This window comes from Diceros bicornis, chromosome 16 (genome assembly GCF_020826845.1).
Source record: "Diceros bicornis minor isolate mBicDic1 chromosome 16, mDicBic1.mat.cur, whole genome shotgun sequence".
Lineage (NCBI taxonomy): Eukaryota > Metazoa > Chordata > Mammalia > Perissodactyla > Rhinocerotidae > Diceros > Diceros bicornis.
This window is the reverse complement of record NC_080755.1, coordinates 57,517,512-57,589,600: the sequence shown is the minus strand read 5'-3', so window position 1 is coordinate 57,589,600 and position 72,089 is coordinate 57,517,512. Positions and strand designations below refer to the sequence as shown.

The 72,089-nt window shown below is 38.1% G+C and overlaps 1 protein-coding gene across 5 annotated transcripts; it reads left to right on the top strand.

The window, feature by feature from the left end:
• The first annotated feature begins 25,262 nt into the window (after positions 1–25,262).
• DSEL (dermatan sulfate epimerase like) lies at positions 25,263–48,501 on the top strand. Of its 5 annotated transcripts, XR_009222468.1 has the most exons (5): positions 25,263–25,580; positions 26,397–30,930; positions 39,104–39,229; positions 45,952–46,100; positions 48,359–48,501. XR_009222468.1 is itself a non-coding variant. In XM_058557280.1 (3 exons), the coding sequence occupies exon 2, from the start codon at positions 27,283–27,285 to the stop codon at positions 30,919–30,921; it is 3,639 nt and encodes a 1,212-aa protein (XP_058413263.1). In that variant the 5' UTR covers positions 25,263–25,580; positions 26,397–27,282; the 3' UTR covers positions 30,922–30,930; positions 39,104–39,917. The 5 variants fall into 5 exon arrangements, 3 of the variants coding, with proteins under 3 accessions (XP_058413263.1, XP_058413264.1, XP_058413262.1); XR_009222467.1 differs by lacking the exon at positions 48,359–48,501 and having other exon boundaries at positions 45,952–46,294; XM_058557280.1 differs by lacking the exons at positions 45,952–46,100; positions 48,359–48,501 and having other exon boundaries at positions 39,104–39,917.
• Positions 48,502–72,089: the final 23,588 nt, after the last annotated feature.

The window sequence follows — 72,089 nt, the reverse complement described above, 5'->3', positions numbered from 1 at the left end:
AACATTTGGCTATATTTTTATGGGTATAAAAAGTAAATATCTTAGGAAAGTGTTGTAAAACTTTTAAACAGATATAAGACCGATTCCTCAGAAAAATATATGCTTCTCTAATATATGCCTTATCATTTATTCTTAGACATCATTAATGACAATGAATCTCAAAGGTCTATGTGCAAGCAAAAACAACTGACTTATTTTAAAGATATAAATTAAGTACTAATTTTTTTATATTTCCTTTCTAGTTTAAATTCTGTGGAAACTACATGTAGAAAAACACTCTGCCGGGAACACTGAAATTGTAAACTGTAACACAGTTTAACATAGTTAAATAGAGACAAAGTAGAAATTTTCTTTAGGGAGAGCAGCTGGCTGCACTGTGTTCTCAGCTTTGCAGCTCCAGGGAACCAATGCACCAGAAGACAGAATTCAGGAAAAGTGAATCATACTCTTTTAGGAATCTTTTTGGTAAGACATACACGCACACACACACAGACACACACATTTGGAATGTACTCCACTACGTGTACTCCACGTATTCAGCAATAGGTATGCAAATTTAATTTTAAAAGGCTAGATATTTAAGGTTTTAAAAAAAGACTAATTTCTTAGCATTTTGATAATCAATAACTTTAAGTATATATTTTTAAATGCTTCAGAATCTATAACTTCTTATCTTTCTTTAGCACAATATAGGGGAGAGGGAGGAGGAGAGGAGCAAGGAGGAGGGCTGGGGATGTAGAAAGAGAGAGAGAGACAGAGATTCAAGAACAGAATCTTTCTGCAGTGTCAACAGGGGACTGATGCTCTTTATGGTTCCACAGCTCCATGCATTTTGTAGGCAACAAATAACAGAGTGTCTGCCCAACAACTGAGTAAACAAAAGGGCTAATGCAGATTTTGGCAATACCTTCTCCCTGCTTTACTGAACCCCTGAGAATCTGCCAGGAAGTCACCACGTCTGTACACAAAATCACACACCAATGGTACTAAATCTGCCCCTTTTACCATACTGTGCAGCTTTCGTCTCCCAGACTTCCACATTAAGGTTCCACAAAGTTCCATAAAATACTTTTTCCCCAGGAATGCATTTTATCTGATTTAATTATCTTACAGGCAAACACACCCAAAATGCTAACTGATTTTTTTCAAAGGAAAAAAAAAAACAGACATAAAGAGTACGGATGATTTCTTTCCCATAAATATAGACATCAAAATCTAGATATCTCATACATTTTTTGAAATTACAAAAATATTTTGAATGAACATGCTATTTTCATAGACATATTAATCTTTCCATATATATCACCAAACTGAACTTCTATTTTTTTCCCAGAAACCAACTCTTTCTTTAAAATTATTTCCTTCTCTTAGTATGCATGACATTTTGCCTTCATATCTTCGTCAGAATCCTAGGATTTTGACTTTCATCATCTCTCTCCCTGAAGAAGAATCCCACATCTTAATTTTTTGTTGAATATATGCTGTCCCCTTCACCACTAATGACAGGACGCTAGCTCTCCATGTGTCTTGGGCCTCCTAAAATTCTCTATCCAGTACGTTCTTTTTCTGGACAACACAGATCTCCACCCTGAAACCAGACAGAAATATCTAAAACATGAATAGGGTTAAAATCATTCAAAGTCTTGCATCCTGTCTAGCTATAGTTCTCAAAGTGTGCTTCTGAGATTAGCAATATCAGTATCACCTGGGAACCCGTTAGAAATGCAAATTATCGGCCCCTGCGAGGCTGACCTGAAGCAGAAACCTTGGGAGTAGGCCCAGCAATATGTGTTTTAAGAAGCCCGCAGGCCATTCTGATGCATGCCAAGTTTGAGAACCACTGAGCTGTGGGACAAAGTCTCTATTTCTTAGCATGCTGTAAAGTTGCATCGTCCATGGAAAGGCAGTGTCTGAGTCAACAGAGAGATTGTTAGTGATGGGGTTCAGGGCAGGCTGCCCCAAGATGTGCCACTCTGGTATGCAGATGATTTCAAGCTGAAGACAATAAAGGCTCAGACGACTCAGAAAGAAACTTTGACCTCCCCTCACTAGCTGCCTAAAAAAATTTAAGATAGAAGGCCTGTCCCCAGCACAGGCCATCACCATAGATAACTCTAGGTATGGATAGACTGGCGGGCGGGGCGGGGGGGTCCTTGCTAAACCCATTCTTATCAAAGCTCTGAAAACCATGTAAAAGTAGAAGTTATCCTTCGTAAGAGACATTTACATTTATAAAGGAAATCTCCATTTGTAAAATTATCTCCCTCTCTGTACCAGGAAGAAGGGGCAATGACCTTATCTCTAGAAACTCTTATCAGTGCAGAAAGTGAGGCCTTAAGTCTGCATGTTACCCCTACTCGTGTTTACCACGCTTTTCTGGTAATCTCCCATTGCTGACACCCCCCACCCCTAACATCCTCCTTTGTCTTTAGCTGAAGATAGTATTTAAGATGAGAACCTCTGCCATTTTTGTCAAGTTACCCAGTTTTTCCAGGTCTCTCCCATGTACACATGTTGTAAAGCTTTGTTTGATTTTCTCTTGCTATTCCGTCTCAAGTCAATTTAATTTGTAGCCCAGCCAGAAAGGACTCAGAGTGGGTAGAGGATAGTCTTCCTCCCCTACATTAGAAACATCAATTCTTGCTCCACCCTGGACCAACTCGGAAACAACTAATATAATATGCTATCATGGAATTACCTGTGATCTTGGGAAGTTGGGCTTGTGTTTTAGCAAGCTTGGTGCATCCTTAAGTTTGAGAAGCACTGGTGATAAGGTTCTCCATGGCTTGGTTTATTTCTAGCTTTTCGGCCTCCTAACTTGCTCTTCTCACTGTTGGAAATCCAGCCTCAGCAAACGACCTGTGTCTCCTCAAAACTACAAGTGACTTCATGGCTCAGTCATATCTCACACACTATCTGTATTGCCCTCACCAGTGTTTCACACGGCTGATTGCCATACATTCTTCCAGGCTCAGCATTCATCTCACCTCCTCCAGGAAGCCATCTCTGACTTCCCCACACTACTGTTTCTTATCTCTTGGGGTTCCAACTGCAATTGCTAAGTTAAATGCATGTCTCCTCAACAAAATCTAAGCATGAAGAGCAAATTTGAAAAATTTCTGGAAAAATAGCATACTTTTTGTAGGTGGAGAGAAAAGACAACATTCAATGTTTAAGAGAATGATATGTCCCTTAGTAGAAAGGAAGTACCAAGCAGTGTGAAGTTACTGAACTAGTCTCAAGACCCAGGACCTGTTCATGCTATTATGCACCACCGGTGTGACTGTGGGCAGTCACTCAGTTCCCAAGTCTCAACCTTCTCATCTGTGAAATGGGAGAAAAAGTCCTGTTCTTTTTACCTTAGGGTATTGCTGTGTCATTCAAATGAGATGCTTGATGTGAAAGTACTTAATAGATCCTAAATTTTACACAAATATGCAGAAGACATTTCTGCATAATACTTTAAACAAAAATAGCCTTTTTCTTCATCTTGAAATATCAGATTTCAGGTGAACCATACAACTAATTGATATTAGAAAAATAAAGTAACAGAATCTTAGCATCTTTATTGCTAAAATTAAGACATAGTATCACGAGCACACAGGTGTCATATGCAAACATAGAATGCCTACTGAATACTAAAGTGACATTTAACATACTCCTAAATTGCATGTTTTGTCATAAAGTATTTGCCTAGATATCTCTTCTATAAATTGCACATATGGAATATACAAACACATTCTTCAGCTTTGTTTGGGCTCCTGATTATCTGCAGAATATAAATCATTGATCTGGGATCCAAAGGCCTTCCCAATCTTATGCCAATCCACTTTTGCAGAGCATTTCCATCCACACCTACCCCAAACTCATGCTTCTAAAGATCCCTGTGATTTACCTGAATATTTACCTTGTTCTTCCTCTTCCTATGCTTGGACTGTGCCTTTCACTTCCTTCTCCATGGAATAGAACATGTTATTCTGCTATTGGACATAAGCTCACAGAATACCAACCTTAGACAAGGTTACTCAGAGAGCATGATAAAAATGAGTCGATAAAAGTCCATTTCATAACCTTATCTAAGCACAAACAACAACAAGATTCCTGATGCCCACAAAATACCAAACATCCCCTCTCTTGGCCAAAATGAGTGACTATTACTTCTTTACCAAATGAAGCTTTGGCCTCGCTCTAGTCTCTCCTCCATACAGTAGGACTTATTGAGATAGAATTGCCCCATTTCCTGACAGCATCCAATCTAGATCCAAACCTGGCTTCCTTTGACCTTCCTCCAAAGCACTCAATCAAAGCTCAAATCCTAATACAGGTTCTTTCTCACACCCTCGAAATGACATGCCCTGTGTTTCCTCATAGTGTGGATTCTCCCTCACGGCGAGCCGTTAAGAAACGTAACTTGTTCCACAACAGTTGTGTCTTTGGGTTTGTTTATTTTTCTTTTTCAGGACATATTTAATCTGAGCTTTGAAAGAGGACAGGGACATCCTCCGATGAAGAACTCAGTGAAAGGCACATTCTAGACATAGCAACAGGATGAATAAAGACAAACGATGGGGTCAATCACTGGCTTCGTTAGAAACGTGGGTCTGTGGGCAGATGTGGATGGAGACTGGAGGGCATGGAAAGCCCACTCTTGTGAATTCTTTCCCAAGCAGAATTAATTATCTTTCCTCAGTGTTCCCAAAGTACACATACTCATCCAAAATAGATCTTTCTGTATTTTATAGTAGTTGTTGGGGGTTTGCCTTCCTGGTTAGGCTGAGAACAACGGAAACCTGGCCCATGTTTTACATATCTTGATATCTCCCAAAATTACCCAGCTGCTAGTGTGTTGTGCAGTAAAAATTTATTGAATAGAGGTGTGAATAAGTGTGCTTTCAAAGTTCAATAGGAAAAAAGAGTCATTATTATCTATTTCTACCATTGTGAATACCTGCAAAGGAAATTCATCCATCATCCAATTATTAATATATGTAAAATTGTTGAAACTTTAACAAATTTTAACACAGATAAAAGTAACATAATGATTTTAGGAAAGTGTCTTACGGGGACATATTAAAATCAAAATATTTTTGTTTAAATTTCATTACCTGTTTTATCTTCATTGGAGCCAAGAAGAAGTATGACTCCCTGCAGAACTGAATGAACTGGTTTTTGCTCTATTCTATGGAAGTCTCTTGTTCAAAATGCCAATTTCTCATTGGCTAAGGAAATTTGCTGAACACAAGTTTCAACTAACCTTTCTTTCTTTCTGTTTTTTTTCTTTTGGTGGGGAAGATTAGCCCTGAGCTAACATCTATTGCCAATCCTCCTCTTTTTGCTGAGGAAGATTGGCCTTGGCTTAACATCCATACCCATCTTCCTCTACTTTATATGTGGGATGCCTGCCACAGCATGGCTTGATAGGTGGTACATAGATCTGCGCCAGGGATCGGGACCTGTGAACCCCGGGCCGCGGAAGCAGAGCACATGAACTTAACCACTACACCACCAGGCTGGCCTCTCAACTAACCCTTTCTTAAACAGGCAATCGACATCTTAAAAACCAATCCTCGTCATGTTGAAACCCTTGCTCCCACTCCCTCAGGGACCTGGTGTCTCAGATTCTTCAGGACTCGGCCAAGTAAACACTGTCTGTGCTCAGCTCTTCATTGCCAGTTAAGTGACAGCTCCCTCAGGTCTGGTAAATCATCACTCTATTTTCCAGATTCCAAAATTATGTTTTTCTTATCTTTTCTTTAGTTCCCCTGATCTTGTGTTTTAAAAAAAATTCTATTTCTATACTTAATAAAGTATCTACAAGGAGCAAATTAAACATTTGTATTTAATCTCATACCCTTATCTGCTATTCCCATGATATTTTTCAACACACAGTCTGACATCATTGTAAACATGAATATGGGCACCTTAGATTACAACTTTTTCTAAAAATCCTTACACTAACGAACATCAGTGCCTTCTCTTTCATTATTGTCATTTATAAAACTAAGTAGAATCTTTGAATATGGCCTTTTGTCAGATTTCCTTTTTTATAATACTTATATTATTTAACTTTCTAGATTTTCTACCAGAGGATAAAAATTGCCAGCCCACTGGTCAAATACTGCCTGTTTAGTTTGGCCAGCAGAGTATTTGAAAAATAATATAATTTTATGGAGTATGGGCTCTTATCACTTAGAAAATTTAATTATTTGTCTGACTCCTAAAAGTATATGCGGTCTCTAAATTGCTTTATCTACAGTAAATAAATGAAAAATGAGTGAGTAAATGAGTGAACAAGTCATGTGTATTCACTTCTTTCTGCCCCAAAATAATATGTATTTATCTTTTTTTCCCTTTATCTATACATTTCTTTGTCTGATCCATATTCTAGCCTTAAGAATGATTTTCAGTTTGGGGCTGCATTTTCTAAATTTCTCTGGCAGCAATTATAGATTTTCTTCATGAATTTATTATTTGGTAGACTATATTACTGTGCTTATAAATGCTGAAAAACTACTACTAATTTTGGTGTTTGTGCTTACCATCTTTGCCTCCTTCTTCCTCATGTACAATATCTATATTCAATCCCCAAACACAATGATCAGCTCAGCACTTTGGGTCCAGCTTGGTAACATAACACTATTACCACATACTGTAATTGTTTGTTTATATTTCTCTTTCTTGAATAACTCGTCTCTTTTTCAAGACAGTAACCATGCTTACTCATTTGGGGAATCTCTACTCTAATTCTATTGATAACAAAGTTACTACGTTGTTTGGAACATCTTAGCCATGCAATAAATATTTGCTAAATTAACTCAGTCATGTGCCTTTTTGCCACCACAGCAGACATCTTCTTGGACTATAGTTTTGTTTGAACTGATCTGACTAGAACATATATTGTCATATAGACAGTTTCTCCAGAATACAAAAACTTTCGGTCAATTTGGTGGGGAAAAAAAACAACACAAGTTGACATTGTTGATGCAAAATTGCCAATGTGTTCCTCACTTTTTTTCTCCTTTCAAATGGATGTTCTGCCATTATATAAAAAAAAAGAAAGAAATACTGCTATGTAAATCAGATGGTAATTAATCTTTTTCCCATTCCTTCTTTAACCTCACTCAGCAAATTGATTTGCCTTGCTCAGAAACGGATCTGCTATAAAAAATATTACCAACTTCACAATGATTCTAGAATCTCATAAATTGTAATAATTAGCATGATCTCCGTTTATATTTCAATTAGCTCCAAAGGAACAATTTCCTAGAATAGATTCACTTCTATTATCCCTAATAGCATTAACCAGGTGAGGCCATTCATGGCATTAGGAGAGAGTCCAGTGCTGTGGCCAGAAGCACATTTGCCTTGAGCTGAACCCAAGGGTCTCTGGGGGTCTGAGCCCTTTCTTCCTTTGCTGCTTCTCTCGCCCCAATGTCTAATGTGGTGTTTACATCATATATGCACTGCTCCTCCTTAATCTCTAACAATTGCTTACTTAAAAGCCTACTGCTGGCTGCTATTATTCTTGAACTTCTCTATTTTTCATAATCTCTTTTTGATTCTTTACATTGCAAGTGTAGCCTTTGGAATAATAACAGTTTGGAATTTTTGAAGTCTGCAAAGATGGTAGAATCTGCAAGTGGAACGGTGATCATTTCCCCAGTACAAAATAAGGGGTTAGTTTATATTATCACTAAGGTTCTTTCCTGTTCTAAAATTTTAGGATCAAAAATCAGCAAAAGTTCTAGGGCTACTGTATGATACAAGTCATGCAAGAAGTTTGCTTACCCAGGTCCTTTCCAAGGGGGCCCTCAAACAAGTCATCATGATTTTGATCATAGAACCCGGCCCATTTGGTCACAGCTGACTGGCCAGCATAGTTAGAATAGGAATTTCATGAGAACACAAGCTACAGGGGTTCCCATATGGAATGACTCAGTGAAATACAGTGGTTGGGGAGTTTATTTAGTATGAACAAATAAAGAAGGACTGAATTAGTTGCTAGTGCCAAGAGCCACAGAAGCAGATTCATAGAATAATAATGGCAGACCAGCGAATGGATATCGGAACTGTCAATATATCTAAGTTCCAGATCTTCATGGTATCTTGAACAAAATTTCAGTTTCCAATGGGGCTCATAAAATATTTTCTGTACTTCTATATTTTTACATATACCCTAAAACTAAGGTCTTAGCATTTGAGGTAACATGAATATGTCTACTTTTTTGAATAGCAAAAGATTCTAAATAATAGTGATATAAAACTATTTATTTAAAAATATCCTTATATTATTTAACAATAGATAGAATATAAAATATTTATAGGAGTTTAATTTTATTTTGATTAAGTAAAATATAACATTTGCATGATTCATATTTTATAAATTTAATTTTAGACCATTTTCCTTTTAAGTTCATTATCTTTGCAAAGTTTGAAAGCGATAGTCATACAATACCAGCCATACAGTAGAATTATACAGAAGCACTTTTTAAAAATTAAATCTATTTAAACAAAGATCTTTATCCTTTAGCTTCCAAATAATCTATATGGTTGCAGAATAAGCTGATAGTCTTAAAATAAAGAGTTTTGTTTAATTTGAAAAAGAAAATATGTATGGGTATAGTTTTCTTCAAGAGCTGCTGAAGAATTATTTGATTTGTTTCTAACTCACTTGACTTTTTTCAACCTATTTAATTCCACTAATATCCAAAACTCTTAGATCCTGATAAGGGCTAATGATGTAATTAAGTCAACAATACAAAGGTCATGTGATTCAGTTATATTACAGATTAAAAGTCTTTTATATAAAAAAAGAATATATGTGTAGAAAATGAGGAAATTAGTTTTTTACCTTTGTTGCAGTCTTTTGATTATATAATACAAAAGCTCTTAAAATTTGAAACAGTAATTTAAAAAACTGGAATGAAATATTTAAAGCTATTGAATTATACTGGGTTTCATGCTTTAAAAGATAATACATACTTAAGAAGTGAAAATGAGTCCAAATTAAATGCACATTGAATAATACTATTCATAGCACAAGTATGAAATGCAAAGATAATGGCATCTGGAAAGAATAATAGAAATTAAGTTAACCAAATGAATGGGAAAAAAGTGACCATTTGGATCCATTTTTAAATCCTCTAAGACTCTCTTTTTAAATTATATATTTAAGAAATTTTTAATTCCTGATGTTAAATTACTTTATAACACAGAAAATTAGTTCGAAGGCAGAAGGATAAGAATATATCTTCAGTTCAAAAAGTGTACTGCGGGGCCAGCCCTGGTGGCCTAGTCGTTAAGATTGGTGCACTCTGCTTCAGTGGCCCAGGTTTGGTTCCCAGGCATGGACCTACACCATTTGTCAGTGGCCATGCCGTGGCGGCAGCTCACACACAAAAAAAAGGAAGATTGGCAATAGATGTTAGCTCAGGGCGAACCTTCCTAAGCAAAAAAAAAAAAAAGAAAAAAGAAGAAGAAGAAGAAGCGCACTGCTTTTCATGAGGCATAGGAACCTTGTAACTAATAGTATAGTTCAAAAAAAAATGGTCGCCTGTTAGTGTAAAGTTCTTGCCATGGTAACCGTTCTTTACTCTTCCACAAAAAGTAAGAGAAGTTTTATAAGTTGCTCAAAGGAGAATATAAACAAGAAATGTGTGAAAAACAATTTCAAAATTTAGGATTCACACATGAACTTTTCTTCTGTCCTGTCGACCTTACCATGGAGAGACTCTCATTAGGCTGAACTCTAAGTCAGGATCCAGACTGTCTCTCGTAACACGGGGTACTGGGTTCTGGCAACGGCTTTATTGATAATTTACTGCAGAACAAGGGAACTTTCTTTCCACAAAGTTAAGAAAACTTTGGTGGTCTTCATATCTTTCTGTTATATTGGTATTCCTGCCCCATTAGATGGTATACAAATTAATGACAGGAGAGCAATATTAAATCTATGTACAAATAGTATAAATGCTGACTTTAAATGACATTAAGGATAGTGTTAAAACAGATTTTAAGCGAAACAATAAAAGCTAATCTACGTGAGGTTAAACTTTATGGTTTAAAAGTAGCGTTAATTACAGAACAAAAGCAGTTATTAAACCTGAATGTTTATCTCTTCTTTAGAGAAAACAAAGTTAATTATTTGATGTTCTGAGTCTAATATTTTTCTAATATTCACAACATCTTCTATCAAGATTCTTTTACATAAAGATTCTTTTTCCCTTTTTAAAGGAAAAAAAATCCCTAATATTTAATTTAATTTAAATGTACTGTTTCATGTAAAAATTTAGTAAATGTACTTGATAAAATAGTTACATAAATGGTATTATTTTTAACCAGTGCTCAGCATTTAGCATCTAAATGGTCCCAACTCTCTTCCTCTTTCTAGCAGGGAGATGTGTGTTCTAAAGAGACAGATTTCATCATGTTTCAACATTATTCATCATTTAATTGTCTCCTCTTTTTTGTTTAGTTCTGAAATACTGTTACTGAATATGCACCTGATCTCTTTAATTTTATTTATTTATTTATTTTTTCCCCCAAAGCCCCAGTAGATAGTTGTATGTCATAGCTGCACATCCTTCTAGTTGCTGTATGTGGGATGCGGCCTCAGCATGGCCAGAGAAGCAGTGCGTCGGTGTGCGCCTGGGATCCGAACCCGGGCAGCCAGCAGCGGAGCACGCGCACTTAACAGCTAAGCCACGGGGCCGGCCCTGCACCTGATCTCTTGATACAACTTCCTGTAAGATCTATAATTGGCTCTAGGATTATATCTTCTGTTCTTGAAAAACTCTTTCCCTGTGAAATCATGCTATTCAACTCATCAGATTCTGCCCTTCCTCATTGTCATCAAGGAACTAACTGTGATTCCTCCTCATCTGTGGAATATTCTATCCCAATTCCTGAAAACACTCATATGGACGAAACTTCCATGGCCTCTCAGCTACTGAGCACCACATTCCAATGAACTCATCCTGTGATTTCCACCTGTGGTCACGTTTGGGACCTTTTCATCATACAAAATTATTAATTTCTACACCCTCCCTGATTTTCCTGATATCACTCTCATTTCACCAAGCCTATTCTCCAAGTGGTTGTCAGAGAAATTCTTTTGAAACATAGTTCAGAACTTTCCAGTCCCCTGCTCAAAATATTCTCATAGTTTCCCATCACAGCAAGAATACAATCCTGTATCCTTACCAAGGGCGACGGTCCATGCACTGTCTGGTGCTTGGTTACTTCAAATCTCCATGCCCCACATCCCTCAAATGAACTCCAGCTGCACTGGCTTCCATGCTATTCCTCACTCTCACTCAGCACTCCCCAACTCCAGGCCTGTGCACTAGCTGATCCAATGGCCTGAAGTTCTCTTGCCTTGTTCTGCACTTTTTTTTGGTCTCTGCTCAAATATCACCCACCCCTCAGAGAGGTCACTAAATTAGCATTCCAATGTTTCTGTTGCTTCTTAATCTGCTTTATTTTCTTCTTAGCATTTAGTACTACATAACATTATATGTTTATTTGTATATATGTTTATTGTGCCACTTGATGGTACAATAAGCCTCCATGGTTGTTTGGTTCACTGGTCTACCTCTAGCACCAAATCTAGCTAGAATGAATAAAAATGTGAATGAAAAAAAAGAAAAAAGGAAAGAAAAGAATATTGCTTCCTGAAAACACCTCCTCTTCTTCCTGCTCACTTGTACAGCCATTTTTCTAAGGCCATTTGTCAGCCACATCAGAACTTCAATATGTAAGTTTGCCACATTCATAGTTCAATCTGTAGGCAGCTAGATTAGTGGTACATCACTTCAGTAACACTGCTGTAAACACCACAGTCTCCTTGTACTGTGTACAAGGCAAAATCTAATGTTGAATTGACTTTATAATCTGCTTGCTCCATGATTGTACCCAAACAACTCATTGCTAAGAATATAGAGCAAATATCATTAGTTTAAATACTATTCAGAGAATAGGATTGACAGAACTTGGTGAAAGATAAACTACAAGAGATGGAAGCATAAAAATGACAGGCATTCTGACATATGTGACTAGGCGTATGTGACATTTCCTAAAATACAAGTGATGGAAGATGATCAGGTTTAGGGTAGGAGGAGATCACAAATTTGAGCTTGGCTATGTGAATTTTTGGTTTGCTTTGGAGACATTCAATTGGTACTATTAAGAAGGCATTTGATTTACCTTGACCTGGATATATAAATGTGGGAAATTAACAATCTATGGACGGCTATTACAGATATAGACAGGTATAAGACTGTTGGAGAAGTTTATACATGTTCTTGGGTGGGGAAGACAGAATAAGAAGAGAAGATGGTCCAGGAGCTTTGAGGACCTCAACATGTCATGGCTGCTAAAGAGGTAAAGGGGAAAATGAGGAAAGTTGCCAGAGGAAGTGATGTTTCAAGAAGAGGAAGTGAACAACTACATCATATGCCGCTGAGAGGTCAAGTAAGATAAGACCTGGAAAAGATTTATTACATTTAGTGACATAGGAGTCATTAGTGTTTTCAGAGAGAACTCTTTCGGGAAATGTTAAGGGAGAAAAACAGAATGGACTGGGTTAAAAAGTGAGCGAGAGGTGAGAAAATTGAGACATTAAGTGCTGGGCAGAGAAGAGAATTTTGGGATCCAAATTAGAAGTGGATTTATTGGCTTTTGGTAAAAGGAGTGATACATCTCATGTTGTAATCTGAGAAGAAGAGAGGTTTTGTGTAGCTACAGATATATTTGCAGATCTTATAGCTGGACAGTGAGGGAGTTCCTGTGTACTGGTTTTAGTTTTCAAGGAAAAGAGAACAATTTCTTCTGCTGAGAGTATGGATAAAGATGTCTGAAAGTAGGAGCAGAGTCCTAGTTTAGAAGAGAATGAAAAAGGCTTGTATTAGTCATGGAAAGAGAAAACATCAGTTGACCAGAGGCACATGGAAAGCTTACAATGCAGAGTCGACAGACATTTATTGAATCAGGCCACTCTGTCCATTTCACTGCCACCCATCTAGTCCAAGCTGCCATATCTTGCAGAACTATAGCAACAGACCATCTCTCTGTACACTCTATGGCCCCTTGCTAATTTGTTCTACTTAGTATAGCAAGAGCGATATCTGTCAAACACATATCACATTCATGTTATTCTATGTTCAAAATCCTTAATGGCTTCCTATTGTTATTAAGATAAAGACTAAAATCTTTAACACAGATAGTGTGATCATAAAATGTATCATCTAACCCAGGAGCCTTTCAAGATTGTTAGGGTATACTATTAATAACCATGTTGAGAAAGCTAATGTAAACCAGGACTGCCCTGGGCAACATGGGATTGAGTATTACCCTATGTACTAGATCTTACTTGGTTTAGCTGCTTCATACATCTCCAGTCTTCTTTCACATCACGTTATCCTAAGCTTGCTCCTGTAAACAATTCTTTTTTGTTTTTTTCTTATACGCCCATCTCACTCCCACTACAGGCATTTTCACTTGCTACTCCATCCACAAGAAACCTGGCCCCCTCCCCAGTCATTGCTGTAGAAACACACCGCAGAGGTTCAGTGTTTAAAAAGACGTTACCACGTACAATAGTCGCATTGCAGAGAAGGTACAGGCAAATGTTCACCAGCCAGAGACTGGACCACCACATCTAAGCACCCCAACCCATAAAAATGACAGGTTTTCATGAATATGTAAGTATAACCAAGATTTCCCATATTTTTCTTGCCGCTAGCAGTGACAGACACACCCCACAATGCTCAAGAAGCAAAAGTGAGAAATTCTGATAACATATATTGAAAGAGGCCATGGTATTTGTCTGGTAATATCTTTAGATTTATAAAAATATTAAAAATGGGACAAGGAATTAAAATATTGAAGATCTTTAAAAAAGAAATATCATTTGTCTGAGGTCGTAAATCATTGAGGACCTCTTTGTTAGTTGAGACTATTTAACTTTTGGAATATAGGATGTAAAGTTCAATTGATTATGGATGGTCTGATTTCCTCATCCCTTTCACAGCTCATTGTTCAGATTCCAGCTCAAGGATTAATTGTCACTTTTCCAGGGAACCTTCCCTAACTATTGTTCTATATTCTTTGTCCACTTTTATGGTACCATGCAAATTTTTCATTGTAATTCAGTTTTTAATTATATACGCATTAGTTTGAATATTTCAGTGGAACTTTTTCTCCTGTACTGGAACATAACCACAATAAGAACTGGGACCATGTATCTCTTTCTACTATTGTATAGTCAACCCTTACCACAGAGCTTGGCACATAATAGAAGCTCTATTAATAATTTTTGAGTAAGTGAATGAATAAACATGAAAATGTTCTTGAGCAAATAATTTTACATATTGTTTTTTTAAGTGGCTATTTTTATATAATGACAATCCATGGTGTTACTCTAGAGTTTTCTTTATGATCACACATGAAAATTATGAAAAGAAATGACCTTTGTTTTCTGCAACCATGAATTTTATACCAAAAAATAATGAAATCATAATACTGACCGAAATACATACAAAATAAATGGAACACTTATTGTTCCCTCAAGTCGGCACTGCCTTAACAGGAATCTAAGAGGAAAATATTCTTGTCACTTCCTTTGCAAAAGAATTTTGCCAATCAAGCTGGTGGTTTAAAATGTGTGTATTGGACTAAATGTCTTGCTTCTAACAATAGAGTAAGGGGGAGTCAATGGGATGTGACTTCTTAGTCTAGGTCATAAAAGGAATGTATCTCCCTCCTTGCTCTTCTCATTCTTGAACAGCTAATTCTGGGAGGTCAGCTGCCATGTTGTGATGACAATCAAGCACCTTGTGGAGAGTTTCATGCAATGAAGAACTGAGAACTCCCTGCCAACAGCCCTCAGCAGACTGCAGCCATGGCCAACTATAACAGTTTTTTAAAATGCTGTCTTGATTCAGTTTCAGGTCCTACTAGAGGCCAGTCAGTCCCCTTGTTGAGTAGCCACTTAAGTCCACATCCCAACCACCTCTCTTATCAAGTTCTCATACTCCAGGCCACTATACATCCACCTTAATCACCTCAGGGACAGGTACCAGACAACCAGGGACAACCCCTATGCCCAGAACCCACTGAAATTATTTAAACTGGCCAAACGTAAACCTGCTAACGCTTTCCTTCCCTCAGAAATCACAATAAAGGTGACGCCCACACTTCTTTCTCCTTCTGCTCTGTGACCCACCCTGGTACTACCCCTGAATGGCCTTGTGTGAAGTGCTGTGTTCTCCCCAGGGAGCTGGGAGTACAGAAATGTAAGACTCTTGTCAGTTTCTCTCTTTTGATCTGCACCTGGCCTCACCAAACCTCACCCAAAGTAGTGTGGTTAATACGCAGACTTCTTGATGACAGCCTCCTGAGAGACCCTGGCCAGAATCACCCTGTTAATCTTCCCCCTGCTGTTAATCCTCAGACACAGTGTGAGAAAATAAACGTCTGTTTGTTTTCAGTTGCCAAGTTTAGGGATAATTTGTTATGCAGCAATAGATAACTAATATCCAAGCTAACATTCTTCAAAATTGGCATGATATTTGGGCTTTCTTCCTCTCTCGTAAAAGAAGATTCCATTTGTCTGGAGGCTAATTTTCTTCTCTCCTTCTCTCTCTCTCTCTCTTTATATATATATATATATTTTTTTTTTCCAGACAGATAAATATATCTGGCAAGAGAATTATGCTTCTAATTCAGATCAAATGTTATAAATGATATCTTTGGAAATGATTCATCCATACATGTGCTTCACAGATTTTTATATAATCGAAACATTTTACCATAATTTGATTCCACCACAGTTCAATTCAGTAAGAGTTAACTGAGTGAAAAGCATTTGCCTAAAATTCTGGCTGGAACTGATGGGAATACAAAGAAGGAAAATATACAATTTCTCGTCTCAAGGACATAATAGTTTCATTAGCTAGTTCTCAAACGTTAATTGATAGACTTGATAAAAATGAAAATTCTCACGCCCCATGAAAATTCTGATTAAAAAGGATCTCTGGTGGACATAGAGATCTATGTTTTTAATAGATTTCTTAAAGAATTTTGGTACAAATGAACACCAAATAATTCCTTGAAAAACTGCTCTAAGAAGCACATAGAATAGTTACTTAGGAGGTTTTTTTAAATATCAGAAGATGCAAATCTAAAATATGTATCATTAGATTTGCCTAAAGATAAATCACCTCATTAACAATTCAGTGGCAAGGCTGCAGATCTGCATTAAAAAAACCTGGGTTCTGGTCCCAGTTGTTGGTCTCTCCTTCTCTCTCTCTCTCTCTCATTGAACAAATTAGTTTACTTCACTGGGACTCAGATTCTTCACCACTGAAATGAAGGAAATGGATTAGATGCTTCCTTAAAATATTCTCAGCCTTTAAAATTAGACAAATTCAAAGCAAGTTGCTAGACACCAGTGTACTATTTTTGTCACAGTCTCCTAAGATATGATATTTTCTATCCTGAATTTCTCTCCTTCAGTATACAAAATTGAGTTAATCATATATCATTCACATGGTTGTTAAAAGGATTAAATGAGACAAAGTATATAAAATTAACTGTCAAGAGCACTCACTGAGCAATGCTCAGAGCTCTGTCCTAAGGAACTTACCTGCCTCTTCTCACTTAAACTTCCCTACTGCCCTATGCAGTTAGTAACATTGCAACCCCAATTTTCCAGATGAGGACAACTGAATTCAGAAAAGTTATGTAACTGGTCCAATGTCTCATAGCCACTTAAAATGCCTCAGAGCTTGGATTCAAACTCAGGACCATCTCACTCCAAAGTCTAGGCCTATAAGCATAAGCCTATAAAAGCTGACACATGACAGGTGACTGGGAGTAAAACATTACAGAATACAGATAAAGCACACTTTATCCCTCTCCTCTAGTATTTCTCAAACTTCTCTGGTCTAACGAACACTTGACACGCCTGATAAGAACACCAAATTCTTGATTCTATCCTAGCCCCTGACTCTGCATTTCCAGCACGGAATTATTAAGTGCCTTCAGTGGTTCTTATCATCAAGGACTTTTGGAAAATATGGTTCTATCCATCTCTTGTCTATTTATTATGTTTAAAATTATTACCAATGAGAGACATGATTTCATCCTGCTTTTTGGGTTTGACTGAATCCTATGATACAAAGCTCTGGCCCATGACAAGGCATATACCAACAGCACAGCCCTGTTTTTTCATACTGAGCCTTCTCAATGGCCTGCTTTGCTGCCAGCTGTGGGGAAACTGGCTCCGTCTCATCCCCAATGGTCCCTAGATAAATAGCTGAACTACCACATTTGTTGTTTTTGAATTCCCTCATTCTCTATAGGAAGTCTCTGGCTAGCCGTGCTGGAAAGTCTGGAAACAGGTCAGCAAGAGAAGTTCCAGGATTCCTTTCTACAGTAGTCAGCCAGCTTGCTCTATGCCTGGCTGGACTCCAGGTATTCTAACAGAAGGGGAGCAGCTCTGACAAAATGCAAACATCCTTGAGATTTCTTACAACATTTAGGTCTTTATCCATTTCCTAGTTCCTGAGTCATTACTCATCTCCTATCCTCATCAATTTAAATGTGCTTTTGAAAATAATGGACAGCAAGATGTAGAGGATCCTCCAAAGACATTTAAATCTCGTGAAGGAATGATTAAAATACAGACAACAATTGAAGTAATAAGTCATCCCTATTACGCCTTTTCTGCCCACAACATTATAAGCTTCATTCGGCTAGGAAGTTTTTTTTTCCCCTAGAGATTTCCCAAACAGTGTCTGGCATAGCGCTGAGTGAATATTTATTGAATAAATGAAGGAAAAAGCGTTTAATACACTTCTGTAGATATAAATACGATTATTTGAATACATCATCAGTCTTTGTTCCAGACTAGGAAGGGCTGTAGTAGTAGATCACCTAAGAAAAAGAATGGTTCCTTTCTCCCCGGCATTAAAATGGGAAGTTGAATTCCTGGGGCAGAATTAGGCTAAGATAAAGAAAATCAGGAAATTAATTTTCAGTGTATCAAGCTTACAAATTGAAAGAAAACATCTTGCAGTTTATGATCCAAATTCATCTCAAAGACATAGTTTATGTGGCATTCACTGTGTTTTTCAAAAAAAAAAATTACGCTATTTAAAAAAACCAGGTAATTTCACCCCGACGTCCAGATTTCTGGCTTACCTTGCAGAAGCACACCTCTCTGGCTAAATGGAGCCCTAAATTCCATATGATGACAATCAACTGGCTAACTTCACCCACATGCGTTATTTACCGTGACTTTTGACCATGGTTAGTGGTTAGGTTGTTTGGAGGATTACAACAGAAAGTCTTCTGCACGCCACACACGCTCAGCAACTGTCATTATTCTCATTAGCATTAGTCCATCAACATCAACATCAACATTATGATAACTACCTACCAATTCTGCATAGGCCTGTGGCTGGGGTCCCCGAAACAAATGTTATAACATCTTTATCCCTCCTTAGCTCCTTCCTCTATAATGTTATCCAACAGAACTTTCTGCAACAAAGAAAGTGCTCTACATCTGTGTTATTCAATACGATAGCTACCAGTCACAAGAGGCTATCGGACATTGGAAATGTGGATAGTGCAATTAAGGAACTGAATTTTTAATTTTATTGACTTTTCATTAATTTTAATTTAACTAGCCGCATGGCTGGCACTTCGGACAGCACAGCTCCACAGCTTCACTTGAGCACACCTTTTCTCCTCCCCTCTCTCCCCACCAAACTCTGCTCTCTGGATCTGAAACTAATGTATCTTCTATTTTAAGTAGTTGGCAACGTTTTAAAAGGTTATTTCCCTAAGGGTAATTTGCCAATTTTGCATGATCAAAATAACATGTAAAAATATGAATTCCTTGGATCCCCTTCCCCACCCTACCCCCTTAATTCTAGGGTAGAGCCTCAGATCTCATATTGTGTATTTTTTAATGAGTACTTCTAGGTGATTCTTATGATCAAGTAAATTTAATAAATTCTACCAAAGGAACAATTTTCAAAGAGGGCTAAGAAAGAGGAATCAGTGTGCATTGTACAATTTGTGGGCATTTTTGAACAACATATGCCAACCTCCCACCCTATCTTCCACTATCGCAGCCCCACCTCAACCTCTGCCACCTCACCTACCCAAATCAAATCCACTGCTTCCTATGTACCTCTCAGGGGGAACCTGGCTCTCTGTTTGTGTCATTTTTTTGTCTTACTTTTTAGGTATGAGCCACCTCTGTTCCCTTATGATGAGTAATACTCTAAAGCCACACATGTCAGCCCCTGTAGCAATGTTTGAACCACTTGACCCTGAACTGCTTTCCATCACTGTGTGAGTCACGATGGATCCCTGACGGTGACGCACAATCATCTTTTCTCTCCTGAGACTTTGAATTTGGAGTTCAAAAGGATAATTTATTTCTGCCTGAAGGTAGTCTCAGGTGATATAAACTTGTGCTGAGGGGCAGTCATGTTTAGTCATATCACCATGAAGCATCTGGTAAACCTGATCTTCAGAAAAAGGGAAGAATGAAGCGAATGCTCAGAAGCAGAGAGAGAAGTCTCCTTGCCCAGATGGATGGAGAGAGGAACCTAACTTCCTAGTGGCTTTCCAGTGAGGATGTTTCCTGAGGAATATGATGCAGGTTGGATCTTACCAAGCGGACGGCACTGAGGGAGGGCTACTGGCTGACATTATACAAGACAGCCTCTCACGTCTGCTTCTCTGCTAAATTCTTACTGTTCTGGGGAATCCACAGTTGCAAGTTGACTCCTCAAGGACCCAGGACAAACTTCTCTGCTACCTTCCACTTAATCAATTTGCCCAACAAATATGCAATACAAGTTCCACTGTCCCCAGATTATTTTAATTTTCCTCTCCTCTTTGTGTTATTTTTCTCTCGCTCTCTCATGTGTGAACAAACAATTAGCGTGTAAAATAATTAAACTAGCTGCAAAATAGCTACCTGCATGCCTCTGGGTTATTCTGCAACACCATCTCCTCTCCTTGCTTTGTCCCTGTGCTCGTGCCAGTCTGAGGATGATGTTGTCACACAGCCAAACGAACCCTCGGAGACATACCCACAGGTGTATGGGGAACAAAAGAATGAGAATCCTTGTCTTAGAACAGTGACTTTCGAAATTTGGTAGGCACCTCAGCAGCATTTTACAGATACGGATGACTAGGTTGCACACCCAGAGAGTCTTAGTCCCTAGGGCTGGGATAGATTTGAGAAACTGGCATTTTTAATAAAACTCTGGTCTTTCTGACACTGATGGTCCAAGGATTTTAATTTGAAAAACACTGTCCTAGACAAAAAAATTCAGATAATAATAAAGGTGTGTATGTGTGTGTGTGTGTGTGTGCCTATGTGTGGGTGAAGGGGTATGATTTTTTAACTTCAGATGGGCATTTCTGATAACCCTAAAGTCACATCTTTCCCTTACTGTTTTGTAGTAATTGATTTACTGCTAGTTGTGCCCCAACGCCTGGCCCAGGCCCTTATGTGAGGTGAGATAGCTGGGTTTAGGAGTGTCTTTGGTCAAGCGAAGAGAAATGGACCCAGTACCCGGTAAACAACAGAAAGCCATGCGGGAAGAAATTAGGTAAGAGCTGGCTCTGAAACCAACTGAAGAAGTGGATTGAAAGCCCAGGGGATAATCCAGGACTTGATTTGAACAACTACCAACAATTTGCACATAATCAATTTTTAGAGTCACGGGCTAGGGCAGGGTTTCTCAAACTCAGCAGTATTGACATTCTGGGCTGGATAATTCTTTGTTTGGGGTTAGGTGCGGGGCTGTCCTGGGCATTATAGGATGTTTAGTAGCATCCCTGGCCTCTACCCACTACACCCCAGCAGTCCTCCATCCCCCAGTTGTGACTATCAAAAATTTTCTCCAGATACTGCCAAATGTCCCCTGAGAGGCAAAATTGCCCCGGGTTGAGAACCACTGGTGTAAGACAGGAAGAAGGGAGGGAGGAAGACCCCGACTTATGCTCCCCTTGTAAGTGTCACTTTGTCTAAAATTCTTTTTCATAGTAAAAGCAAATCTCTATGTAGGGAGACGTGGTAGCAATAAAGCTCCCATTTATGAATACAAGGTTTTAGTGGACTTATGGGGAAACTTCTTTCCTCAGAATTTGGCTTTGGTATTTTCAAATTTTTATAAATTCAGTTACTCTCATACAGACTCTTGTACAGCTGGATAAACAAAATCAAGGAAACTCTCAGCCACATCTTCATTAGCAACTCTGCAGGCAAAATCCCTGTCATTTTGAGATGTTTTGTATTCAAAGCAATTGCAGAAAGAGTATTTCCAGATTCTACTGCCTGCTTTAAATCTGTGGTTTTGCCTTTATTATTGGTGTGGCCTATTACTGCTGGCCAAGTGTACAATAAAATTTGCAGCTTAAGTTTGGTGTCTCTTCTGTACAATCACAGCTGCTCTATCCCCTAACTCTGGGGCAAATACTAGTTCTAACAGTGCTCGTGGATCAATATAATATACATCTGGTCTCAGTAAGTGGGTCGAGAAATCTGCATCTAAGCTCCCACAGCAAAAACCATATCAAGGAAGGGCTATGCTGAAATAAGAAAGCCCCCACCCCCCGCCCCCCGATTCAAACACCTGCATTCTGTGCAAACCCAAGATCTGAGCCTGGTCAGTTGCTGCTTGCACAGCAATTAGTTCTTGGATACTTTTGCCCCAATTATTAAGAGTCCACTAGAATAACAGATTATGGAAAAATGAGATTTCCGTAGAGGGACCTTATGTGGTGTCTTGGCTTGTTTTATTGCTGGCACTTTATCTTTCTGTAAGGCAATGTAGTATTTACCTTATGTTCTATGGCTCAAAACTTGAATTTACCTATCTTAAGACATAAAATTCTTGCAGAAATCCTCCTTAAATGTTGGCTGACTTCCCAGTCTTAGGTGTCACTTTAGTTAAGTCACCCTAGACATAGCCCCAACTACCAATTGTGCAATAACAAACTTCTCAGCATGGCTGGGAGAAAATGAGCTTCTGATTCTGCTCAGAATTCTGCCACTCACTTTAGATGTTTATGACTTTTTCTCTTCTGCTATAAAATGAGGGTGATAATTCATGTTCAATATTCAACACACTCAGCACAATGTGCCAGGCTCTGGGCTAATTGTTGAAGAATTTATAATAAAAGAAAGAAAGAGAGAGGGAGAAAGGGAGAAAGAAAGAAGGAAACAAGGAAGGAAGGGAAGGGAAGGGAAAGGAAGGGAAGGGGAGGGGAGGGGAGGGGAGGGAGGAAAGAAAGAAAGAAGGGAGGGAGGGAGGGAGGAAGGAGGGCAGGTTCCTGCCTTGGGAGATCTAGTCTAGAAAGCATTATCTCTGTTGTAAGTAGGGTGGCTGAGGGTAGGGCTGAAAGATATTCAAATAAGGAAAACAGATTTTCATAAGTGCTTTGAAATCACGAGTAAAATCTCATGTAGATTTAAGATCTTTTTATATAGCGAGAAACCCCTAGAGTGATAGACTGTGCTGTTCTTCACTTATATTAAAATAAGATATTGCTCCAGAATTCTGCATTTAGCAGCTGCTGGTATATGTGTCTCTTGCCACACTCATAAAGGTTTTTATTGTACAATAATGTGACATATAGCTCATCCCTTCTATGGGTCGATGCATTATTTATAATTAACCAACTTTGCACCATCTTCATGTGTGGAAGGAGCGGTAATTGGAGCTATCCATTTTCAGTTCACAGGAAACAAGACACTCTTCGTTTTTCATGGTGTCATTTACTTACCGCTCTTTCTGCCACAGGTTTGAATTGTTCAGCTGTAGCTCCTGTGTTATTTCAACGCACTCACAACTGTGAGGAGATGCCTGTTCAAAGTGAACAAACCTGAAAGCTCATGTGAAAAGGCTGAGAGGTTACCTTCATCGCACCGCATCAGCGCAGATGCGTGGGGCAAAAGTGAAAAGCACACTGTCTGTACCCAAATCTGTTCGTCTGTAAAGTGAAACTAATCACGTTGATGTTAACGAATCTGAAAAAAAAAATGATTCAATGGAAGTTAAAATATTCGCCTGGCAGATGTTAGTGCTCGTAATAATTTTCCAGGGTTCACCTTGCACTAGGGTCATGAGGCACTTTGGATCCACAGAATGAAAGAACCCCATCCACCGTTTTGTTCTGAGAAATGGTCTGTATACTTACTCACTGTGCTTACTAACACTAATTCCTAGGCAGTTTCCCAAGCCCCTCTTGGCAGAAGATCATAGGAATCTCTGTAGTTGGCTTCCTCTTTCCTCCAGCTCTACTTTCTCCCATCAACGAGGCTGCAAGTTTGGGTCATCTTCTTCCATGGTGGGCCACAGAGGGGGACAATCCAGACATTGGACAATCCAGAAGTTCTGTCTCTGGAGCTCAGAGGAGGACCCTTGTTTCAGAATGAACTTCAGTGAAGGAGACAATGCTTTATGGGAGCCCAACGGTTAAAGAATCAACTCATTTCAGACACAGATACAGCACTAACCAAGGGGACTGCACAACTGTTCATGACTTGAAGGAGCTTTGAATAGAGCACAGGAGTCAGCCAGGTGAAATATTAAGCACAAAATAAACAATCTAAGGGCTGGATATAGGTACAAATCAGAGAGTGCTGCAGTCATTCATTCTGGCTAGGGAAACCCAGGAGGTATTTACAGAGGAATTTAAGCATCTGAGCTGAGAGGAGGATGATAAGAGAACTCCAACAGTGAGAAAAATTTCAACTAGTAAGTGGGGGCGGTTGGGCAGAGGACATTGCGTGGGAAGGAATAGGATAAGCATAGTTACGGAAGTGCCACAGCAAAAGCAAGTTGGCCATTTGGACTAGGGTAGGGCTCCCAAGGGGACACAATGCAAGAGTGATGAGGAGGTGGAGGCCACATTTCACCTCCAAGGTAAATTGTTTGTCATTTTTTTTCTGCTAGCAATGGCCTACTGTTTGGTTTTACAGGGAAGTGATCTAAGCAAGACAGCCATTTTTTAACGGATACATCCGTCCATTTTACCAAAATGGGATGGAGTAGGAGGAAACTGAAGGCCTCACCAATCCCCAACTGGGGATGACTTGCTCATTCGTCACACATAATATTTCACTGTATTCTTATTATTACTAAGCTATCTGTAATAGTGGAGGTCAGACCTCAGGTTAGCTCATGCCAAAGTGTAATCTCAGATATCTGTGAGAAGTTCACTATGTCGAGTACAACAGGATTCACAGCTGCTCCGAGATTTCCAAACCCTGGAACTGCTCACACGTGTCAGAGTAACCGAGCACACTGTCTTCTGTCTGCGGGTCTTTACTTAATTCCAGTTTCCATTTCTTTTACTAAGAAAGAGGTTCCTTCCACCTGTTTGTCCCATACCTTCCCATATTTATACTACCGGGGAAACTGTTTCAATCGATAAAGCTTATCTGTCATTTTTGTTTTCCCCTGATCTTTAGCATCTGTGGTCCTGAAGTCATTCTACATTAATCTGGTATATTGATTTTGCTTTTCTAAACGACAGCAACCTCGGCCAGGCTGCCTCTCACTCCTTGCCTCCTCAGCCCTTGCTCTTTCTAAAGGGTGATTCCTGACACCCCACAGCGTCATCTCGCCCGCCCCCGCTTCTCCCATCATTTGTAACCATGTCCGGAATCTCCTCTGTCTGCCTCCCACCACTGGCCCTGTTACAGCAGTGCTCTCGCCATAACCACAGGGTGACTATCAGCAGGACTCCGCCAGCCGGGCTAGGACCTCAGGCATTCGCACTTCCAATTTCCCCCTCCTCCGGCTCTACTGGTCCGGGAGCGCGCGGCCGCCGCTGCAGCCGGGAACACGCGCGGGGCCACTCGCGTAGGATCCAGGGGCGCCCGGCCCCGCCCCCGACCCAGCAGCTCAGGTTGCGGTCTCCCCCTCTCTCTCTGTCTCCCCTCCCGGCCCTAGACTTGCGGCCCCGCCCCAGCCCCGCCCCCTGGTTCCCGCCCCCGCCCGCCACCCGCGTCGCCGTCCCCCTCCCTCCCCGAGGCCCCGCCCAGGCCCCGCCCCCGCCGCGTTCTCGCCCCGCCCCCGGCCCGCGTCGGGGTCCCTCTCCCTCGCCGAGGCCCCGCCCAGGCCCCGCCCCCTCGCTCCCGCCCCGCCCCCAGCCCGCGTCGCCGTCTCTCGCCCTCTCGGGCCGCGCGGCCGGAGCTGGCACGGAGGAGCGGCGGCGGCGGCGGCGGCATCGCGGCCTGGGGACGCGGGCGGTCCACTAGACGCGGCGCCCCGAGAGCGCCCGCCGCGCGCGGACCTGCCTCCTGCGGTCCCGGGCTGCCGGGGAGCGTCCGGCGTTCCCCGAGGGCGGGCGTGTCCGCGCGGCGCGGGGCGGGGGCCGCAGCCTGTTGGAGCGCGCGGGGCGCCGGGCTGGGGGCGCGGGGAGCCCTGCGGGGGACCGCGCGGGCCCCGCTTCCTCTGCGGAGCAGTTTTCTCGAACTCTCCATCCCCGCCTCATTGGGGCCCATCGCTGCGGGGAGATCCCCTCCGGGTCTGCCGAAGGTAAGCGGACTTGGCCATTTAGGGGTCTCTTGTCCCCAAACCACAGCCAGAGGTCGGGGGTGGGGAGCGGAGGTTGGGGACCGCATGTTCGTAGGAAACGAATAGAAAAATGCAACAGGCGGGGCGGATCAGGAAACTCCTAGCGTTAATGTTTCCTGCAGAGAGGAGACTTGTCCAAGACTGAAACTTGGTTAGGTTCTTCAGAACCGAAGACGGGCAAAGGCGAGGCTGCTCCTTAAGTCTGGGTCTGAGCTCCCTCTGGTGGCTTCTTGTAAGGATGGAAAAGGAGGCTACAGGTGAGAGATTGGAGCGGGAACTGCTCTTCCTTGCTCCCACACGTTGTCATGATTTCTCCTTTGAGAGAAACGCCTCAGCAGTTCCCGTTACAAAGACACCTTCTGATCCCATGAAAGCTAAACCTTCAACCGGCATCAAAAAAGGTCCTTTCAACTTTTGTTTTTCGTCCCGGCGTACTTTGACGGAAACAAGAATGATTGCAGGGCTCATCTTTGTGTTAACTGCATTTGAATCAAACATTTTTAAGTGACTAAAGCAAGCCACAGTTAAAATATAAATACTGACGGGGACGTTATATCTTGTAGCTGCTTGGCATCTGCCAAGATTCATGGTTATCCTATTCTGTGCATTTAAAAGTATAACAAAAAAAGAATCACTTGCGCTGAGATTGTACTTAGATTTTATTGTGATTCTAAAATTTCTATCAAGCGATTGTAGAACATTGAAATCATCAGTTTATGTCCACTCTCAGCATACCTGTGGCCTCAGAGAATTTCTTTGTTTTGTTTTCCCCCCCAGAAAGGAATGTCATGAAAAAGGAACAGAGAAGAGAAGACTCTGTTGGTGAAAGGGGAGTTTTCTTACCCAGTCGGAGGTTACTTCATGATTGGAGAAGTACCTAGGCTGCTGAAGAGATTAGATTTTGATAGTTGGAGAGATGGAGCTGATGAAAAAAGACACGGAAATGCTTCCTCTGGGTCCTAACAGGCTGATGAGTAAGCAAGCCTGAAACAGACAGATTTGGAATGAAGGCAGGGATTTTGAGTTTTGTAAAATCAAGTGGGACTTTGAACACTTGTTGAGGATGTTTTCCTTTCAAAAATGGAAGAAGAAAAAATTCCCAAAGCAAGAAGTGTAAAAAGTTGAGAGGGGTAACACCCGAGTTCATGCCAGGAATTTCAGTGCTTCACCGACTTCTTTGGGCAAACCTACGCGAAGACTTGTACACATGTGGTGATTTTATCACCGGTGATGGTTTCCTGTGCTAGGAATGACTTCTTAATTTGGATTTTGGCGTGCTTTTTCTTTTTTTTTTTTTACAATGTGTGTTTTGACTCTTCATGTTAGATAGATTTATGTAAAAGTAAATCCTGAATTCATAGTATAACTATCTGTACCACTGTTTACTGCGTGATATGGAAAAATTAGAGGTTTTAACATTCCTTGAAGTTTCATTGGAAGCAAAACTGTGTCAGCGTCACAGATACACAGTGTAAGTTTTCTCTTTTTGGCAACTGTACTTGCTTTGAATGAGCCGAATGTCAGCTGGATTTCACAGCATATACGATTTACAATCTTGGTTTTATCAAGGCCTTAAATGTGTGTTTTATGCTAAGCAGATGGGAAACACTTTGAGCACTGTGTTTGACATGTATGCCTAAGGAAAGGAACTCCCTGATGGATCATGGCGTTAATGTTTACAGGACATTTCTTATTTTTAGCATTAGTGATGTTTGCTTTCTCTACTTTTGAGGAATCTGTGAGCAATTACTCTGATTGGGCAGTTTTCACAGATGATATAGATCAGTTTAAGACACAGAGAGTCCAAGATTTCAGACCCCACGAAAAGCTGAAGAAAAGTATGCTTCGTCCAAGTTTATATTTTGATGCTGGAGAAATCCAAGCAATGAGACAAAAGTCTCGCACAAGCCATTTGCACCTTTTCAGAGCTATCAGAAATGCAGTGACGATTATGCTGTCCAACCCCACATACTACCTACCTCCACCCAAGCATGCTGATTTTGCTGCCAAGTGGAATGAAATTTATGGTAACAATCTGCCTCCTTTAGCACTGTACTGTTTGTTATGCCCAGAAGACAGAGTTGCCTTTGAATTTGTCTTGGAATATATGGACAGGATGGTTGGCTACAAAGACTGGCTTGTTGAGAATGCGCCGGGAGATGAGGTCCCAGTTGGCCATTCCTTAACAGGTTTTGCCACTGCCTTTGACTTTTTATATAACTTACTAGATAATCATAGAAGACAAAAATACCTGGAAAAAATATGGACTATTACTGAGGAAATGTATGAGTATTCCAAGGTCCGCTCATGGGGCAAACAACTTCTCCATAACCACCAAGCTACTAATATGATAGCATTACTCACCGGGGCCTTGGTGACTGGGGTCGATAAAGGGTCTAAAGTAAATATATGGAAACAGGTTGTAGTAGATGTGATGGAAAAGACAATGTTTCTATTGAATCATATCGTTGATGGTTCTTTGGATGAAGGTGTGGCCTATGGAAGCTACACAGCTAAATCAGTCACACAATATGTTTTTCTGGCCCAGCGCCATTTTAATATCAACAACTTGGATAATAACTGGTTAAAAATGCACTTTTGGTTCTATTATGCCACCCTTTTACCAGGCTTCCAAAGAACTGTGGGTATAGCAGATTCCAATTATAATTGGTTTTATGGTCCGGAGAGCCAGTTAGTGTTTTTGGATAAGTTCATCTTAAAGAATGGAGCTGGAAATTGGTTAGCTCAGCAAATCAGAAGGCACCGGCCTAAAGATGGACCAATGGTCCCCTCCACTGCCCAGAGGTGGAGTACTCTTCACACTGAATACATCTGGTATGACCCCCAGCTCACCCCACAGCCTCCTGCTGAATATGGTACTGCAAAAATGCACATGTTCCCTAACTGGGGTGTCGTCACTTATGGGGCTGGGTTGCCAAATACACAGACCAATACCTTTGTGTCTTTTAAATCTGGGAAGCTAGGGGGACGAGCTGTGTATGACATAGTTCACTTTCAGCCATACTCCTGGATTGATGGGTGGAGAAGCTTTAACCCAGGACATGAACATCCAGATCAGAACTCATTTACTTTTGCCCCCAACGGGCAAGTATTTGTTTCCGAAGCTCTCTATGGACCCAAGTTGAGCCACCTTAACAATGTGCTGGTGTTTGCTCCATCACCTACAAGCCAGTGTAATAAGCCCTGGGAAGGTCAGCTGGGAGAATGTGCACAGTGGCTCAAGTGGACCGGCGAGGAGGTTGGCGACGCAGCTGGGGAAGTCATCACTGCCTCTCAACAGGGGGAAATGATATTTGTGAGTGGGGAAGCAGCGTCTGCGTATTCTTCAGCAATGAAGCTGAAAAGTGTATATCGTGCTTTGCTTCTCTTAAACTCACAAACTTTGCTTGTTGTTGATCACGTTGAGAGGCAAGAAGATTCCCCAATAAAATCTGTCAGTGCCTTCTTTCATAATCTGGATATTGATTTTAAGTACATCCCATATAGGTTTATGAACAGCTATAATGGCGCCATGATGGACGTGTGGGATGCACACTACAAAATGTTTTGGTTTGATCATCATGGCAGTAGCCCCATTGCTAGTATCCAGGAAGCAGAGCAAGCCGCTGAGTTTAAGAAACGGTGGACTCAATTTGTTAATGTTACATTTCAGATGGAATCCACAATCACAAGAATTGCATATGTCTTCTATGGGCCATATGTCAATGTTTCCAGCTGCAGATTTATTGATAATTCCGATTCTGGACTTCAGATTTCTCTCAATGTCAATAATACTGAACATGTTGTTTCCATTGTAACTGACTACCATAACCTGAAGACAAGATTCGATTACCTGGGATTTGGTGGCTTTGCCAGTGTGGCTGATCAAGGCCAAATAACCCGATTTGGTTTGGGCACTCAAGCAATAGTAAGGCCCATAAGACGTGATAGAGTTATTTTCCCCTTTGGATTTAAATTTAATATAGCAGTTGGGTTGATTTTGTGCATTAGCTTGGTGATTTTAACTTTTCAGTGGCGATTTTACCTTTCTTTTAGAAAGCTAATGCGGTGGATCCTAATACTTGTTGTTGCCTTGTGGTTTATTGAGCTGCTGGATGTGTGGAGCACTTGCACTCAGCCCATCTGTGCAAAATGGGCAAGGACGGAGGCCGAGGCAAGCACGAAGTCTTCGTCTCCCGAAGGGCACCACATTGATCTTCCCGATGTTGTCATTACCTCACTTCCTGGTTCAGGAGCTGAACTACTCAAACAACTTTTTTTCAACAGTAGCGATTTTCTCTACATCAGGGTTCCTACAGCCTACATTGATATCCCTGAAACTGAATTTGAAATCGACTCATTCGTGGATGCCTGTGAATGGAAGGCATCAGATATCCACAGTGTGCATTTCCGTTTGCTCCGGGGCTGGCTGCAGTCCTTAGTCCAAGACACAAAACTGCATTTGCAAAACATCCATCTGCATGAACCCAGTAGGAGTAAATTGGCCCAATATTTTGCAGCGAATAAGGACAAAAAAAGAAAACTGAAAAGGAGAGAGTCTTTGCCAGAACAAAGAAGTAGAATGAAAGGCGCCTTTGATAGAGATGCTGAATATATCAGGGCTTTGAGGAGACACCTGGTCTATTACCCAAGTGCGCGGCCTGTGCTCAGTTTAAGCAGCGGGAGCTGGACCTTAAAGCTTCATTTTTTTCAGGAAGTTTTAGGAGCTTCGATGAGGGCATTGTATGTAGTAAGAGACCCTCGGGCATGGATTTATTCAGTGCTGTACAGTAGTAAACCAAGTCTTTACTCTTTGAAGAATGTACCAGGGCACTTAGCTAAATTGTTTAAAGTAGAGGGAGGTAAAGGCAAATGTAACTTAAATTCGGGCTATGCTGTTGAGTATGAATCACTGAGGAAGGAATTATCAAAATCCACGTCAAACGCAGTCTCCCTGTTGTCTCATTTGTGGCTCGCCAACACAGCAGCAGCCCTGAGAATAAATACGGATTTGCTGCCTACCAGCTACCAGCTGATCAAGTTTGAAGATATTGTGCATTTTCCTCAGAAAACCACTGAAAAGATTTTTGCCTTTCTTGGAATTCCTTTGTCTCCTGCTAGTTTAAACCAAATATTGTTTGCCACCTCCACGAACCTTTTCTATCTTCCCTATGAAGGGGAAATATCACCAACTAACACTGATGTTTGGAAACAAAACTTGCCTAGAGATGAAATTAAACTCATAGAAAGCGTCTGCTGGACACTGATGGATCGTCTAGGATATCCAAAGTTTATGGACTAAATGCTGCAGGTCAGCAGAAATTTGCACTAATACTTTCCAACCCAATTTGTGCATATGAATTAGAAGAGTTTGTTTATTCTTGTACTGTGGGTGTGTGTGGTGTGTGTGCGTGTTTTCAGTCTGTTACTTGCACAAAGAGATTATTTTAAAAATAGGTACCATATTTGGTCTAGCAGGATTTATTTTTATGTCACCACTTTCCTTGCCTTTGTTTCTGAAATTTTTTCTGCTAAAATATCTCTGCTACAGAGGTGTAGATGAAGTTCTATCACAGGGATCAGGAGAGATGGGAAAGTTTTAAAGGTTTTTGTCTAACTCTCCTCCATCTGTAACCGTGCTGATCTGTCTTGGAACCTCAAACACTGCTAAAGGCCTTGATGGTTGCTTTACCAAAACATCTCTTGCTTTCAAGATGGGCTACAAAAGTTCCTTATATTTTTTAAAAGGTCTTCTAACACATTTATCTTGCACAAAAAGGAAAAAAAGGAATTCCTCTTACTGTGTATAATGTTCAGTGATGCCACTGAGAAATGCTAAAAACTGCTATCAGAACTACAGGATTTCTTCTGGAAACACAGATGGAAATACAAAATGAATGTTTTTTTGAGTCAGAAACAGTGACCTGAAAAGTCTTAAAAGTTTTTTATTTAGAACTAATAAGGCATAAGTCTTTGAACAATCTGGGTGCCAAGGGCTGGTAGAATATTTTCGACCTGCTTGTCTGTTTAAAACTCTCCTTTCTCTTTTGCCTTGTTGAAGCTACAGCTGTTCGCAATCACACCACTCCCACCCTATCCTTTCTGTCACTGTCATGCAAAACAATCAGTAGTTACTAATTGCTAAACTCCCAATATTTGTGGGGATTTTTTTTCCTGATGATTAATTTTGCATTAAAGCCTGACACAGAATCAAATGTCTTTTTGAGGAATTATCACTGTATGACTCAAAGAAAGCAGTGCCACTGCTGCCAGTGTTTTTTTAGACTGGAAAGAGAGTTGGAAAACTGCCTGACTTGCATCCCTTTGAATGCGTTTACAGACTGCCAGTGTCTGCAAAAGTTGAAGGCAAATGGGAGATGATGTCAGAGGCATCTGTTTCCTTTACCATCTGCATCTTATTATAAATGGAGTCATAAAATGTGGTTCATTTTATTTTGGTAGGCTCTGAAATCAAAATGCTATGCCGTTATAAGTCAGTGGAGTAATTACAATGTATTGGATGAAAACTATCAGGCAGTGTCGAGACTTGATGAAAATCTCTGTACAGATTGCAGTTTTCTTCCTGATGTTTCAAACTGTGGTTCCCCCACGCTCTCTGACGCTTGGGAGTCTGTCATTCCGACCTAGATAAAAGTGGTTCTTTGTCAGTAGTTTGTTATTATGTCAAAATGTGCCTCCAAAGTGATAAAGCTGTGGATATGTTACATCCCAGCAACCCCTCACCTGGCTGTCATTTTTCTCCCATCATCGTGTGAATGCAGACCGCTCCTCTTCCCGCGTATCTGTTTCCTTCCCGTAGCTCTCACTGCTTTCTCCCTGCAGTCAAAATTGATGAAAATCATATTCTATTAATATAGATTCAGAGGGCAACTGAAGACCTGAATCTACACTATTTTTCTCAAGGAAGATTGTTCTTTCTATCTCAGGGTTATCAACAAGCATGTAAAATTGCTACTTGGATGATTACACTGTTTCCATTATTGGGAAGAATCTCACTGTTGGCTTTCAATTCCCAGGATATGTGATCTCGAATCAGATCAAATAAAAAGGCTTTGGGTTGGCAGTAGTGTTAGGTCTGATCAAGGTAAGCATTACAAATATGTGCAGGAAACAAAGAAGAAGGCGGGAACTACCACTGACTTTCTTTTAACGTTGTACAGAAGCACACCCACAAGCAGAAGGGAGCCAGATTGAGTATGTGGAGGAATTGGGGGAGAGATGGGGAAAAATGAGAGAGAGTAATTCTGTGAAGGAATATGGGAACCTGTTATGGATAGCTGAATAAAGGGACACACTTTACAAAATGGTCTTCACGGTGTACGCTAACTTTCACCACTATGTAGCAATGCCAAGGTGAATTTCCATCTCTACTCACCCATTCCCAACCCCAGGGAAAGTTTGCTGGAGGGGGCGATTTCTCTATGCAGATTCCCCAGTGGACAATGTTATGTATGGGTGAGGGATGACACAGCCGTTGGATATGCGTGCATGTGTTGTTGCGTGGGACCCCCTGGCTTATAATCTCAGCACGTAACGTGACCGACTCCCAGAATATCCAGGCCCTGCACTCTTAGGGTGTTAGCCTAGGAAAAAGTCAAATAGCCTCTACACTTAAGTTTTAATCTTATCATCTTGAAAATAAAGGAACGATTATCACTATGTGACACTTCTAAAGGAAACACTTGTAAAAGGTCCTCTCTGTAAAATCAAACCTATTCTTCATTAACTTACCCAAACTTAGGCCTAACTGGGATAAAAGCTGTTATTCAAATAATAGCATATAAATCTTGAAATTTTGAATGTGTTAATTTTGCTGACAAAAGTAACAAAAATAAATGTAGTGGTAATAGTTAATCTGGTTTTCAAAAGTTTGAAATAAGGCAGATTACTCATTTAGGATTAAATAGGCCATATCCAGAATTGAAATTACTGTAATAAAAATTTCAGGAGAGGAAATGGGATAATCTATTCAGGAGAAAGAAGATAAATCTGTAAATATTCTTTAATTTATAGAGACCTAAAGAGGCACAAGTTTTAAGGGTCTGGTACAAGAATACATGCATGTGAGGCCTAGACCCCAAATATTAGACATTCGATTGGCTGTCTTTTTAGACAAACAGAAGAATTAGTAAAGACCTGGCAAGAATGAGATGTCAAATTCCCAGACATGGCGGAGGAGTTGCCTGTCGTTCGATCCTCAGCAACTGTATTCAGAGAACAACGTCTCCTCCACACACACTAGCTTGTCTTAAAAATTTCTCTTTTGTGGAAATGCCACCCCTCGTCTCTGTCACTTGCTTTTGATTGACATCATTTGTCTGCAGTTTTTGGTGCATCATCAAAGATCCTAGACATTCTTGATATATTAAGTGTATCACATTCCATTATCTGTGAGTGAGTAAACACTAACAGTAGTTTTGATGTTGGATTGGCTTAACTCTGATCAAAATTAGAAAAATGTTCACTGATAGTTTAGGAAAAAATGTGAATAGAAGGCAATATGTTAGAGTACCACTTCCAGAGATAAGGGTGCCTGATAGTCTAAGATCTATCAAGAAATTTAATATGTGAGCTATTTACTGCTTATTTAAATCTTGACCAAAGTATGTCTATAATATAGCTAAAAATGGCTGCTAAGGTAATTTTTCAAGTACTTGACTAGTATCATTTCCCTTCATTTTGGCAGAAAAATTCAAAGAATATTTTAAGAACAAAATCACTGAATTTTTGCATGAAGGATGATAGGTACTTCAGACAATGGATTCTAACATTCTCTAATTGACTTGTAGATGCTTGAGCTGTAATTTATATGAGCTTATGTTATATTTAGTCCAAGTAACATATACATGTTTAATTGATTCTATGTCTAAAGATTGGTTCAGCTAAGGCTTCCAAACCGTGGGGTTTTTTGTTTTTTGTTTCTTTCACACTTATCCAGTTATGCAGCAAGAAAACAAAGACTGAAAATCATAAGCTAGTTTATTGGAACAATATGTGTAACAAGACTCTTAAATAAATGAGAAGCAAAAAGCAACTTGGCTGTGGTTGGGATAATTTTTAATAGCCCTCCTCTTTAGGTCTTTGGGTAGCTGTGTGAGGATGTTGTATGGAGCTAGGAATGCAGGACAAGTTGAGTATTGACACACAGTCCCACAATTTCAGCCACCAATCTTGCACACTTCAAGATGATGGGCAAGCCTTGCCTCTGGGCCCCTAACTTAATTCCAAGTCCTGTCTGACTTGGACTCAGTCTATTTTACCCTTCTACATACATCATCCCAACTTACTAAATGGCAGGAACATCCCTGTACTGTGCATCGGCGCTTTACAGCTGCCCCTCCTGTCCCTGGTAGGATATCATGATATCATGGTCATTCACGCATGATATCACTAAAAAGAAGAAGGTTCTTGCATGTTTACTTAAGACGTTCTAAGTGGATGATGCACAGAGCTGGCACTGTGAAGAATTTTTTTTTTTTTTAAAGAAGGATAAGGTTCTATCATGAATTAGTCACTTAATATGTGCTACACATTGAACCATAAGGTTTTCACGTATCTCATTACACTCCTCACGACAACACTATTTGATACTTATTTTTACAGATAAATTTGAAACCCATACTATCTCTATGGGGAATATGTTTCTGTGATGGAATTTTGATGGATTTACAATTCATGCATCAGTTCACTTATTCACCATACTTTTTGGGTATCTGCTTTCAAGGTATTGATTAGCGTGAGGGAAGAACACAAAAATTGGTTGGGTATAACCCTGAAATGTCTCCAGAGACTTTAGTAGGAATTCACCAAGAAGAGAGGAGGGGCATGCTAGGTAGCAATTACCACCCAAGGAAAGGCACTGAAAAGTATTATCTGTTTTGTAGTAGACATTATTTCTTTCTGAAATAGTGGTTGTGAGGAAAGGGAGTAATTTATCAAGTTACAGGGAGTTATTGGTAAATTTGGATAGAGATCACCACCTATTTTTTTCTTAATTAGTCTTTGACGCTCTAGTTGTCATGGGACATCCCATTAATAAGTAGCCTTTCCAAAAGAGAGTGCAAATAGAACAAAATGAAACAAAAATAGATGCTTGCTCTTTCCCTACAGTCACTCAACTACCCCAGCACACTTATAACAAAGAAATTTGGTCTGTAGTTGGATATCGTGGGATGCCCTGAAGAGAAAAGAATGTGTGAGTGTAGTCTGGTGTGCGTGCACATCATTGCTAGTAATAATAGTAAGAAGGATAACTCAGTGTATTTCATCTAGGGTCCAGCTGGCCAACAGCATCTTCTTTTCCTCTCCCTCCGCTCTCTGCCTCCATTCACGGTACCAGGCACAGCTATCAATCCTGGGAATGCACTGGTGAACAAAACATACATGAGCCCTACCTCTATGGAACTGACAGTCTAGTGGGGACTATAAAGAAACACATTCTGCATTTCACAATGTTCCTAGCACAAAGGAGCCTACACAAGCCTACACAATATTCACGGGTGGAAGTGAATATTCTTGTCAAATCTGTGATTACCAGTCAATCAAATATATTTAAATAGAATCATTTTAGGAACAAAACAATCTGTTCTTATTTTCCCTACCATGTAAATAATACCAGAAGGAAGGAAGGGAAGGAGAGAGGCAAGGCAAGTGGGACAGAGGGAAGGAAGGAAGGATGGAAGGATGCAAGGATGGAAGGAAGGAACTTGGAACCTAAATCTGAACACAGAAAGTAAGGTGCACAATGAGAATCACTCCTGTGACAATTGTGTTAATTATTGTATGAACTATTTAAGAATCTCTTTGAAATCTTATGTAGTTAAAACTTTGGGGGAAAAAAGGATAAATTATAATCTGAGCAAATCTTTTTCATAATACATGTCAATTGCTGTATTTTATTTCTTTAAACTATTTCTGTATTGCTCTGACTCTCTTGAGATGAAATGTAATTTTTTTTTAAGTGTATTAACACTGATGTTGAATTTTACCTACTTATCTCAAGTTTTCAAATGTCCTAGATACATGGTGTTTTCCCATATGTTGTCTTTTTCTCTGTTTCTAAACTTGGGATATATAGATTGTTCTTAATGATTTGAGGAAGCAATGTTCATTCTCATGTGACATCCATGAAGCTCTCTATTCCTCCTTTTGGAAGTCAATTCAGCTCCCATCACTGTCACTTTTCTCATTTAGTAAATGAGCAGAATATTCTAATCCCTGCATTAAAATTTGGCACCTTTCCAGCCAGCCCTGCTGGTCTAGTGGTTAAGGTTCGGCACTCTCACCGCTTCAATGGCCTGGGTTTGCTCCCTGGTCGTGGAACCACACCGCCCATCTTGTCAGTTGCCATGTTGTGGCTGCAGCTCACGTGGAAGAACTAGAAGGACTTACAGCCAGGCTGTATAACCATGCACTGCGGCTTTTGGGAGAAGGAAAAAAAAAAAGGAAGATTGGCAATAGATGTTAGCTCAGGGCGAATCCTTTCCTGCAAAAAAAAAATCAGGCACCTTTCCATGAAAAATTCATAAGACATTTCTTATCTTATTCATTGCATAATGCAAATAATGCTCTAAACCCATGTTGTACTACAATGGGAGATTACTGCCAATTTTATTAATAGTTATTTATTGTTTCAATTATGTGTTCATTTATTCCTTTATCTTGTTCCAAAAGATTAATTTTGTTGTAGATTTGTTTAAAGTTCTTGGAATTTTAAAATATGGCTAACTATATTGAGCCATTTTAATTTGATACCTTAATGCAATATTTCACAAAGCTTTGAAGGGGAATTTATTTATCTGTATAAGAACACATAATACAACCAAGAAGTGATGAAATTCCTTTCATAAGATACCCATGAAAAGACAAATGCATATAAAGAATACAGTTAATAAAAATTAACCCCGCACAAACAAAATAGGTGGTCTTGACTCCTCATTTTCAACCACTAACCTGAGTGCCCTGGCTAATTCAATGCTAACCAAAGCATAGCACACTTACAGTTGGTTTATGTGCACCCGTGAATGGAACAGGTGGTTATTTCTCTCTAGATTTACCAAAATAAACTGAAATTACATACATGCAGTTATATTTTACCCAACATTCATTATAAGACTATCTAAAATACCCCATTATGGAACACGAGTAGAAAGGTACATGCTTGTATACACGCATAAAAACGTGGCAGGATTCCATTACTATAAGAGCATAAGGTTTTCTCTATAACCAGCAGACTGCCCTAGTGGGTTTTTCACAAGCCATGTTTGTACCTTCCTCCATTTCCTGGCTTAATTTGAAAGGGAAGATTTCTATTAAAAATGTTATATTTACAACACTTTTATATATTGTATGAGCTTTGAAATTAGATAAAATAATAAAAATCCCTAGGTCAGTAGAGACTGACCTGCTGTGAGGTCTTAAGCAAGTTGCTTCATTTTAATCTTCATTTTCCCATCTGTAAAACTCTCTCACAGTTCAGGCAAGGATTAAATAAAATCATGTGTGAAAATCAATAGAACAGTACTTGTTTCCTCCTTGTGATCACCTCCAATTCTCTAGTCTTATTGAGTGTATATATATATAGAGAGAGAGAGAGAGCAGAGAGATGTTTACTTGGATTCTATTGTTGTATGTGCCCCAAGAAAAGGCAAACCCATATATAGTGTGATGCACCATTTTCTCAATGACAAGATATTAAAAATGTTTTCAGATAATTTGAGCATACATGGTTAAGATATATAGACCAAATAGACATCTATTTTAGTATTTAATATGTTAATTGAGTTGCACAAACATGTAAAATCACCATTACACAATTAATATATTAATTGGGAAACACTATTTTTTTATGTTAATGTTTCAAGAAAAAATTTATTCAAACTTTCACTTACTTCAACGTCGTCATCATTTCTAGAGCCATATTTTGAGTTTTTCCAGAGCATATCGTAGTGACTTCTGAGTTTTATTGAGATATAGAAATTTTTGAATTCAAGTATGATGCTATTACTCGAAATTTTATTCCATGTTACAAATGCCATTTGTATAAGATTAAGCATAACTTTATGTTCATACTTTCATTCAGTATATATGTAATTGTGATCTTCTACATTGTAACCGTATTTTTACGTATTTTAATTTTTTCCACTTATTTATTATGAAATATGCATAAAAGCTGGGGGTGTCTAAGACTGTGTGTGAACACTTCATTTACTACACTGGCTATGATGGAATAAGTGGAAACCAATCAGAGGTAGTGTATCTAAATTACATATATATGTGTATATATCATGATTATTCCCCTTAGCACCACATATAACAGAAGATTATATTAATATAAAATTATCTAGTCTATATGGAATAATTTTTTCTGTTATTTCACTTGTCATTCGCACATATTCTTTGGGTTGGGGTGCTTTATCCTCTGGTTGGTGCTTTGTAAGTTCGGATGCTTTCTCTTTTTCAAGGCTGTAGGTTGGGACCCAGGAGCAAATTCCAGAGCCTCCAGCCAGAAACTCAGCCTTCCAGTGAGGAGTACAAGAGAGCATGCACCTCTGCGTTGGGACCAAGTGCCATAGACCTATGATAGTAGGGTTTGTACCCTTGATGGAGAGGAATTCCTTTTCTGTGATTGGTTTTCTCTTGGGTATTGCTGTCCACTCCTTTGCTATGGTTCACTGTATGTGAATTAGAAAACACTATTGTGTTGATCCTTGCATATGCCAGCTCTACTGCCCCCACTTATCAAACTGTAGGTATTATGGATATGCAAAATAGGTTGCACCAATATGTTGACACTGAAGAGATGTGTTGACTTTATCTGGGAAATCAGAAGCCCTCTTCTATCATATTGACAAGTTTCTGTGGCCAGAGCTGGGACTTAGAGTCAGAATTCGTATACTCACACACTCTGCAATATGGTACAAAACATATATGATATAAAAGATATTAACAAACGTGAGTGTACCTACCATCCACTCTGAGAAATGCACAATTAATACTAGTAGTTAAGCCCCCCATCTGACCTTCCATTATCACATCCTCCTGCTCCCACCAACCATCCCAGAGGTAATGTCTATCCTGAATTTTGTGTTTACTGTTCTCTTGCTTTTCTTTATAGCTTCACCACATATTTCTCTCTCCTTATCAACATGTTATGTATTTTTGCATGTTTTCAAACTTTATGTAAGCAGAAACATACTGCGTATATTCTTGTGCAACTTGCTTTCTTTTGTTTGTCTAATGCATGTTGGTGTTTGCAGGTGGAGATCACATTTTCAACTTGGTAGTGTTCCCCTATATGAATATGCCATTATCTGAACATACCATTCTTTATTTATCTGTTATCCTGTCAATGGATTTTGGGAATATTTCTAATTTTTGAAAAACCAAACATTGTATATAAAAATTCTTATATATGTTCTATAATGCACATAAAAAAGAATTTTGTCATTGTGTTTTGTTTGTACCCAGAACCTTCCCACCCATCCCCACCTTCCTAGTATATATATCTAGGGCAGAAAGCACATCCTCAGCTATTCTAGACGATGCTACATTATTGTTTTTCCAGATTGTGTCTACAAATAGACACTCTAACCATTATAGAAAAGTTTCTGTCGCTACAGATTTTCTCCTGTACTTGACATTTTCAGACTTTTTAATATTTTCCTGTCCAGTGGGGTAAAAGAGTGTCACATTTTTGTTTTCATTTGCAGTTCTCTGATTATTAATGACATATAGCATATACACTCCCATGCGTGTGTGCACATACACGTATATAGTAGTCCTTATTTTTTCCATTTGTGTCTCTTTTGTGAAATGAAATCCATGTTCATGTCTTTTATCCATTTTTCTGTTGAGTTCACTTTTTTTTCTTATTGATTCATTTAAGTTTACCATACATTCATAATATTAACCCTTTTTCAGTTATATGTGTTGTGAATAATTGTCGGCTTATATTTTCATAATCTTTGTGCTATGACTTGGGTGATAAATTTCGATACACAGATGTTCTTAATTTGAATGTAAGCAAATATGTCAGTGTTTTCCTGTATTATTTATGGGTTTTTTTCCATCTTATTAAAGAATCTTTCCCAAAGTCCTGGCACTGAAACTGTTCTCCTCTGTTTTCTTCTAAGCATTTTAATTTTTTTATTGGTTATTTATTGCTGCATAACATATTACCACAAACTTAATGGATTAAAACAACACACATGTATCATCTCATAGTTTCTGTGGGTAGGAATCCAGGCATGGCTTAACTGAGTCCTCTGCTCAGGATCTTGCATAAGGCAGCAATCAACTGCTGCTGGGATCTCACCTGAGACTCACCTGGAGAAGCGTCCTCTTCCAAGCTCTGTGGTTGTTGGCAAGATTCAGTTCCTTGTGGGCGTTGAACTGAAAGCCTCAGTTCTTTTCTGGCTGTTGGCTGCAGATCACCCTCAGTCACTTGGTGTGTGGGCTTCTTTATGTGGCAGTTTATTTCCTGAAAGCCAAAAGAGAGAGAATCAATCGATAGAGACACTGCTAACAATGGAGCGTAATCATGGAAGTGACACCCAGTCAACATTGGTTAGAAGCAAGTGACAGGTCCCACCCACACCCAAGGGGAAGGGATTACATAAAGGCATAAATACTGGGAGATGTAGTAATTGGGGGTCATTTTAGAGTCTTATCTGTCACAAACTTTGTCTTTTATATTTAAATATTTAATCTGCTTTACATTAATTATATTTAGTCTGAGATTATTATTTTTCTGTGTGATTAACCTGTTGTCCTAGACTGAAAAGATTGAATAACCTTTTCCTTCCCACTAACCTCCGATTCCATCTCTACCACTTATCCAGTCCTTATATTTTGTATGAGTCTCTTCTGAGCTCTCTACTTTATTCTGCTGGCAAATTTGATTACGCCAATGACAATACCACACTGTCTTAATTACTATAGCCTTTTTGTTAAAGCCTTGAAATCTGGAAAGGCAAATCTCTTTATTTTCCTTTTCCTCATTTTGTCTTAGATCTTCTTAAGCCTTTGTTCTTTCATATGTGTTTTAGAATTAGTTTGCACAATTCCTTAAAACAAACAAAGAACAATACATGTTAATTGTAAATACATTATATCAATTTTGGGAGAATTGACCTCTACATTAATTAGTCCCTATTCATGAACATGATATGTCTCTCTTTTTATATAATATTTATTAATCCTTTGATAGATTTAAGTCTGAGCACTTTATATATTGTTATTACAGCAGATGATATTTATTTTTAATTATATGTTCTAACTATTACTAATATATAGAAAATGCAATTGATTTTTGTATATTTATATTGTATCAGGGACCTTATTAAATCCTCTTACTAATTTAATAATTTGCCTGTAAATTCTTTCAAAATACTTATGTGGGTGGTTTTGTAATCTGTAATTAATGAGAATTATATTTCTTTCCTTCTAATCTTATAACTTTTTAATGTTCTTACTGCATTTGTTACGTCCTCCTGTAAAGTACCGAATGGATTTGGTAATAGTGAGTGTTCTTATACTGTTCCTAACGTGAATGGAGTGCTTCTGCATTTCACCACTGAGCAAACAGATGCTGTGTGTATTGCATAGATTCACCTTATCAGGATGTAATAGTCCCTTCTATTCCTATTTGATAAGTAACTATTTATCATCAATGCATGCTGAGATTTATTCAATGCTGTTGCTGCATTTATTATAATAGTCCTATGTTTCTTTGCCTTTATCTATTAATGAAGTTGTGTTATGTGAAAATATCTTTTTTTCTTTTCAGATTAAAACAAACTTGTTTGCTATGATAAAACCAGCCTGGGAATGATTCATTATATTTGAGTATGTTGCTGGATTGAGTTTGTTAATAATTAATTTAAGATGTTTATATCAATATTTGTCTTGATTTTCTCATACTATACTTTACTATACTTGTCTAATTTTGAAGCCAATATACTTGTCACATAAAATAAGTTGAGGATGCTCTATTTTTATATTCTCTAGAAAAGTTTGCATAAGATTGAAATGATCTAATGCTAGAATGTTTGTTAGAAGTCGCTTGTAAAACAGCTGGCCATTATGTTTCCTTTGTGGGAACGTTTTAATTATGTATACAATTTTATTTGATGGTTATAGGTTTACTTTATTTAGTTCATATATTTACTTTGAAGCATATTTTGGCAAGTTATATTTTTAAAGAATTTGCCCTTTCTCTTAGTTTTTCACATTTATTGACCTAAATTTGCTCAGAATGCATTTTGCTGCCTCTCTGTCCATTCCCCTTAGACATTTTTTTTCACCCCTAATATTGAGCTGGTGTGCCTTTTTTTTTTGTTTGTTTCTTGTGGTTTTTGGCTGGTGGACATAGACAAAAAAATAAGGGGCCATATAATTAAATGGCCTTTTATATAAGTCTTTTCAGAGACTAACTTTTAGGTTTTTTTGTTCCTATCTACTATTTTATGTTTATTTGCTATTGCATAACTTTGGCTCCTGATCTTACATATTTCCTTCATTCTATTTTATTTATTTTCTCTAATTTGCTGTTTTTGTATTTTGTATCTTTAATTATATGCCCCATTTATTTTTTGTTAATGTTTGCCAGCCAAAAACCACGAGGAACAAACTGGATTTATTAGTTATTATCGTAAGAGGAATTTAAATAGTACAACTTTGCTCTGAATTAACTGCTGTCAGTCAGTGGGGGTAATTCTGTAATTGATCTGAATAAACCTTATCTGGAAGGAGGGAAGAGTAGAGAGAGGCTGAAGCTGTAATTGGTAAAGTAGTAGCCATCACTCATATTAACTGGGAGAGAGAAATGTTTAGTATTCTGTGGTTTGGAAGATGTTTATATTTTTTCTGTGTCCAGACATGCTTACGGATTGGTCTTGTTTTTGTCTTGATCCATTATAGTCATAGGGTTGATTTGTTCTTTGAAATTATTTATGTTCAACCAGAGGATGTTAGACCTGGCTAATGGCGACAGGCCAGCTCCTGGATGTCAGGAGCTGTTTTGTTTTTCATTCTCATTTTAAAGTATTTATTATTTTTACTACGTTAATTTAAGGCAATTGATTTACCTCTAAAATCATATTGCTTGTGTCCAGACATTTTAGTAAGTAGTTTTTCCATTGTGCCTTCTAAGTGTTTTCTGAATTCCAGTGTGATCTCTTATGCAACCATGAGTATTAATTCTTGTCTTTGTAGTGTTTCCCTAAGTTATCCCTTGTTGTCACTTTTTAATCTTCAGTACATGGCAGTCAGAAACTACGGACTGTATGGCACTCGTTTTGTGAAATGTACATCTCTCTGCCTGGCTGTGGGCTGGTATCTGGTAGATTTTCATGAGTGCTCCATGTGTTGTGTAAAATAATGGATACTCTTCACTTTTTGGGTATGATGTTCTAAAAATGCCTGCAGGATCTAGCTTGACAATTTTTATATTTAAAATGTGTATCCATATGAGTTTTTTCTGGTCTTTCAATGACTATAAAAGGGATTAGACACATATGCATGTGATTAGATGCATATAATCTAGTATTTGTTGTAAATTTTATGAATTGAGCCTTTATGTAGTAACCTTCTTTATTTCTAGCATTGCTGTTGGCTTAAAGAATTGTTTTTTTCTACGATACTAGATAACGTAAATGTGCCCTTTGTTTAGTATTAGCCTGGCATGTAATTTTTCATCTTGATATTTTCAAACATTTTGTGGCCTTATTTTTTAGAATACATCCTGAAAATAGAATATAGTGAATTTTTATTCATAGCCTAACAATCATTGTCTTTTATTATCTGAAGTGTTTAATTATTTATATTCATTGTGATTATTTAAATGCTCAGATTTGTTTATAACAATTAGTATGTACTTTCTGTTTATATCTGTATTTACTATGTTTCTTTTAAATTTTCTCCTTTCTTGAATGATTTTTAATTGATTGTCTCTCTTTCTCTCTTTTACTGAATTAGAAGCAGTGCATCCTATTTATATTATTTTGAGACTTATTATGGAAAAATGGAAAGTGAAGATTACTCTTTTATACACCCAAAATTTGTTTATATTTATCCATATGTTTAAGTCTTTTGTCCTTTCCGCCCCATCAAGCTGTTCAAGCCTTTCTTCTATCTGTTTTTTCTTTTTCTATTTTAAGTATATCTTAATATTGTCTCAATTTTTATTTGCCTAAAATATGTCTTTTTTGGCGTTCATTCTTGCAAAGTAAGTTTGCTGTGCATACAGCCCTAGTTAACAGCACTTTGAATATATTATTCCACTTATTCTTTGGCTACTTCTGCTTTCTTTGTGAAATAGGTAGCAAGGTCAGCAGCTGAGAATAAATATGGAGGAAGAGGTGTTGGAGGTTTGAGGAGAGAAAAGAAGGTATAAAATTGTCATCTAGGAGAGTGAAGGCATAAATAGGGTAGAAAGAAAAATCGTACCGTTGCCCACAGCCTGCGGGGCCCCCTTGATGATAATGGCTCTGCATTTAAAGTAAGAGACCCGGTTTCTCCCTGCTTGGTTCAATTGCACACAATGAAGTGTGGAAAAAATGGAAAGCTGGATTGACCAGATTCTGGTTGTTTCATTGTGAGATGACAGGAGAAAAGAATATGAGATGAGGTTGTATGTTGGGGACTGATTGTAGAGAGCAGAGAGTCTTCTGAGGAAATGAGACTTAGGAGACATAGTTACAAAGGATTTTAGATTCAGGTGACACGAAAGGCTGTTGGAGTGGAGGTCTAGCTGGTAAGATAGGAGGCAATGCTCTAACAGTGGGATCCTTGGAATTGAGATTATTGAAGCATTGACGTTATTGATAATAATAAAATCTAGGGCAGCAGTTCTAAAACGTTTTTCTCTTGAAAACGCTTCGCACTCTTAAAAATTATTGAGTGCTCACAAAACTTTGTTTTATGTGTGTTATGTCAATATTTAACATACCCAAAGTTAGAACTGAGGATTTTTTGTAATATTTATTTATAAGTTTATTTAAAAATAACAGCAATAAACCCATGGTAGCATGATACATGATAGCGTAATTCTTTGATAAAAATCACTGTATTTTCCAAAAGAAAAAAAATAGAAGAGTGTCATTGTTTCACATTTTTACCAATCGCTTAAATGTTTGGCTTATTAGAAGACCGCTGCATTTTCATATCTGCTTCTGGATCACATGATGTGCTTAGCTCTGGAAAACCCCACTGTAGACTTGTGAAAAAATGAGAATTAAAAAAAGAAATAAATTTTTTTTATTACCATGAAAAAAGTTTTTACCTCACAGATCCTCTGAAAATGTCTCAGGGACCCCCAGGGATCCATGGAGCATATATTGAGAGTTGCTGGTCTAGTGGATGACAGGGGAGTGAATGAATAAAGACATCTGATTATTTGAGATGAGGACATCAAGGAACTAAAAGCCCAGAGTACTGGAAGGAACATCCATGTGTAAGGTGATCAAAAAATATATCAACGGGGCCAGCGTGGTGGCACAGCGGTTAAGTGCACGCGATCTGCTTTGGTGGCCCGGCGTTCGCAGGTTCGGATCCTGGTGCACATCGACGCACGGCTTGTCAGGCCATGCTGTGGCGACATCCCATATAAAGTAGAGGAAGATGGACATGGATGTTAGCCCAGGGCCAGTCTTCCTCAGCAAAAAGAGGAGGATTGGCATCAGATCTTAGATCAGGGCTGATCTTCTTCACGAAAAAAAAAAAAATATATATATATATATATATCACCAATCTAGTATAATTATGAGATTAAAAGAACATTGAAAATAATTTTTTAAAATATATATTAATTCTGGAAGTGTTACAAGCAAATTAGGACATTTGATGGATATTGAAATTATGAATAATAATAACAGGAGAAATATTGAGAGGGTAACAGTGAGTCAGGAGATCAAAACTTTAAGGAATGAGGTGGAGTTGGAGAAGGACTACACCAGGCAAGATGATGAATGAATGGTATAATCTACTAACTAAAGAGTCAGTGCTGGCTGCTTTTTGGGAGGAGGAATGATAATTCTCTAGAAGGTAAAAAAGAAGCCAAAGGACCCTACTCCACCTTCAAAACCAGGCAGGAGGAGAGTGGAAGAGAGCATAGCCAGCACTTGAGTGAAGCGCAAAGGAAGAAATGTCCTCTAGTGTGAGCCAAGTTACAGCAGGAACAAGGGAGGAAAAGGAATGTTCAGAGAAGAGGCTGAGGTTGTAAGGGGTTTTGCTGGCTGATTTCCCGAGGGCACAGCGCAAGGGTTTCAGGAGCTGGAGAAGGGTCAGAAATGGCTTTGAACAGTGGCATTTGGTTTTAGAGTGTGGACAAAGAGGAATAACGTCATAGTCTTGGGATTCTTGGGGTGAACAGCAGTAAACAGGTATTAAGGGCATAATGAAATTACTTATAATGGTCTCAAGGCAGGTAATGGTAAAGAAGCTGTGAGGGTTAGAGGTGGAAGGTTGAGGATTTAGTTTGGCTACAGATAACAGAAAACAGTGGCTTACTACATAATGATTTATTTTTCTCCCATATAAGAGAGGTGCATAGACAGATAATACAAGGACTGGTCAATATAGCTCCCCAGTAATAAGGGACACAGCTCCTTCCGCCCTTACCATGCTTCTCCATCATTCTCAGCCTGTGCGTGCCATTTCCGAGATTGCTTAATGAGCCAAGGAGGCTAGCATTCACCATTGCTGCAAGCCAGGAAGCAGGAAGCAGGAAGAGGAAAGAGAAACATCCCAGCTGATGTACTCATTTTAAAAGATCTTTCCAAAAAAGAGCCTCCTATCCAACAACTTCCACTTTTCTGAACTATAATTTTGGTAGAAAAGAAAAATTTCTGGAATTACCTGAGAGGATTTAAAAACAGCAATGCAGAGGCATTTAGCCTCCCCAGATTCATTTTCCTTGCCCTGGGGTGGTTCGAGGATTTTTAAAAATGTTCTCCCTCCAGGGGCTTCTGTTATGTAGCCAGGGTTGACATCTACTGCATTAGGCAGATAATATTCCAAACAATTACAGTTATTTCTTGTTTTTTGTGTAGTCATGTTCTATGTAATTGCTGCAAACACTGGATTAGTGAATACTGCACCATTGCTCCTAGGGTAAATACATGGTTAGATTCCTTCATGCTTCTGATCACTACATTTTTACCAACTGATCAATGCATAGCCTTGTTTTAGGTGTATTTCTGTTTAAAGACATCTTATTTAACATATATTGATGATTCTTTGTCAACATTGAACTCATGGCCAACAGCTGCATAACTCTTGCCTGAAGAAAGCTTATCAAAGCTCATTTCCTCTGTCAGGTACACCACAGCCGCCTTGTGCCTAGGAACACGAGGCAGCACTTCATCCTATGCTTCAGGATTTTAAACAGGGAAATCACCAACAAAAAGCTCCCAAAATGTGCGAAGTATGGCACTTGATTGACCTGAAAAGCCCACTTGCTTACAATAGGAGAGCCGAGACAAGAAGGCAGAGCCTCGCCTTGTCTGACCTCAGCTGGGCACGTATGTGCCAGGGGACTCAGACTTTTTGCCACTCTGTGCATATCTGCAAGTACGCATGTGCCATGATTGTTGATTTGGGGGGAACAAATAAATTTTGGCGAGTAGGCAAATTCCAAGATAAAGAATCTGCAAATAACAAGGATCAACTGTGTCTGAAGTTCCTTTTCCTTCTAACCTCGCTCTTTGATCTTTCAGGGGTATCTGCCTTGAAAAACAGCTTCCACGTCCACTCGCCTTCTGTGTACGAGCACTCTCTGCTTCACTTCAACAACCAGAATTATGTCGTCTGCCTCGGTCTTTCAATAAATTTCAGCAGTTTTTGTTCTTTTTCTTTCCCTCATTTTCAACACTTTTTAAGAGTGATATTGTTTACTCTCAATAAAGTATTGTGAGGGAGAGGGGATTTCTGATTTTAAAAATATGTGTATTTTTGGGGCTGGCCCAATGGCACAGTCGTAAACTTCACACTCTCCAGTTCAGCGGGCTGGAGTTCGCAGGTTTGGATCCTGGGCATGGACCAACATGGCTCATCAAGCCATGCTGTGGGAGCGTCCCACATACAAAATAGAGGAGGATGGGCACGGATGTTAGCTCAGGGCCAATCTTCCTCAGCCAAAAGAGGAAGATTGGCAACAGACTTTATCTCAGGGTCAATCTTCCTCACCAAAAAAAAAAAAAAAGAAAAAAAGTATATTCTTTGAAGAAAGTTTTGAAAACAGAAAAATATGAGGAGCACCCAAAAATCCGTCTCTGAGCAATACTTACTATTCACATTTTACTGTGTGTCCTTTCACTTTCAGGTTTATAAAGATACATGAATAGATAAAGTGATCTGAACTGGGATCAAACTGTAATCCAATTCTCAATTAATAAGGTACACATAGACTCAGTAATATTAATTCTAACTAACTGCGAATATTGACCTAATTGCTAATCTCTTTAGATATATTTCAACTTTATCCTTCAATGGATAAACATGACTTTCTAAAGTAGCTATTTTTAGAATCTCAAATTCAATAATTAGAGGGTGAGACATATTATTATTCATAATAGGATCCAATCTTATTTTTTCCTGGATACCCTAAAATATGTTTCAAATGGATTAATAATATGAATGTAAACACAGACATTTCAAATTACAGTGAGGAAATGATTGTTCATATAATATTGAGGGTAAGGAAGGCGGGACTATGTAATCATTACAACAAAGCGAGAAATCAGATAAGAAAAGACTGAGATTTGCATGCATATTTTTTAATCTTCTGTATGTCAAAACAAAACAACAAACCCCACAAGAACAGCATTTAAAAAGAGCACCAAATTAGAAAACATGATTTCACTATAAACAACTAAAGATTTAATATCTGTAATGTAGAAAAAATTTTATGTCCATAAGTAAAAAAATGAATATTACAACTTTAAAAGAGAGAAGTTAAAAGTGATAAACATGCATAAAGCAGATAACATTTCACCAATTCAAAGTACAAGCACTGTTACTTTCTTTTTATTTCACAATTCGTTATCATAAACTCCAAATTATTTCTCCTTAAGGCCTGTCCTCCCATTACCAAATAAATGGGGGAAAGAAAAAGAAATACAGGGGGGAAAAGTCTAAAATTCCTTTGTATTTAATCAACAGGTTTCAGGCCTGCTTGCAAACATAAAATGGAGAAAGAGCTATAATCCCATGTGGCCAAAACTTGCACTGCTTCTCACTGGTATAAAGTGTCACTATAGATGACTGCTCCTGCCCAGCCCAACAAATGGCACTTGTCTACAGGGGCTAGAATCTCAGGCTTATACTGTTTCTGCACAGTTCACATTGGTGACCTATGCACAAAAGGCCAGTTCATTTTAGTTCACCTTTTTTTTTGCTTAATTTCATTCTCAAAAGCGCAACCTACTGGACCACTGTTACCACATCTAGAAAAGCTGTCTACATTCGGTCTATATTATGTAGTAATCACCCATTCCCTGCCCAACCCCCCAAAAAAGCCATTAAGCACCCTGTCGAGCCTGAATTACCAGCCTAAATCCCCTCTCAAGGTGATTTTATTTCAGATATTTTTTGTCCTTTTCTGCACATGTACTTGTTTTTGAGGTCATGCTGAACCAACTTTCAAGGCCTCTCTGCTTTCAAATTCTGAAAAAGCATTGATGACAGGTCACTTCACTTTCACAAATGTCATGCGCTCCTTCAGTAAAGAAATCAGCAGTCATCGCAGTGACCAGCTTGGTGTCCCAAGCCATAGGTGAAGGACTTCACTTTTCTCAGCCACGAAATATTCTTTCTCTCCAGCCAGTGGGCACCAACGTATGTTAACACTAAGGTTATGTTGAAACTGTGTTTCTTTTGTATATTTCTTGGTTTGCACAGTATGGGAGTAGAAAGCAGCTTCTGCCTGGACAAAGAGGAATGTGGAAAGTCAAAAAATGCTATTGACCAAGAAATAGAAACACCATCAATCTCATTATTAATTATATACATTCAAATTAAGAAGAAATCAGTATTGCTATACACCAACAAAAAGAAAATCGATTTTGATAGGGATAGCAAAAAGTAAATTATTGGCTATTGCTTTGGGAATATAAGTATATATTCTTCATTACAGCAAGGTAGCTGTTTGCCAGATATTTAAAAGATCCTTTCTTGCAGTACTAAGGCTTGCCTTTTGGCCCAGAATTTCCATTTCAAGCATCTTATAGGAAAACACAAAAGAAAAAATGTGGAAAGGTGTATATATAATTGGCCTTCTAAGATGGGGAACAGGCCAAGATGCAAGGAATGTGTTAGACATGACTGCAGTCGCTTTGGGACTTGGGAGCTGAAATGACTAGGTGTCTGGGAAGCCTGAATCCCAGCGTAATACCAAGGCTCTAGAAAGGTAGTGTCTGCTCTGGATGTAAACATGAATAAACTCCGGGTGGGGGGAGGGAGCATCATTTATAACATCAAGACATGAAAACTTCCTCAAGGTGCCAAAAAAATGTCATTGAAGATGCGGAGTAGCTTATTAGAAAAATCCTTGTAACAATTTTTTAATTAATTGATTCCAAAACAACTATAAAATGATCTCATTTTGATATTGGATAAAAGTTATATCTACTTCTTAGGCTGAAATGTGTCAAACGGCTGTTTTAATAGGCCAAAAATAATCAAATATCAGTAATTTCAAATGATCCAATCTAGTGTTTGTATTCACATACTCATGAATTATATATTTATACAGTTATATTTTATACACACACACACATACACACACACACATATTTCTGGATTATTATGGGTCAAATGTTAACAGTGGTTATCACTGGGTATTGAAATTTCAGGTGAGTGCTTTTTTTTCCCTTATGCTTATCTGTGTTATTCAATTCAAATTGAAAACTCAAAGAAAAACATATCAATAAAGTATTCTCAGAAGATTTAATATAAAATTTAGAAAATGAGTTAAAATGGCTATTAAGCAAGTGAACAACTGTTTAATCTCAAGATTATGAAAATAAATTGAAATGGATTTTTTGCCAAAAAATAGCATATTTTCTATTTTAAAAATGGGTGCTTTTAGACACCACAGCTATTCACAGAACTGTCATGAATAATTAATGGCAATAAATATTAAAAGCTTAAAAAATGTGAGCAGCCTTTCATTCAGCACTTCCAGTTCAAATTAAGTTCCAAATAAGTCTATTTCATTAATTTAAAACATATATGTCAGAGGAAGTAATTTAGAGCTTAGATATTAGGCTTATTTTGTGAAGTTCTCTTTTATAAGTGCTAGAAAGAGGAACATATTTAATTTCTTCTTTTCTTTCTTCTTTTTCTCCCTTTCCTTTTTTTGTCCTTTCCTTCAATGACCATTTATAAAATGACAATTATGGCTAGATAAAGTGAAAGATTAATAAGGAAATTGATCCCTATTATTTCAGGAAACAGCTAGAAAAATAAAGTGGCCAGAGAAGAACCCAACCTAATTGTTAGTCCATCCAATGGTCAAAAGTAAGCAAAGTAAGCACTCAGCACCAAACTTGGAAAATGAGCTGGGTGGTGGTGGTGGTCAAGATATTGTGGAGGAAAAAGGAAGTGGTATATAAAGAATATATTTGTCAACCATCGTCATTCCTATTGCCACTTACTATTTCGTATTCTGTTCTTAGCAGAGGATTCTGCTACTCTGCTAGCTTCCCATTTAGAATGGATAGTGATAAGAATGAATGTGATGGCCGTGAATTCGCTCCCGCTATACCTCGGTTACCTCTGGATGCTCTATGTCAGTTGCATTTAAAAGGGGTATACTGCAGCAGACCCACACATAGCTAGAACTAAGTGCTTTTAGGAGCTTGGATTTTTTTGATTCTTTCTCTATTAATCATTATTTGACCATAAGATTTTTAGAAGTGTGTGTTTAGTTTTCAAATATTTAGAATTTTCCTTTCTATTCTTCTTTTATTTATTTTATAATTTTTTTTCATTGTGGTTAGAGAAGATGCTTTGTATGATTTCAATCCTTTTACATTTAATGAGGATTCTCATATGCCTAAAATATTGTCTATCTTGATAAATGTACTCTGTGCACTTGGGAAGAATGAATATGCTGATACTGTTAGGTGAAATATTTTATAATTGTCAATTAGGCCAAGTTAGCTCACAATATACGTATTATTACTAATTTCCCTTCAGCCTGAAGGACTTCCTTAAAATTTCATGTAGTACAAATCTGCTGATAAAGCATTCTCTCTCTCTTACTCACTCTCTCATTGGAAAATATATTCATTTTGTTTTAACTTTTGAATATTTTCACTGAAAATTAAAAGCTGGGATGAAAATATTCTAGACTTTTCAAATGTTCTTACACTTCTTCTGACTTCCATTGTTTCTGAAGAAAAGTCAGCAGACGTTCATATTATTGCTCCTATGTACTTTTAACATGTTGTTTTTCTCTACTTTGAAGATTTTCTCCTTAAGTTTGACAGTCAACAGTTGATTGTGATGTGCCTACATGCTGTTTACTTTGTATTTATTCTACTTGACATGGATGAATTTCTTAAATCTGTAAATTTATGCCTTTCACCAAATTGAGGAAATTTTTGTCCAATAATTCTTCACGTATATTTTCTTTCCTGCTGTTGTAAGATTAAATTTATAGGGATGTTTAACCTTTTATTTTAAAGCTTCACTTGGCTAAACTGAAACCTCAAACTCTGCCTTGTGTTGTTGACCACAGCTGAAATATGTCTTCAGTTGTTTTAGCTTTGTCTGGAGCGCCTGGAGTCTGTTACATGCCATCCCAGTTTCTGTATCTGCCAGAAATTTGGCCAGAGTTTATACACGGAATTTGGTCCTGCTATTCTATGTTCTCCTTTTCTGTGCTTTCCCCCCTCTCTGAGGTTCTAACTTCAGTGGTAGCCGTGCTATGTGTCTTTGCATTCTTCAGGAGAGTAAGCGTGCAGGTTTATGGCTAAGTTTTAGCCACTGACTGTAAGGCTAACTTGCTTAGAGGCACACAGGGGTTTCCAAAAATAAAATAAAATAATGTTTACTTTCTTAATCTGCATGTGTGTTCATTGTTTCATTTATATTCTTTGGTACATATTTATTAATTAGTATATCTTAAGTCTACTTTATCTGGTTAGGTGTCTTCAGTTTACTAGACAATATTTAATAGTGGACAGTATTTAAGTAGAAAGAAAGAATTTTAGAATTGAAAGGAATTTTTATGATCACCAAGTCTGGCTGTGCAGAAAATAATACCTAGGTAACATAAGTGATCTTTCCAACTGGCACATTGTTAATGACAAAATTGGTGCCTGAAAACATCCTGAAAGGTACTCCTATTGAACAAAATCATATGAATATCCTAAATGTTCTTGAATGTACTTTATTTTATATCATTTTATTTTAGGCAATAAATCTGTGTTCTAAAGACTAAATATCTCTTCAACATGAGAGCTTATTACTGCAAAATGATAGGTATTCATTGTGAATTGGAAAGTTACAAATCTACAACTTATACTTAGACTTGGACAAAATTATTGGCTGTCTGTCAAAATATATTTTTATTCTCACTGACAAACTAGATTCAAAATGTTTTTTTATCATCATTCCTCAAGTTTCTTGGGACTGTAGGGTTATCTTGTGAGCAGTGCCCTCTGGATATTATTTATCAGTTTTCCATTTGACTGCACTCCTGTGATACTTCAGTAACCTTGAAATAAACTTATATCCCAGGATACACTCCTTACCAGCCTTTCCAGAGAAAACCTGCAGATAAAAGAAAAAAAAAAATCTTCCAAACACTTTGGGAGGTTTTTGATATGCTAATGATAACTATTCACAGCTTTTAGGGACCCTCCAGCATGGAGATTCATTCCTGTTCAAACAGATTCCAGTTAAACAAGCATCCTTGAAAGTATTCTCTCACTTTCAGTAAAGAACTGGGATGCTTAATGCAAAAAAGGACGAATCCCAGGTTTCATCATTCCCTTTGCTACTTTTGTTTCCTAGTTCTTTTTATCATTCATAGTACTGTAAAAGTAACTCCCAAATTGAATAATTTAGAGGCTTCATGATTTATGCATCCCTTCCTGAACACAGATTATTATTGATCAAATATTTTGCCCAAATAAAGATGAATAAAAACGACCCTAAGTCACTTGCTTTTGGTGATTATGATATCTCTTACAATCACTGAAATATTATTTTATAAGGCATTGTAGTATGTAACTTACTTTTTAGATATTAACATGAGACTATTAAAACCAGATTGAATTTTTGCAACTACCATCAGAAATATTCATGTTTTTTCTTAATTGAATGAAACTGGTTTCGTACTAAAAGTTAGTGAGAGAATATGGAGGCCTTTGGTGGCAGCTGCAACACCAGAACCAGGTGTTCTGGCTCTGGCTCCAGCTTTGGCTCCACCAACAGTGCTGCCACCAGCCTCTGCTTCAGGGAATTCAGCTCCATCTCACGCAACTTAATCCTGCAAAGCTAATTAGGACAGGAAGCCTGTCACCCAAATTTGTGTCCCAAGTCTCAACTACAGTGCATCACAAGTCAGTCCTCAAGACAGATGGTGACATAGGTCATTCCTAACTTCAATCCCTCTCACAAGAAGAACAACTAACAATGATCTATAGATAAAACATCACTGTAAACATCTCAGAAGCTGGGGGGGTGGAGGCGGAAGCACCTGCCTGGGCTTCAGAGACTGAGAAGGACAGCATTAGAAGGGTAAGAGAACTGGGTATACTCTGATCTCATTGTCTGTCCCCAACACTGGCACATTGCTGCACCAAGAGGGAACCCTGGGCCTACAGGTTATCCAGTGGGAAAAGAGACCCCAAGGTGGATATTCAGTTTCCCTGTCATTGTGGGATGCTTCTCAAGAGGCCCACTCAGGTCTCACCTCATGAGGATCACTAGAAGAATTTGTGGGGTTCAAAAACTAGGGACGAAATAGAGACAGAGAAGAGGGGTGGGGCTTACAGCAACCAGTGCTCAGATCTTGGAGGACTGCATTCCTGATTGCAGTAGTGCCTGAGTGGAGATCCCAGCCAGTGGCTCTTCCCATCTTCAGAGCTGAACTGATCAATAGAAATCAATAATAGGAGGAAACCTGGAAAATTCACAAATACATGAAAATTAAACAACACACTCCTGAAATACCAACTGATCAAAGAAGAAATCAAAAAGGATATCAAGAGCCAGCCCTGATGGCCTAGTGGTTGAAGTTTGGCACACTCCACTTTGGGGCCCTGGGTTCAGTTCCCGGGAGCAGAACCACACCACTCGTCTGTCTGTAGCCTTGCTGTGGCGGCGGCTCAACAGAAGAACTAGTAGGACCTACAACTAGAATATACAGCTATTTACTGGGGCTTTGGGGAAGGAAAAAAAAGAGAGAGAGGAATATTGGCAACAGACGTTAGTTCAGGGCAAATCTTTCCCAGCAAAAAAAAAAAGGATATCAAAAAATATCTTGAGACCAATGAAATGGAACACAACATGCAAAACTTATAGGATGCATCAAAAGCAGTTCTAAGAGGAAAGATGATAGCTATAAATGCCTACATTAAGAAGAAAGAAAGATCTCAAATAAACAACCCAAAATTTCATCTCAAGGAACTAAAAAAAGAAGAACAAATTAAGCCAAAATTTAGCAGAAGGAAGCAAATAATAAAGATTAGTACAGAAATAAATGAAATAGAGAATAGGAAAACAACAGAAAAGATAAACAAAACTAAGAGTTCATTCTTTGAAAAGATAAAATTGACAAACCTTTAGCTAGACTTAAGAAGAAAAAAAGAGACGAGTCAAATAAATAAAAACAGAAATCAAAGAGGAGAAATAACAACTGACACCACAAAAATACAAAGGATTATAATAAATTACTATGAACAATTATAGGACAACAAATTGGAAGAAATAGATGTATTTCTAGAAACATACAAAATACTAAGAGTGAATCATAAAAAAATTATAAAATCTAAACAGACCAATGAGTAAAAAGATTAAACCTCTCAACAAAGAAAAGCCCAGGACCAAATGGTTTCACTGATGAATTCTACCAAACATTTAAAGGAGAATTAACACCAATCCTTCTCACACTCTTCTGAGAAATAGAAGAGGAAGGAAAACTCCCAAATTCATTTTATGAGGCCAGCATTACCAAAGCCAGATAAGGACATTACAAGAAAAGAAAACTACAGGCCAATATCCCTGATGAATATAGATGAAAAATTCTCAACAAAATAGTAGCAAACCAAATTCAGCAGCACATCACAAGAATCATACACTGTGATCAATTGAGATTCATCCCTGGGAAGCAAGAATAATTCAACATACTAAAATCAATAAATACGATATACCACATTGATAAAATGAATGATAAAATTCATATGATAATCTCAATAGATGCAGAAAAAGCATTTGACAAAATTCAATTCCTTTCTTGATAAAAACTCTGAACAAACTGGGTATGGAAGAAATGCACATCAACATAAGAAAGTCTATATATGATAAGCCCACAGCTAACATCTTATTCAATGGTGAAAGATTGAAAGCTTTTCTTCTAAGATCAGGAATAAGATAAGGGCGCCCACTCTCTTTACTTCTATTCTTCATAGTACTAATTGGAAGCAATCGGGCAAGAAAAAGAAATAAAAGGTGGGGCCGGCTTGGTGGCGTAGTGGTTAAGTTCATGTGCTCCGCTTCGGTGGCCTGGGGTTCATGGGTTCGGATCCCAGGAGTGAACCTACATACTGCTCATAAAGCCATGCTGTGGTGGCCTCCCACATACAAAATAGAGGAAGATTGGCATGGATGTTAGCTCAGGACTAATCTTCCTCACCAAAAAGAAAAAACAAGAAAGAAAGAAAAGGCATCCAAATTGAAAAAGAAGGAATAAAATTATCTCTGTTTGCACATGACATGATCTTATACATAGAAAGTCATGGACTCCAGCAAAAAACTATTGTAAATAATCAACAAATTCAATAATGTTGCAGGATACAAAATCAACATATAGAAGTTAGTTGCTTTTCTATACGTTAAAAGTAAAATACCTGAAAAAGAAGTAAAGAAAACAATCCCCTCACAATAACATCTAAAACAATAAAATACTTAGGAATAAATTTAACTAAGGAGGTAAAAGATCTGAACACTGAAAACTATAAGATACTTATGAAAGAAACTAAAGAAGACAAATAAATGGTAAGATTTAGCATGTTCATGAATTGGAAGAATTAATATTGTTAAAATGTCCATAATATTCAAAGCCATTTATGGATTCCATGCAATCCCTATGAAAATCCCAATGGCATCTTTCACAGAAATAGAAAAAAGAATCCTAAAATTCATATAGAATCACAAAAGACCCCGAATAGCAAAAGCAATCTTAAGAAAGAAAAACAAAGCTGGAGACATGACTCTTCCTGGTTTCGAACTATATTACAAAGCTATAGTAACGAAAACAATATTATTACTGGCATAAAAATAGATTCATAGACAATGGAACAGAATTGAGAGCCCAGAAATAAACCCATGAATATAAGGACAACTATTATTTGACAAGGGAGTCAAGAATACTCAATGGGGAAAAGATAGTCTCTTTAATGAATGGTGCTGTGAAAACTAGATGTTCAGATGCAAAAGAATGAAACTGGACTCTTATTTTATGACATTCCCAGAAATTAACTTGAAATGGATGAAATACTTAAATATAATACCTGAAACTATAAAACTCCTAGAAGAGTATAAAACAAAGAAAAATCTTGACATTGGTCTTGGCAATGATATTTTGGATATGACGCTAAAAGCATAAGCAACAAAAGAAAAAATCAACAAGTGGGACTACATTGAACTAAAAATTTCTTCATAGCAAAAGGAACAATCAGCAAAATGAAAAGGCAACCTACAGAATGGGAGAAATTATTTGTAAATTATATATTTGATAAGGGGTTAATACTCCAAATATATAAGGTACTCATACAACTCAGTATCAAAAAATAAATAATCTGATTTTAAAATGGGCAAAGGACCTGAATAGATATTTTTCCAAAGAAGACATGCAAATGGCCAACAGGTACATGAGAAGGTGCTCAACATCACTAATCATCAGGGAAACGCAAATCAAAACCACAATGAGATATCGCCTCACACTTATTAGAATGGCTGTCATCAAAAAGACAAGACATGAAAAGTGCTGGCAGGGATGTGCAGAAAAGAGAACCGTTGTACACTGTTGGTGGGAATGTAAATTGGTGCAGCCACTGTGGAAAACAAGGTTCCTCAAAAAATTAAAAGTAGAATTATCATAATATCCAGCATTTCCACTTCTGGGTATATATCCAAAGGAAAATGAAATCACTATCTTGAACAAATGTCTTCACCTCCAGGTTCATCACAGTTATTTACAATCGCCAACACATGGAAGCAACATAACTGTCTGTCAACAGATGAACAGATAAAGAAAATGTGGTATATATATAATAGAATATTATTCAGCTATGAGAAAGAAGGAGATCCTGACATTTGTGACAACATGGATGAAACTTGAGGGCATTATGCTAAGAGAAATAAGTCAGACAGAGACAGTTAAATACTGTATGATCTCACTTATGTGTGGAATCTAAAAAACTTTGAACTCATAGAAATAGAGAGTAGATTGGTGGTTGCAGGGGGTGGGGAATGGGTGAAGGTGATCAAAGGGTACAGATTTCCAGTTATAAGATAAGAAGTCCTGAGAATCTAACATACAGCATGGTGACTATAGTTAACAATACTAGATTATATATTTTAAAGTTGCTAAGAGAGTAGATCTTAAAAGTTCTCACCCTGAGAAAAAAGATAATTATGTTAGGTGATGGATGTGTTAACCAACCTTATTGTGGTAGTCATCTCTCAATATGTATGTCTATCAAATTATCATGTTGTCCGCCTTAAACTTACACAACGTTATATGCCAATTATATCTCAGTACACCTGGGAAAAAAATAAAAGCACAGATTGCAAATTCTAAAATTTTTTTTTAAAAAGGTAATGAGCATTTGGAGAAAATGAATATTGGAGAAAGCATTAGGATAAATCTCTTCTAGTTAGAATTATCTGATTACTTTGGAATCTCGTCTTCAACCTGGGTACAGGAAAAGGCTTTCTAACTATGACTCAGCGTTTACGTGCTTGTTTCACTTCTGGTAGGGACCGGATGAGCTCTGATTGAGTCAACCCACCCACAGATAGCAGCTGCTAACTCTGAAGAGAAAGTACAAAAATGAATAATAAATGAATGAACACACATGCGACTACTGGAAGACACTGGAGGGTGATCCAAAGGTAGCAGAAACTTGAAAGAAGTTCACCCTTGGGAGAAGGGAATGACAATATCGATTTTCACCACTTCTAGCCTGATGGCAGACCTCACCTGCACTGCACAAGGCAGCTAGAATTCAATAGAAAACTTTACTGGAAAGTGAAAGAGAAAACTGAGAAAAGGGAGGGCCAGAGATTGGTGCACTTATTCCACGTATTAATTCTGCCTAAATATCTAGCTTATTCCTGAACCACAAATGCTAAGGACAGAGTTTTGACAGTCTACAGAAAGATAAAGTAACTGAACTAAGATTTGACCTGCTACTCCAAAGACAGTTTACAGTTTAAGAACAATTAAATTAATTGCCCAAGAAAAACAAAATAAAACAAAATGTCTCTTTAGGGTAAAATAACAGCATCTAGATTCTCCACCAAATAATTTCCACAATGTACAGGATACAATCTAAAATTATACAATATATGAAGAGAAAGGGAAATGTGACCCATACTCGATATTAAAGATAGCTATTTGAAACTGACTATGAGAAGATCTAGATTCTGGAATTAGCAAGCATGGATTTTAAAGCAGCTGTCATAGCCATGCTCTAAGACATAAAGGAAAATTACTTTGCAATAACTAAAAAATAGAAAATCTCATTGAAGAAATAAAAGCTAAAAATAAAACAACAACAACAAAAACAAATGGAAATTCCAGAGCCCCAAAATGCAATATTTCAAATTTAAAAAGACAAACAAAAAATGCTTGATGGTGTTATAGCAGAATGGAGACAGCAAAAGTCTGTGAACTTGAAGATAAACCATAGAAGTGGTTGATAAACTAAACAGAATAGTGGTAATATTTGGGGCAACACATACTTATATCTGGAGTCTCAGAAGAAAGGTGAGAAAGAATGGGACAGAAAAAAAATATGAGAAGAATAATAACTGAGATTTTCTCAAATTTGTTAAAAGATATAAATTTATGTTCATTGACTTCAGGAAACCTCAAAGCAGATTAAATATGAAAAAAAAAAAAAAAAAACTGCCTAGATGCACCCTGGTCAAAATATTGTAGATCAAAGGTAAAGAGAACATCTAAAAACAGTGAGAAGAAAATGGCACCATGTATATATGAAACAATATTTCGAAAGACTCATGACTTCAAAAATAATAGAATTTAGAGGATATTAGACCAACATCTTTATAGTGCTGAATGACAAAAAGAAAAGGTCAACCAGAATTCTATATATAATCAACAGATATCTCAGAGAAAAAGAAACAAAGACACCACGTTATGAACAAAACCTGAATAAATGTAGCATCAACCCATTGGAGCTATAGGAAATGCTGTAGGATGTTTTTTAGGTTGAAAAGAAATGAAACAGATGGAAACTTGTATATTCAAGAAGGAATGGAAACCATTAAAAATGCTATTGCAGGGTCTGGCCCTGTGGCATAGTGGTTAAGTTTGGCATGCTCTGGTTTGGCAGCCTGGGTTCATGGGTTCGGATCCCTGGCGCAGACCTACACCACTCATCAGCCATGCTGTGGCAGTGATCCACATAGAAAATAGAGGAAGATTGGTACAGATGTTAGCTCAGGACAAATCTTCCTTAAAAAAAAAAAAAGAAAAATGCTATTGCATCTGCCTTCTTGATCCACTAGGGGAATATATTCAGATGCAATAAAAGAAAATTTGAGGGCCGGCCCTGTGGCTTGACAGTTAAGTGCGTGTGCTCCGCTACTGGCAGCCTGGGTTCAGATCCTGAGTGCGCACCTACGCACCACTTCTCTGGCCGTGCTGAGGCCACGTCCCACATACAGCAACTAGAAGGATGTGCAACTATGACATACAACTATCTACTGGGGCTTTGGGGAATAAAAGGAGAAGGATTGTCAATAGATGTTAGCTCAGAGCCGGTCTTCCTCAGCAAAATGAGGAGGATTAGCATGGATGTTAGCTCAGGGCTGATCTTCCTCACAAAAAAAAAAAAAAAGAAAATTCGATACATTTGACTGCATAAAACTAAAAAAAAAAAAGCATAGCAAAACACCAAAACAAGATTTTAAAAGATGGAAATTGGAAAGAATGTATTTCATTATATCACTGATAAACGAGTAATACTCCAAGTAATAAGGAACTCAAAAATGAGAGAAATAGAAACAAAACACTCATAATAATGAACAAAAAACAGACAATTTACCAAAACCATATTTAAAGCTGATTTGAACCTAAGGAAATATGTTGAAAATTTATCATAATTGAAAGAGGCACACAAAAACCATCATATCTACCAGAATGGCAAAAATTAGAAGCTATAATAATACACTCTGCTAGCAAGAGTATAAAGAAACATGAAGTCATACATATCCAGTAGAAATGCAAATTAGTAAAATCCTTATTGAGGAGAATTTGGAAATTTCTAACAAAACTATATTTTTAAACCTTTTGATCCAGCAATCTAAATTCTAGGAATTTACCCTGAAGATACATCTCATTTCATACATATATTTATATTTATCAGAATTTCATAACTATTCTAGGTTCTATATTTTCTTATTTAAAAGTGAAAACAAATACCTACCATGAATTTGAAAATAGACCTAAATGAAGGAAAATAGCCCTTAAAAGCAAACTTCTAGCTGTGACACTGTCATTCTCTCTCTCTCTCTTTTTTTTTTTTTTGCTGAGGAAGATTCTCCCTGAGCTACCATCTGTTGCGAATCTTTCCTCTTTTTTCGCTTGAGGAAAACGTGCCCTGAGCTAACACCCGTGCTGATCTTCCTTTATTTTTTATGTGGATCACCACCAGTGGTGCGGGTCGGCGCCTGGGATCCAAACCTGTGAACCTGTGCCTCTGAAGTGGAGCACGCTGAACTTAACCACTACGCCACCAGGCCGGCCCCTGTCTTCTCTTTTAACAAGCCTACAGTTATTTTTTTCAGCAGAATGGTCACACTGTAAATTATTTCCCGTAGAGATATTTCTGTCTCTAAAACGTCATTTACACATCCCTGTTTCTACCTCTCTCTCCTTGTTTGCATACAGTTCTTTATAGGTGATGTGGAGTTTAGGTCACTCGTAAAAGGCATGCATGAGGGTTTTACTGGCGTTCCTTAGAGATGTTCTGTCAGAATATTAGGTGGCCGTGTTCAGGGCCTCTCCATTCTGCAAGGGTGTCATGATGAAGCTCTCTGCTTGAGGAATTGTTTTCATTTTTAATCATCCTGGGACAAGGTTAATTCTGTGTCACTTCAGGTTGTAGAAAAGACTTCCTGATTCTATTCCTCCATAAAGCGGCTTTGGAGATGTGTGAAGGTTCCCTAAGCAGAAAGATGGAGCAGTGTCACTCAGGGTCAGGTGGCCGTAAGGGAGGTCGCAGCTGGGAGACTCTGAGGCTGGCTTCTCTTCCTTTTCCCACAGGCCTTCGCTACGGTCTTGTTCAATTCCATCCAGGCTTCCGTTGTGCTTCTGGGAGCTAAGGGGGGCCTGCCCATGTTCCGGATGGAGTAGCCGTGTGCTCTGCCTGAGGATGAGTGGGTCCCACACCACAGACGGTGTCCCCACCACACTGGTGATGCCCCTAGGATGGTCGGCAGCAGACGTAGCACCAGCAGGAGGAACGTGAGGGGATGAGTCATGAGCACGTAGGAAGCCACCGTCTGAGGAACTGAGTCTACTGGGACTCACCTTGAGGTGGAGATTAATCTAGGGCACTTGGGCCACCATATCCAAATTAAGCCAATAATATAGATTTAACAAGGGAACGTGATACTATTATTATCCTCATTTGAGAACTGTGGAAATGGAGACAAGGAAGAGGCCATTACCTGGAGTTGCCCACTGCACCCTCCAAATTTCTTTCAAGTCCCATTCAAAAAGGAAGTAAATGTCATATACTGTTACATAATGTAGACAGATGTATTTTGATAGTGAAATTATTAAATTATTATTAATATTAACATAATCATGAGACAATTTGTCTTTAAAATTTTTCACTTAAAGTTGAGAAGCTAGGAAATGGAGCATGCTAGTTGCGTGGCTTTACATGCTGCCCCTCCCCTTTCAAACATTCACTCCAACTGCTGTTTACCTCTGTGGAATGTGTTTCGTGTTGTTTTTGTTTTGTTTTCTGACAGGGGAAAGCAAAACGAAAAGAGAAAAGGGGGAGAATCCAAGAGAAGAGAATGGAAGGGCTGAGCTCCTTGGTGGGTAAAGGCAGACTTTCAATCACACCACGAGGGAAAGATGCGGAAGCCAATTTGGCACAAAGCTGTCATCCTCGCTCTCCTCCTGGAGAGCAGCTAATATCCAGAGCCAGCCTCTCACCAGTTGAGTGTGCTGTTTGCAGAGACAGACTCTCATCCATGCCAAGAACATGCTGCCAGGCGTCGCCTCACACCTGGAATCCCATGGCCCTTCCTGATTGGACAGTGCACCCCTGAAGGCCCGGGACACACCTAAGGCCGTGGACAAATTGAGAACTGATCATGACAGGAAGAAATATTCTCTACATCTGAGAAAGGCAGAAGTAAAAATTTAGTTTGAAATTGCCCTCTGAGCCAGGAGAGCGGTAGAATATAACACTAAATGTTAACCTTCTATTTTGCAAACCAGGAGTCTCTCTGTGTTAGAATTTTCAGGAACCTCATCCTGCTAATCACAATGTACATATAGATCCAATTAAAATCTCCAATTTTTTTTAAAGGAACTACTACAAAAGAAGTTTCTTCTTTTCTGAACTTATACCACTGAGTTTTAAAAGGTACCAGACTTCTGTTCAATTTCTATAAATTTTTGTCTGGATTTCTACACAGCATACCAGATGGTCGAAACCATTTTTTTCTCTTGATTTTGTTTCTGTTGTTTTACTTATCACTCCCATCTTGCTGCCATCTACAAATCTTAAAGCCATGCCCTTTGTCTGTCTTCTGGTTATGACTTAAATTTTTAACAAGACAAGGCTGAGAGCCAACACACTATAGGACTTTGTTAAAAACAACTCTCCTGTGTAGTTTAATATTTATTAATATTCTTTGGGCATCTAGCTACAATACACCTTGATTTTTCTGTGAAAAACTTAATCTTCCTTTGGCTTCTTTTCCTTATCTTTAGTATAGGGTAGATTTTATAGGAGTGTTTCTCAAACCATCTGTAGTAAGGGACAGTTTTGCTTTTTAATTTCCAGTTGTCAGTGATCTATGCTTTTGTAAAATACAATAAAAAATGAAATGTAACAAATAAAATTGCTAGAAAAATGAAATATAAAAGAGAAACAAAACAGGAACCATTTTATTATTAGACTCAACAGACATAAAATCACATTTCAATAATCACATCAAACAGACAATAGGAAAAAAAGGCCTGCAAAAACTATGTACATTATTCATTGAAATTGTTCATGTAGGTAATTAATATAGGAAATATTATTACACTTGTAACTTTTTGTTCTTCTCCAACTTTAACCAAACAAAGGTTATAAGGGGGGTAATAATCCCCATACTAAACTTCTGTGTGCACATTTTGAATCAATTCTTTGTATGTGGATAGCGTGTTTAATGTGACAGATGAACTTGCATTTTGCTTGTTGATCTATGTAAGTTAGATCAGGCAGATGACAGTACCACTCAGAGGTTAATGTCTATCTAACCTCAGTCTTTTGATTTCATAGCATTTATAGTGGAGAAGCCAGTCTCAGAGAGAGGTAGGCTGACTGGACTGGAAGAAAAGAATTTGAAGTAAATTCAATAAGCTGACAGAATTCACTTTTATTTAACATAAAGAAAGTGATTTTGTATTTTTAAAATTTATTTTCAATCCTTGATCAGTAATGAGCTCCAACCATTAATCTTGAAAATTTAATGAAAGTTATACTTTGGTAAAAGAAATGGGTTTCATCTTTTTCTGGTGTGACTCTTTGATGGGAAAATAAAATTCAAAATATTCTATTTGTGTTTGGTGATAACTTTTCACAAACGTGCAAAATCAAGATTCATTGAAGTAAGTGTGTGTGTGTGTTTCCTTCTAGGCATGGAAGTATTACGATGATTTTAAAAACTCAAACATTCTGGTACAGGGAAAAACTGTATTTGGTGCCCTGATTAGTTGGTGAATGCTGAAGAGGAGATTCAAAAGTAAAATTAGCAAATTTCACAAATTTGATAATGTGCAAGGAAATATTATTCTGCTGTTTTATATGCAGGCATTTAGGTTGACTCTCAGACAAACACATCATTAATTTCCTCAGTCTGTCTCTGCACTTTGCAGAGATAATCCCCAGGGCACTAGCTGTCACAGTGCTCAGTCACTGATGTATTTTGACTTCACGCTAGGAGAAACTGCTTCACATCTGGTATTAAAAAGTGTTCATGTTTCTTGCTTCTTTTGACAGTTCTTGGCAGAGTTAGTTAAATCGTAATGTTTATTTAAACATTTTTTTTAAAGATGTGCCCAAATTGCTTTTATTTTCCTGTAGTTTACACATGAAACCATCTCATGCAGAAAACCAGACGGTACATGAGTGACACAAATTACCCATCTGTACATTGTTGCCACTTGAATTCAAATCTTTTAATTTATGATAAGGAATGAGGCTTATAATTGTGAAAATCTTAATTAAATTATACCTAAAATGATAGAAATTTTCTGCTCATAAATGACTTTTGATTCTGGCCAATATTCAGTAAGCATCCAAGCAGAGCTAGGTGTGCCCTTTTCTGTGATTTCATAGAATTTTGACCAAATATGTATGTATAAGGTTATTATTGCTGCTGTAACAAATCATCATAAACTTGGTGGCTTTAAGCAATGTGAATTTATTATCTTTCAATTATAGAGGTCAGAAGACTGAAATGGGTCTTACCAGGCTAAAAAGTGTTGATAATCTTTGTTTCTTCCTAGAGTCTCTAGGGGAAAATCTCTCTCTTTTTTTTTTTTTTTTTTGTGAGGAGATCAGCCCTGTGCTAACATTTGCCAATCCTCCTCTTTTTGCTGAGGAAGACTGGCCCTGGGCTAACATCCATGCCCGTCTTCCTCCACTTTATATGGGACGCTGCCACAGCATGGCTTGCCAAGCAGTGCGTCGGTGCGCGCCCGGGATCCTAACCTTTGAGCCCCGGGCCGCACAGTGGAGCACGCGCATTTAACCGCTTGCGCCACAGGCCGGCCCCTTGGGGAGAATCTTTGTCATTGCGTTTTCAAGCCTCTAGAGACCACCTGTATTCTTTAGCTCATAGCCCCATTTTTTCATCTTCAAAGACATCAACGTTGGGCCATGCCCTTCTCACACTGCCATCTATCTAATTCTCCCTCCTCTGTCAGCCTGTCCACTTTTAAGGATCCTTGTGATTACATTGGGCCCACCCAGATAATTCATCTCAAAATCTCCCCATCTCAAAATCAGCTGATTAGCAACGTTAATCCTATCTGAAACCTTAGTTCTCCTTTGCTGTGTAGCCTCACATATTCACAGGTTCCGGAATTAGTACATGGACATCTTAGGCGGGCATTATCCTGTCTATCATCACACATTTCAGCCTATAAGTAATACCATTAAATAATTATTGCCATGGCTGATGAATTATTAGATTCTTGATAGTAGGGACTCTTTCATCATTTTGTTCTGATAGGTAGCACAATTTGTAGTTTAGTAAATGTTTTAGAAAGTTTGCTAGTATTCCACAGCACAATTTCATAGTTTACACACATGCATATAGGTATATGACATATGTACATAAGTATAAGCATGTATATGTAAGTATAATGAAAACTTTGAAATTTAATCTCCATGGAGACAACTTTATTGACTAGACTGGTGAGTTTTGAGGAAGAAAATACATTGTGATTCTACTTCTCTGCTTAAGTTTTGATTCTATTGAGAGAGAAAACAGAGGAATAAGCAGCTAGAGATTGAAATGGAAGCTTTATTAGTGAGCACAATTAAGTTGGAGGAGGGTGGCAAAAATGGGCTCTCCGATACTTATAATATAGGCAAAGTTTCCCATCCAATCCCAACTGGTGCTGGAAACCCACATGGGAATCTGCCCTTGTAGTACTCTTGGCATGGAGGACAAGATTAGAGCATTTACCCTTGGGGGCAATAGATTGTGAGCTCTATGACAATTCCCCTCTCAGATTCACCATCAGGTAACTTCACCCCTGTGAAGAAGTAAGAATAGAGCAAGGGACAGTGCACAGTGAAAGCCTTTCCTCATGGAAACCACCAGAGTGGGTAGGAAGCATTCTCCTCCACTGCCCAGACTGGTCATTTCACTAGAAATACAAACCAGTCAATTCACTAAAAACGTCAAAACCAGTTGTGGTAAAGACAAATCAGTATTTATGTTTGAATATAAATACAAATTCTTAGAAATCTATTAAAGTCAGTTATAAAACTTGATAACATTATATAATACTTTAACTATCTCGGAATATGTTAGGAAATAGACAGGGCATATACCAGTAAATTGAACTGTAAGAAGTAATTTTCCAAATAATATGCTCTACCACTTGTTCAAATAGCTTTTAGTTTCAAACTATTTATTTTGATAAAAACTGCCTTACATAGTTTTTGGAATAAATAAATAGATTGTTAATCTAAACTATGCATAATAATGAGAGGAACAATTAAAAAATAATTATTTGAATATTTATAAATATGTTAATAACACCTGTTTTCCTTTACACCAGAATCTATAAATTGCAAAGTATATTCCTAATAAAACATAGCATCTGTGTATAAGGTGTGTGCTAAAAGACCTTTCTCCTCTGGAATGATGTGCTTTTTGAGATCAGGGATGGGACTCTGCTAACCTTTGTAAAAAGTCATTCATGTCTCAGGAACTCAGCCAAGGTTTGTCGAGGTGAAGAATAAATGATCTTCACAACAAGGTTAGCAGGGAGTCATTTCCATTTGGTTAGAGCCAAACTTGCTGAGTTCAAATCCAGCCTCTGCAAAGCATAACTTCAGGCCAGTTACTTAATATCTCTGTACCTGAGTTTCCTGAAGCTGTAAAGGGTTACAATAATGGGACTTACCATGAGGTTATTGTAAAAGTCAGTTGAGTTGAATATGTAAAGCTCTTAGAATAGCAGCTGACATGTTGTCAGCTATTGTAATAAATGTTCATGGTAAAAGAAATAGAGGCTCAGAGATTTGTTCCATATCAAATAATTAGAAAAATCCAGGACCTGAGCTCAGTATTTTGATTCTTATCTCCAGCTCTAGGTCTAATATGCCAGAACTATCTTGAAGATATATATTCCTAGGATTTAAATATTCCACTTTTAAAGCTAGGTGTTTGGGCTTGCATGAGGATGTTCCTATAATAAAATGTTCTTATGATATCCAGCTTTCTGAGATTACTAATTTGTTTTTGTGTGTGTGTGTGTGTGTGTGTGTGTGTGAGAGAGGAAGATTAGCCCTGAGCTAACATCTGTCTCCAATCCTCCTATTTTTGCTGAGGAAGATTGGCCCTGGGCTAACATCTGTGCCCATCTTCCTCTACTTTATATGGGACGCCACCACAGCATGGCCTGACAAGTGGTGCGTCGGTGCGCACCCGCGATTCAAACCTGAGAACCCCGGGCCGCCTGCGAACCCCCGGGCCGCCGAAGCAGAGCGTGTACACTTAACTGCTACGCCACTGGGCCGGCCCCTGAGATTACTAATTTTTTAAGGTGCAAATACATAAATTTGACTTCTGATGCCATATAACATCTATGATCTCACTGACCTCTCAGAATTTCTGTTGGTTTTCTCTGATTTTCCCAGGATCTCATTGGGATTCTTATCTGTTTTTCGAGTTGTGATTTGTCACCTCTCCTGACTTCTCTTGATCACAGTTGCTAATCTTATCTCCATGTCTGTGGCCTGATATTTTCGCTCTGCTTTCTTTGTCCAAAAGTGGACAGAATCTTCTCTCAGTTTTCTAGTGCACTATTAATAAAAGATCATGATGTGATACAATCTTTTCCTAACTTTTTGGGTGTATTTCAGGGGAATTTTAACATGGTGCACACGTAAGTTAAAGTTTAATATGAGATTCTTCCATTGGCCCCCAGCCTGCTGTCTCCTTACAGAAAACTTCATCCCATCTCCTCTCTCCTTGCCGTGCCAGGAGGCTCCAAATTCCATTCTCTTTCGCACGCCATAAAGAAGGCAAAATCAGCTAACTTCAGAACTGCCACTTCACACCACGGTCAGTAGATAACAGAATTTTTAATGTCATTTTATATTAATTAATTTAATTATATATTGGGGCTATAAACATAATCATGATAGACAGTCTCTGTGTAGGAAACTAATTTTAAAATTTATATTATTTTTACTGTTCATAGATTTTTGTAGCTATTGACCATTTATGTATCTAGTTACTGAATAGTGTGAAAAAACTTTAACATGAGACAGTGAAATCTTGATATCATGATAGGACACAGAGATGGAACGAAACTAAAATTTATCAAATGGGTTTTTCCAGCAGAGTGATTTTTTTCTAAGAGAAACTTTTATGTACAGAAAAAGACTATGGGTAGTTATTTGAGAGGTAAATTACCACTGTTTTATTAAAGTGACACATCATAAAAAATGCTTTAGCTCAGCTTTAAATTCAACTCAAAATCTCATTATTCTATTCATTTCATTTATAACTTAGTAGTTATATTTCTTCAGATAATTTAAATTGTGTTTTCAGATATAATATATTCAATTTTATTTTTAAATATTTCAAATAGTGACACTAAGAGCAAAACTTTTTCAAAATTAAACAAATCTTTATACATCTAATAAATAAAACAATTCAAGCGTGGTGAGTTGAGAGTGTTTTTTAACCATGCTAGTATTCTTTAAAACATTGTCAAGATACTGTGATTCAACTTGCTGTAACAACTTCAGATCAGTTACTTAACTAGACATTTTAAAATTGAAATCCCAAGACCAGTTTTTCAGAATGTTTAAAATGACAACTGTTATTAAACATTACAGGGGCCGGCCTGGTGGCGCAGTGGGTAAGTGCAGGTGCTCGGCTGCGGCGGCCGAGAATCCCGGGTGCACACCGTTGCACCACTTGTCAAGCCAGGCTGTGGCAGTGGTCCGTATAAAGTAGAGGAAGATGGGCACAGATGTTAGCCCAGGGCCAGTCTTCCTCAGTAAAAAGAGGAGGATTGGCATCCGATGTTAGCTCAGGGCTAATCTTCCTCACAAACACACACACACACAAAATTACAGGCATTGCAATGCCAAATATATGCACATTGTTCCAATGATTAAAATCACATCTCTAATCTTACCATTAATGAATTATATCCCTGTGTTTATTTACTTTTATCTTCTTAATATGTAATTATTAATCTTTCCAGGATTTAAAGACATGTCCAGGAAATTGTTTTATCATCTCTAGCAAGTTGAAGATAGTTATATGTCTGAAACTTGAGGCCAGAATGTTGAACTTGAGAGCAACTTATGTCCAGGGTGATTTGACTTACAACACAGGTAGATAAACTGAGCTATCTAATAAGTATGTGTGAACAGGAGAATGTAAGTTATAGCTATATCTTTATAAAATACACTATAATTTCCATAAATGTTTCTGCCATAAACCACCTTATTTTTTCCCAATTCTTTTTATGTCTATGAGTTGGAGAAATTCTACACCCTCCTGTCACTGTGCCATATGCATCTACACACACGTGCATACGTTGCAGCTAAATTGCTTCCGTAGACTCTTGTATAATTGCATTGAGTTGTGTGTTAATATAATGTTATTTGGGTCTAGCCAGACAAAAATTCTCAAGGATGTTTTCATGCAATCTGAATGGTTCTGCATACCTCAAGTCTTTTTCTGCTCTGTGAGTCACAGCACTGAAGCTCATGGCACATTTGTGTGCATGGTGTTTTGCATACATTAGATAATTTAAGCTTTGTAAGTTTAGTGAGATATATGTTGTTATCCTGTTTTCAAAAATTAGGAAAGTGCCTCAGAAAATCTAAATGGCTTATACCATGTCATAAAGCCAATGAGTGGTAGGCAGGGATAGACGCCCAAGGTGATCTGACAGAAAGTCAAAACCTATTCACTACAATATGGAGGTTCACCCTTTTAATAGCCATCATTGACATATTT

Bases quoted from the DNA above. Each gene is read 5' to 3' on its own strand.
- DSEL (XM_058557280.1), top strand. From the start codon at position 27,283: ATGGCGTTAATGTTTACAGGACATTTCTTATTTTTAGCATTAGTGATG.